Below are 62,193 nucleotides of genomic sequence, written 5' to 3' on the forward strand. Positions count from 1 at the left end.
TAAGGCAAATCCCAAGTTGGACACGGAATTTTAGTCATTAGTGGTACTGTCTGCAAAACAGGGAGCTACTGCCTCTCTTGTTGCAATTATTCCCGTACCATATATCCCATTATCGATAATCTATTTTTTTTCCGTCTTTTTAACGTGACAAATAATTTCGTATAAAAAAAATATTATTTTAAAATTATAAGTTTTTAAATTTATTTAGTTTACTCGAAGGATAATATTAATTTTATCTAGATTACATAAGGTAAAATAAAATATTTTATGATAAAATTTGAAATGATTGACCGCTTGATCACGTCCTCAATACGACTTTGGATGCTTTTATTAATCCTTCCTTTTTTTTTTCTCCCTTTTCTTGTCATTTTTGTAAAAGCGTTATGCCAAACTTATCAGCTCCAATTCCTAAAAAAAAAAGACAGATACGAAGAATGAAAAAAAAGACTAAATCACCTTTTTTTTTTTCATTTCCACTGAATATTTTATGACCAATCACAAACTTCATGGGCTGCGTAGGATACCCATTTTCTGTAAAAGAGATTATTCCGTAACTTTTGCAATATATTTACGGGATTAATTGTTTTAAAATTTTAAAAATATATTTTTTATATTTTTATAACCATTTAAGAGATTTGAAAAAAAAACATTTTCTTCTATTTAAATGGTAGAACCTTTTACTTCTATGTCTTAGATATCACGAGAAATTTCATTTTTTTATACTAACAACTTTCATAAAAACAGAAGGAATTGAGATCTCTTACTTACTCAATTTGATTAATAGAAAATGATCGTTTCAAATTTCTTATGAATAAAAATAAAAATATTTTTAAAATATAAATATATAACTAATTTTTTCATGTAAAGAGCTCAAAGAAGAACCATCAAATAATTAAGTAACTTGCACTCAAAGGCTGAGCTAGCTTTTTCATATACTCTATATTTGTATTAAAAAATTTAAAAAAAAATATATATGTATATATATATATATATATATTAACTTGTGAACTCCTCGCAAAATTGATTTAGAACCCCCAAACGCTTAATCTTGGCTCCATCGCTACTTGCACCATATGATTATGTTAGAAATAAATTCAGGATTTAAATTTTATAAATTTGTTTAAAATATTCACAATGAACTCATTTTTTTCCGAAAATATATGAAACCACGTTAAATTTAAAAATGCTTATGATCCTTATCGAAAATATTAAATTCAAATGACTCGAATATATATGGAAACGGTGGAGCCAACCCAGGATAGTGAAAGGCACCAGATTTGTGTAGAGTGTTACAAATCTATTTTGACGTATAACGGTGGAATCCACTTTGCATTAAAGTGACGATCATGTACCTAAAATTGCAGATAAAGTAATAATTCAATTCAAAGAAAGACTGTTTCCAAAACGGGAGTATCATATTCTTTTGTGGCTATGAAAAAGGAAAAAAGGTAAAGAAACAATTTATAAAAAAGGAAAAGGGTTAAAAATATTTTTAAATTATGTGAAAGAAATAAAAATTATGTGAAAGAAATAAAAATATGAAAGAAATAAAAATGTGATTTGTTTTTTTAAATTATGTGAAAGAAATAAAAATGTGATTTGTTTATAGTTTGGCTTAAAAATATTTTAGTTTAAAAATGTTCTCGCAGTCAATATTTTGATTCAGAAATACCCATATATCTATAAATTGGGTTAAAAGCGTCCTTTTCTAAATTAATACATTATTTTTTCCTTTTTAAACATATTTTTTTCGTAATTAAAATACTATTGAAAAACACTTCTTGTTTTCTTTATTCTATAATCACTTAAAATATGAAAATGTTTTGAAATACTTTTCTTCATAATCTCATTTCATCAATTCAAATAGAATAACTTCATATACTCTTTCAATTTATAATATGTGTCATATATATATGATCATAATATATTCATCATTAATTTTTATATATAATGATAAAAAATAATAATAATAACTAAGAAATATTTTTTTTTAATTTTTTTCGAGTTGAAATAAGATAAACATTTGCTAATTTTAAAAAAAATAGAAAAAAATGTGTTAAAACAAAAAATAATAATATATTTATTTGGAAAATGAGCATTTTTGACCCATTAAATAATAATAAGGGTACTTTTGGACAGTATTGATGCAAGAGCATTTTTGGATCAAACTACAAGTTGAGGACATTTTTAAACCAAAGTATTGACGATATATATATATATATATATATATATATATATATATATATATATATATATATATATGTCCGCTTTCGCTGCCCTGATATAAGTTGAAATTCTCAATATTGAGAGTAAAATATATATAAATTAATGATGAATATATTGAAGTTAAACTATAAACGAAAGACATTTTTATTCCTTTCAAGTAGTTTAAAGACATTTTAAATTATTTTCCTTTATAAAATTAGTTTGATTATTGAACTTTATTATAGAAGGAAATGTTACTTAGTATTACATGAAACTGAGAAATAATATTAAAAAGGAGTCATTTTGGAGGAATTAATATTTTTTTATCATTTATAAAATGAATAGAAAAAAATAATTTTGTTAAATATTTTATGTGGAACAAATAAATTTTTTTTGATAGAGGCCATAAGACTTTCATTTTTTTGTAACTGGCCTAGAAAATCAATTCTACGATAATTATCGTGAAACACATATATTGAAAAAGAAATTGAAAGTGTTGCGGAGCTTCTAGCTTAATAAAGAGTAACTACATAACTAGACACACTTCACTATCATATATATTATTATTTATTTATACTGCTGAAATATTATGTGTGTTACCACTTATTAAGAATTTTCTATAATATATTGAGAAAGATACATTTAAATACATGTATTTCTGCTATCAATTAAACTAAAATAGAAGAGAGGCGAGCAGGATGACGAGGGACGCGAGAGGGATAACCATGTATTCCCGATACCTAAGAATCACACTAGATACATGCAAATTACACTAGATACACATAATTAGTTATATAACAAAATCTGTTAAATGGTTATTGTACTAGTCAGTTAGTTAGTTAAATAGAATATGTACAACTGTCAAATAGAAGGTAGAAATATTTTGTATGTAAGTAAGAATACATAGTTGATTTAAAAGGAATTTTTGTAATCACGTTCTGTACAATTAATTTTTCTGAAATGCAGATATTTTTTTTCTGTTCTTGTAAGTTCTCCTCAATATTTTGAGATGTTTATTACTTTGTTTCATATGGTATCAGAGCTTTTCAGCCATTGTTAGTGATTTTTTTGAGAGTTTGTAAGAAGGAATAATGGCGATTGCACTAGATAATGAATTATCGGAGAAATTGAGTCATAATCATCCCCTGTATCTCAGTTCACCAGATTTTTCTAGAGTGATTTTGATTTTTATTCAGTTGATTGGATCGAAAAACTATTCTGTTTGGAGTTGATCAATGCGGATTGCCGTACTTGGAAGAAATAAGTCGGCTCTGATCGTTGGAAGATGCAGAAAACAAGGTTTTTGTCCAAATCTCACAGCTACAATGCGATTGTTCTTTAATAGATCATGAACTCTGTTTCGAAAGAGTTATTAAGTGGTATTGTGTAATTTTCTGATGTTGGTGCTGTTTGGAGAAATCTCAAGGAACGATTTGATAAGGCTGATAGATCGAGGATTTTTCAGTTACATAGGAGACCTGCCAGCTTGAGAAGTAGTGATGAAACTGGTGCAATGACTTAGTTAACTGGAAGTTAGTTATGTAACAAAATTTGTTAAATGGTTATTGTACTAGTCAGTTAGTTAGTTAAATCGAATATGTATAACTGTCAAATATTCTTGTACATAAGTAAGAATACATAGTTTATTTAGAAGTAGTTTTTGTAATTACATTCTGTACAATTCATTTTTCTAAAATGCAGATATTTTCTTCTCTGTTCTTGTAAGTTCTCCTCAACATTTTGAGTTGTTCATTACTTTGTTTAATAATCATGTACTGTATGTATTATGTGTGAGTCACATGTATCGGGGGTACACAAGAGAGTGTCGAGCGAGATTTGCTATGTATCCTGGATATATGTGAGTCCACTTAAATACAATGTATTTAGAACAAATTATATTTTTTTTACCTTATTATCACGAAATACATGTGTCACATCAAAATCTGATAAAATTTATAATATTGCAAACTAATGTATATTTATATAAGTAGCTTCTAAATTAATGAGATTTATGTAATTTACGTATTTTCCAATCTTCTCAACTCTCTAGCTACTTGATTGTACCCAAACACTTCAATTAATCAACCCACCATCTTATCTCTACTCAAGTTAACAACTTTCAATTATTAATTCAAAAAAAGGTCATATTTACCCTTATACTCTTAGAAAAGGCTTATATTTGCCCTTCGTTATACTTTTATAATATATTTGTTCTTGTTATTCAACTTAAGATACATATTTACCTTTAAATTTAAGTCTCATATCTCTTCTACTTTTATGAGACAAGGGAAACAGAAATTTTGATGATCCATTGATCAAAACTCAAAAGGAGAGGTGAAAAATAGAAAGAAACGATACTACAAAGGCTGAGCCAATATTCTTTATTTATTTACACAAAAATTGCAGCCTTAGCTTGTGAATCATCATATCATGCATTCACCACTTCTTTCATCCATAATTTACGCCCAATGCGTTGTCGAATTTCTATTGCATTAGAAATTTTTTTAAAAATAAAGGTATTTTGAATCTTAATTACTAATTATAGCGATAATTTAACTAATTATTTCAACATTTTAGTAGTTTTAAGTATCAAATCGCTTTGTATCAATGTATAATTTGATTTATATCTATTGTATTTATTTGCTTTATATCAATATAAATTAATTTGGTATCGAATAAATAAAATTTCAAATGAAATTATTTATATCTTATCCCATGTATGTATGTATGTTCTCATCTTAGTTACTCCATTAAGAATGTTTGTTTTCGATATATGAACTATGCACTATTTTTCTTATTTTACAACAACGTACAGGTCTGAATGGTTAAAATCTATAACAATTTTTTTATATCATAAAGATATTTATTTAAGAATTCCCACAAAGTTAACAGTTCACTGTTACTCTATTTACTTTCACTATCATCCACAACCATCATTTCATCTGCAACTACCACTACATTTAATGATCATCGGCCACCTACTATCCATAACCACCATCCTCAACCCAATCCGACTCATTACGACTGTAATCACCAAAATCAATTGTTATTACCATTAGCCATTAATTTTAATCATCACCATTAATTATTTCAACATTATATATCAACAATCGTTATCATTATTCACTATCCTTAGCTATCAATATCATTCCACTACTAACTATCGGCGCTCATCAACAACAACCATAAATAGTTACTACTGTCAACCAATGTACCATAAAATACTATGTATATATCTACAACTACCATTATCAACTACCACTATCTCAAATCGACACACAAGCATTGATAGTCATCGCCGCCACTAATTGACAATTGCCATATACAATATAAACAATATTTCCATTGAAATAACATTAGATTAATTTAGAGTTTTATTTGAATTCTATATTTAATATTTTTAAACAAAGATCAATTTTACACATGAAGAAAAAAAACATTGTTTTTTAAGAATAACGGCTCGTCGGCAGGTCACACATGCATGCACCCATGCTGCACTACTGTTCTTTTTTTGGCTACTAATGAAAATATTACAACTATATAATATATTTCTGTATTTTATTTTGACTCGTTTTCAAATGTACATTAGTAATAATACATAAATTTGAATAAACCTTCAGCACCAAAATTTGTTGCGGACATATATATATATATAATATGATAAATTTTCTAAGTACCAAGTGGGGTACATTAGTCTATCCTAATAATTTAATAGCAAAAAAATATCCACAAACTTACCTAGGAACGTTAAATTATTTGACTTTTAATTATTCAGTGTTGTAAATGATGTCAATTTTCTGACTTTAATATCATCAGAACTATTAAATTCAGGTGGTCAATGTTGAAATTCAACTGTTATATATGCAATTGCACGGTTTAATACATTACAATTACAAAGTTGACATTATTCTATGTTCATAATTATCTAAAAAAATATTTATACAATTAAATTATTTGAAATACAATCGATTGACAACTTAGAAAAATGATAGCATATATATAAACCGAAACAAATTTTGTTGTTTTATACTCCACTAGTTTGTTGGTCATGGATTTTGGCTACCATTTTCAAAACATGGAATACAACTTTTGCTTGAGTTAAAATATTTATGTGTGCTAGGACTTATTGTCCATTTATATTTTGAACTCCATCAATTAGACCGAAAGATAACGAATGTTCTTCTTAGTCAAACAAATTTAAAAACTTTTAAGAATTTGGGTCAAAGTTTTTGTCCAAAATTATCTTTTTCCTAGCTAGTAATTTAATTAAAATGCAACGATTACTTTTTCCCATCGTTGTTCTACTTAGTCAAGACATGACAGCTAACGATATCTTCCTTAGATTCTTACGTTGTAAAATCTATATTTTTCGAAAGTAACGAAACTTTCTTGAAGTCAAGGTAGTGATCTAGTCTGAGCCAGAGTCAGAATTTGAAGCTTATGAATTTAATATTCTTATCCTCTTAGTTCAAAAATCACTAATTTGTACATATTCAAGAAATTTCGTTCAAGTTTAAACTGCTTCGATCGAATCTATAATGAACATACTGATTCCACCTTGAATCCAATTAAGAAGAGTAAATTAAATGAATAAAACCTAAAATAAGAAAAACATAGTCTAAGAAAAGATTTAAAAGAATCAATTTGGTAGTTAAAGGCAAATATATTAGAAAAAAGGTATGGGGAAAAAAAATATAAAAAGTGAAGCATTACGTAAGGTGTTGGCTTGGTGCACGAGGGACATGAGAAATTGTATTGTATGAGGGTGTCTTTTCGTATAATCCAAAAGCCCAAATTGTTGACATTTGCTTCGATTTATCTACCTTTGCATGCGCCTGTTTAACTGTTTCAATTTTTAATTGAATTGAATCGCATGCTTTTCGATAAAAATTTTGAGTTTGAGTTACATTGATATTTATTTGAACTTTAATTCATTTCGATTTTCATTCAATTTCTCCTAATTTTGATATTCTTTCCCTTGATGCAAGTAGAAATATTTCTGTGTTGAACTTGTATTCCTTGACCGATCCACACATTTATCTTAAATTGAGATAAGAAAGGTTATTAAAACTTAAATTGAGATAACAAAATCAATTCAATTATCGTAATAATATTTAAAAATCGATATCCAATAATTGGTGAATTATTAAAACTTAAATTGAGATAAGAAAGGATTGTTCTATTGTTTACCTTAAATATTTTAAGATTATAAAGAAAATAAAAATAATGAAAGAAAGAAAATGTGAAATTGAAATAAAAATATGAAATTGTAGTGGTCGTAAAAATGGGGTGGTTCGTCTCTATGGGCTGTCTCCTGAGGAGGAAGCGACGTACCTCAATATTTGCTTTATTAGATTATGTTTTTCATTCTGCATTCGAAATTTATATTGAAATTCTGATTAAATTTAAATCGTGTGCATTGTACGAATCACTCAAAGATGACATTATTTTTTATATATCAAAATTTAAATTTAAAATCTTTGATTAAAGATGAAGCAATCATATCACTGTAACTCATGTTAGGTAAAGTTATATGTTTATTTGCTCCTACTACTCATTATAGTTGCTGAAAAGAAATAATAAGTACTCAATATAGTATGTTATATTACTATATGTTTGCAACAAATATTTGATAAATGGAAAATAAATAACATGAACTATATTGATAAGTAATGCGGGTATAATTTTATTTCTCTCTTTTAAGATTTATTCATGATTCGAGAAATGCTAAAGACATATTTTTCAAATGATGATTTGAATTTAAAAATTCTTTGAATTTGTAAAATTTTTGAAATGTCTTTTCAAAAAAATATAATACCTTTTATATAAATATAAGCTACGATTTAACTTAGAGCAACCTCTAAAAATTTTAACAAAAATCAAATTCTCATAAAATCCAACTAAAATTAAACATATCTTACAGGATTTCGCAAAATTTCAATATATACATTATTATTCATGCCATTTAATTTATACTATTTTATTTATTAATGGGTATCGCATTCAATCCCAACGTCAGCTTCATCCAACATTTGGCATGCACTTGTTTTTCTTTCAAGTCAACATTTTCACGCTGTTAAAGAAAGGATCTTGATAAATAAGAATTAGTGGGTCATATATATTGACTTTTCTTTTCCATAAATTCTATTTTTTTTATATTATATATTCTAAGTACATTCAATTCATCATGAGGGTTCTTTTTCACGGGGACAATTATTTGTTTAATTATAAATTGTTCTAGATGGAGGTGAGATAATCATCAATATAATGTCCTAGTCAAATGTCATCATGTCAAAATGCTGGAGAAATAACAACAGATAGATCATTAGTCATGTGTACCAAACTAGATTGGATAAATGTGGCCATAATTTTTGGGTATATTACATGTTTTCTCCGGTTCATAGGTGGAGGGTAGAATTTTAATTTTTTTAAAATGACTACTTCAAACGTCAGTAATTGAATTTAAAGTTAAAATGTACAATTTTTTATAACTTTAATAAAAATTATTAAATTCGATCGAATTTGTAGATAAACTTTTAGCTCTGCCCTTGTTTGTCACCTCTTATTTCCTTTTTCTTTGTTCTTTTTCAATTGTAAAAGATTAAAGGATCGTTTGGTAGAGTGTATAAGAATAATACAAAATAAGATGCATTACTAATGTAAGCATTAGTAGTGCTTGCATAGTAACATTATTTCTTATACATTGTCTGGTTTGATGAATTAAAAATAACAAATCTTACATAATTTCTATTAAAAACATATATGTTTATAAAAATATCCTTCACACTTTATCATTTGTACACTTTCTTTGCAACAAAATCATTTGCTAAACATAAGAAAATATTCTTTGCTAAAACATCATTAACTCTTCATTCTTCTTTTTTTTTTTCAAAAATAATATTAACTAATTATACTATTGCGTCAAAATGACAAACAATATCTTTTGTCTACATTGAAAATAAAGCATTTAGGTTGTCATCAAATACTAATAACATACAGGAAAGTAATGCAATCAACTCAAGAAAAAGAGAGTAATTTACTTTTTCACATCTAATTATTACTTGACTATTAAGATAAATCAACTAAGATTAGATTCTTTTAAAACAAAAAAAGTTCTACCTTAATTTTTTATTCATATTTTTAGGATGAATATATGTACTACTATTAATTAAGAAAATAACGAATGTGAAAAAAGAATTAAGTTTTGTTTTTTTGAGTTAATAAGTTAGGGTGAGGCAGTGGGTTGCTTAAAAATTTTCTAGCGTCAAAATAGTAAATTTTTTAATTAAATTATATTAAATTATTTTATTTTTTTTTAAAAAAAAAGAAATAGTTAAAAGGCCATAAAATCTATCAAGACACCAATAAATTAAAAGATACTGAAAATCAAATCAACTTAAAACCAAAAATTTATGACAACCAAAAAAATGAAAAGACTTTAAGGATAGTTTTATAATTATTAAATTTAATGCAAGTGTTGAAATGCTATGTATTACTAATATCTAGAATTTTTTGTTATTAATAATACACAACATAATATACTAAAGTGTACCAAACAAAGTGTTGAAGAGCGTTACAATCCTTTTGCAGAACAATTGATTGTGTTATTCCTAGCAATGGCGGGTTCAGATATTTTATTGAGGGTTACTATAATAAAAATGACTATTAGCGGTAATTGTCATTCTTTGTATATGTCCCTAAAGTCTTTAGCGTAATTGGTTTTAATGACACTTAACTAATTCCGGTAAAGACGTTATGATTCTTTATTAGTATCAATATTTAATGCCGCTAAAAGTTATTTTTGTTATAGTGGGTGTGCAAAATTTTAAAAAGTAACCCACAAAATATTTAGTGAGTTTTGACTAATAAAAAATAATATTAAAAATTTAATATTAGCAAGAATCAAACCTTCGACCTTGTGAACACCTAATTTTTTACCAAAATATAAAGAGTCAAACACCAATTTTTTTTTTAAAAAGGGTTATATTTAAAATAAAATAAAATAATAATAATAAATTGTAAATTAATAAAACTAATAAGATCAATTATAGTTTAAGAATAAAAAAAATTGATAAATAGAAGTTGGGAATTTAAGTTATTTGTTAATTATCTAGTTTAAAAATAATAATAAGATAGAAAATATTATGAAAATGTATAGAAAAAGAAAAGAAAAGAGGAGTCCTAAAGATTTCAAATTTGTTTACCTTATCCTAATTATTCCCAACTTTCTAACTTATTTTACTAAAAAGTCTCATTCCATTAATTTTGATTTTTTTTTCTTCTTTTGGACGTTCCTTTTGATTTTTTTTAACAATTTTTTTTTGTTAATTTTCTATTATTTTTAATCCTTATCTCAACCCCAATTCCCTCAACAATATTTCAAACTAAATCCTAATCCAACTCTATTACTATCCATTTAATTAGCATCAAACTCTCAACCAAATTATTATAAAAACACGTTCAGTTGAGAAGGAAAAAAAATACAGAGAGATGTAAAAATACACAAAGACACAGATACACAGATAAAAAGAAATACAGAGAGGAAAACGGAGATATAGAGAGAAAAACAGAAATACAGAGAGAAATATATAGAGCAAACACAAAGAGAAGAAAAGTGAGTCATTCTTTTGAGAATTAGGTCAGAGTTAGAGTTTTTTTGTCGTGGTTCCAAATTCGTGGCTCAAATCAGTAGATCATAGAAGTTAGTTTTCGTGATATCCATCTTCGCAGCGAGGTAATTCTAAACTCTCGCATTATTTAAATGTAATGTTGTATAAAGATTTGAATCTAATAATATGAAGTTCTTTAAATAGTATGTTATTATTATATAATATCAATTCGTAATGTATGTGTTATGATTTTTTTTATTATTTTTTTCTAGTGTTAATCTGCTAACAAAAATAATATAAAATAAAAAATGTATTATACATTATTTTATTTTTTTGCATTATTATTAGTGTCTGTTATTTTTTTTTTGATGCAATTTATACTAAAATTTATTTTGTGATATTTAATAGAAAATATTTTTTTCTGGAGCCTCGTTTTTCACTAAAAAAAAAAACAAGTAAATAAATTTATAAACTTGTTAGATTAGGATATATAAATAATTTGTAAATTCTTTTTATCTAAGTAGAATTGTAATTTCATCTAGAGATTCATGATAAAATAATGATAATTACTATTAATAATTATAATATTTTTTTTTGAAAAATTATATAAAGAGAACAAAAGAGTAAAAAATAAAAAAATAAAAACAAAAAAGCCTAAAACATAAAAGAAAAAAAAACAATGAATAAAAAAAACAACAGAATTTGAAAAAAAAAAAACAGAAACAGAAAATAAAAATAAAAAGAGGAAAGGAGAATGAAAAATAAAAAATAAAAAAATAAAACTAATAAAATAAAAAGTAGAAACTAAAAAAAATACGTAAAATAAAAAAGAAGTAACAAAAACCACAAGAATAAAAAAAAAAGAACGTAAAAGAAAAAGAGTAACAAAAATTACTTTTTTAACAAAAAGAGAAGAAGACAAATTTAAAATAAAAAAAAATAAAACAGAAAGTTAATAAAAAATTAAATAAAAGAAATAACAGAAACTTTTATATATATAAAAAGAAACAGAAAGTAATAAGAGAAAAAAAAGAGCGTGAAAATCAAAAGAAAAAAAAAAGAAGAAGAGAAAAGTAGAATGAAAAATAAAAAAATAAAATATAAAACTAATAAAAACTAAAAGTAGATATAAAAAAAATGAAGAAGAGCGTAAAAAAAATTAACAAAAAATTATTATTTTTTTATAAAGGAGAAGACAAAATCTATAAAATAATAATAAAACAAAAATAATGATAAAATAAAATTAAAAAAAAAAGAGAGAGAAACAAATTTACAGAAAACAAAACAAAAAAAACAAATATATACAAAATCCAAAAAAAAAACAAAAAAAAAACGTGTAGAAAAAAAAAGATAAAAAAAAATAACATTCCTAATCTATTTGGGATTTCTTGATAAAAATCAACTTCAAATCTTATAAAATTTTATTTTCCTATTTTTAATTTAAAATAAATAAATAAATATATAATCCTAAATTAACTTGAACTCTGAATATTTATTCCTACACAAACTCTAATTCTTAAGAACCAGATATATTCTACTTATAATAACATTAAAAAATTAAAAACATACAAATATAAGCAGAAAAAGATATACGAATGTTCAACTTTAAAATTAATGGACGCACAACCAAAAAAAATAAATAAAGAAAGAACATTTAAAATAAATAAACCAGTTTAAAATAAGTTTAAAATAAATCTGAAAATAAATAACAATTTTATTATTAAGTTAAATAATACAGTGTCCAAAAATTAAGCTAAGTTATACTAAAATCAATAAAGCGACCGTGCTAGAACCACGGGACTCGAGGGGTGCCTAACACCTTCCCCTCGGTCAACAGAATTCCTTACCCGAATTTTTAGTTCGCAGATCAATAAAATAGAGTCAAATTTCCTTTTGATTAGAGATTTAAATAAGGTGACTTGGAACACCAAAACTCAATTCCAAGTGGCGACTCTAAATAATAATTATCCCTTTTCAAAACGTCACTTTAATTGGAAAAACTCTTTTTTTTTCGAAACAATAAAAAAAATAAAAAATATTGAGAGAGAGGAAAAAAAAGGGGTGTGACAGATGGCCACTCCGCTGTGGATTAACTAGAATTCGAGCTTTAAATATTGATTTATGTATGACTATGATTTATTTATTTACATTTTGGGATATTGTATTTATTTGTCTTAATGTGTAAATTGTCTACTTATTTAATGTATGATATTATTTGATCTGCATATAAATTGTGATCTCTCGCGAATTTTACTTAGTCTTCAATAATAATATGATGGGAATTGCAACTATGCACCCCATTTCTGTCAAGATAGCCAGTGGATCTTCGGTCCATGGTGAAAGATTTTTAATCACACATATTTAGGATAGGGAGCACTCATGCACAAAGCCGGAAAGCGCTGCTACCGTTACGTTGCTACTCCCTAACTCGAGTTGTCAGCTCGTTTTACAGCCAGTCTAGATATTTTTCTCCACGAGTTTAAACATAATAATTGAAACCAAATGTAGTAGTTCCTAATAGACTTCATTATTTGAATCATTTACATATGATTTAATGAAAGACTTTACATATGATCGGATCTATCTAGATAAATAACTCAATTTATCATTTTAAATTAAAATCAGAATAATAGAAAAAGTTTTTTTTTCTTTTACAATGTAAAGTTCACAAAAAGAAATTTTAAAAGTTTTCTTATATCACTTTAAACGAAGAAAAAAATTGCATTTGTCAATAAATTTCTAACAAAAAATATTTAAGTGTTCAATCTGAACGAACTACACACACCTGATTCTCACCTTGATGAGATACGTAGGCAACCTTCCTTAGGTTCGGTGATCCTTATTTAAAAATTAAAAAATTCAAAAAAATATCTTAATTATTATTTAAAAATTAAAAAATGAAATAATATGTGTATATATTAAAAAGGGAATTTTTCTTTAAGAAAACATATTTTTACTTATATTTTGGAACTACGTTAGACCTAATTCTTGTTTTAACGAGATACGTAGGCAACCTTATTGTGAGGTTCGGTCCAACCGAGAAAAAAAAAACCTAAAAATTCTAGTCACATAAACTGGGGCAAAAAAATAGATTTTTTTTTCTTTGACTTGGTTGGTAACAACATGCTTAGGATTATGCATGAGAAAAAAAATAAAGTGTTAAACTATTTCGTAAGACAGATCAACTTTGTTGTGACCTATAGACTTCTATTGGCATCTCTCAATACATTTATGTCATACTTGAGAAATTATCTTGTATAAAGTTTATGGATAAAATAAATTCGACCTCATTGTTTCAAATGCATTGTGTGGTGGGTGAGCTTTAGACGTAAAATTCAAAGTCATGATTTTGCTGATCTAGAACTTGGCCAAATGTTGGTTGAGACGAAATTTTGAGCAACATTTAACTTGAGAAAGGATTATAGGCTTTCTTTGAATCGATTGTGCCTTTCAAGCCTTCCAAATGACATGTTATCCATAGAATTTCCACTTGGAGCCTTGATGTTTTTATTTAAATAGCCACATCTTAGCATATACATTTTGAGTGTACAAATGCACTGATTCCTTTGTCTTACCTCCTTGAGCGCACTATGAAATATCTACATAACATCAAAGACCTAAGTTGGGTGACAATGTGAAAAAGACCAAATATGTCAAAAAAAAAGATAGAATGAAAAATGAAAAAAAAATCTCCAAAAAAAAGAGATGAAATAAAAAAATAAAGAGAAAAAAAATGAAAAAAGACCTTACAAGAAAACAAAGGTCAAATGCAAGAAATAAAAAAAATATTGAAAGCATTGTGCAAATTCTAAGGAAGAAATAGTCACTATATCCCAAATGAATATCCTACCGTTCCCTATTACTACATTACAAGCCAATGACAAGTCCTATTTGATCTCATTTTTTATGTTCTCATATTAGTGGATGCTTACATGAGGGCCAAGCATATGGTATCTTAATCTCATGCATTGAATATCTTTTTGAGTGTGAGTGACTTTCAAAAATGTCCTACGATCTAAATTATTATATTGTGTGAAGTAGGACTTTCATATATTGAGAGTGCATTTGAAACATGAGGATACGAATAATTCTATCCCTTAATTTAGGCAAGATAAATTGATCTTGTAATTACTTAAATATATTTGAGATACAATTTGAAACTATATAAATTACTCAAAGTTGACCTCAAATTTATTTAAAAGTTGTGAATGTAGTTCATATGCATAATACTAATTGTTGATACCAACTAAAGTCAAAGCATTATCAAACATGAACTAATTCTTTTTCCAATTTTTCCATTATATTTTTAAAAATAAATTTAAAAAAAAGAAAAATATTTTTTATTTAACTACATTCGACCTGATTTCTAAGAGGATACGTAGGCAGCCCTTCATTGAGATTCGGTCTAATCACTCAATAAAATAATGATCATGCTATTTAAAATGTATAAGGGTTGAAATATGACATTGTAGTCTATGGTATGTTACAGAAAAAAATAAAAAATTAAAAAATTAAAAAAATAAGAGGGTCTTATGAGTGAAAACTCTCGAGAAAAACATAAGACGACGGTAAAAAAAATAAGAATGTCTACTTGGTAAAAAATCACGAGTGACACCATTTATCAAATGATGACATTCCGTCTCAGCATGAGCACAATAAAGATAGAAATAAAGTTAGAGGCTGAAAGAGCTATAAAGACAAATCATGCAAGTAATTCGCTAGAGACAAACGCCGCGATGGTAAGTTTTTGAATCCTTGTCTCTCATATAATATGCAAAAAAAAAATTATTTTTTTTCTTAATAAAATCTGGGGCATTTTATTTTATTTTTAAATTGGTCAATGTACCAATAAAAATAAAATAAAATAAACTAATGTTAAATAATAATGATGATAAAAGTAAAAAAAAATAACCCTATTCTATTTTTCATGTCTTCACAGGGCACAATAACCCCTATCATTTTTTTTTGTCTTCACAGGGCACAATAACCCCTGGTTGCATATAGGGCACAATAACCCCTATTTATTTTTCATGTCTTCACAGGGCACAATAACCCCTGGTTGCATATAGGGCACAAATAACTCCTTTTCTATTTTTCATGTCTTCACAGGGCACAATAACCCCTGGTTGCATATAGGGCACAATAACCCCTTTTCTATTTTTCATGTTTTCACATGGCACAATAACCCCTGGTTGTATATAGGGCACAATAACCCCTATCCTATTTTTCATGTCTTCACAGGGCACAATAACCCCTGGATTGCATATAGGGCACAATAACCCCTATCCTATTTTTCATGTCTTCACAGGGCACAATAACCTCTGGATTGCATATAGGGCACAATAACCCCTATCCTATTTTTCATGTCCTTACAGGGCATAATAACCCCTGGATTGCATATAGGGCACAATAACCCCTATCATTTTTTTTCTTCACAGGGACAATAACCCCTAGATTGCATATAGGGCACAATAACCCCTATCATTTTTTTCTTCACAGGGCACAATAACCCCTGGATTGCGTATAGGGCACAATAACCCCTATCTTTTTTTTTTCTTCACAGGGCACAATAACCTCTGGTTGTATATAGGGCACAATAACCCCTATCCTATTTTTCATGTCTTCACAGGGCACAATAACCCCTGGATTGCATATAGGGCACAATAACCCCTATCCTATTTTTCATGTCTTCACAGGGCACAATAACCTCTGGATTGCATATAGGGCACAATAACCCCTATCCTATTTTTCATGTCCTTACAGGGCATAATAACCCCTGGATTGCATATAGGGCACAATAACCCCTATCATTTTTTTATTCGCAGGGCACAATAACCCCTGGATTGCATGTAGGGCACAATAACCTCTATCATTTTTTTTCTTCACAGGGCACAATAACCCCTGGATTGCATATAGGGCACAATAACCCCTATCATTTTTTTCTTCACAGGGCACCATAACCCCTAGATTGCATATAGGGCACAATAACCCCTATCATTTTTTTTCTTCATAGGGCACAATAACCCCTGAATTGCATATAGAGCACAATAACCCCTATCATTTTTTTTCTTCACAGGGCACAATAACTCCTGGATTGCATATAGGGCACAATAACCCCTATCATTTTTTTTCTTCACAGGGACAATAACCCCTAGATTGCATATAGGGCACAATAACCCCTATCATTTTTTTCTTCACAGGGCACAATAACCCCTGGATTGCGTATAGGGCACAATAACCCCTATCTTTTTTTTTTCTTCACAGGGCACAATAACCTCTGGTTGCATATAGGGAACAACAACCCCTATTTTATTTTTCATGTCTTCACAGGGCACAATAACCCCTGAATTGAATATAGGGCACAATAACCCCTATCATTTTTTTTGTCTTTACAGGGCTCAATAACCCCTGGTTGCATATAGGGCACAATAACCCCTATCATTTTTTTTGTCTTTACAGGGCACAATAATCCCTGAATTGAATATAGGGCACAATAACCCCTATCATTTTTTTTGTCTTTACAGGGCTCAATAACCCCTGGTTGCATATAGGGCACAATAACCCCTATCATTTTTTTTGTCTTTACAGGGCACAATAACCCCTGGTTGCATATAGGGCACAATTACCCCTATCATTTTTATTCACAGGGCACAATAACCCCTAGATTGCATATAGGGCGCAATAACCCCTATCCTATTTTTTCATGTCTTCACAGGGCACAATAACCCCTGGATTGCATATATGGCACAATAACCCCTATCCTATTTTTTCATGTCTTCACAGGGCACAATAACCCCTGGATTGCATATAGGGCACAATAACCCCTATCATTTTTCTTCACAGGGCACAATAACCCCTGGTTGCAGATAGGGCACAATAACCCCTATTATCATTTTTATGTCTTCACAGGGCACAATAACCCCTGGTTGCATATAGGGCACAATAATCCCTATCCTATTTTTCATTTCTTCACAGGGCACAATAAACTCTGGATTGCACATAGGGCACAATAACCCCTATCAAGTTTTTTATGTTTTCACAGGGCACAATAACCCCTGGTTGCATATAGGGCACAATAATCCCTATTTTATTTTTAATGTCTTCACAGGGCACAATAACCCCTGGTTGCATATAGGGCACAATAACCCCTATTTTATTTTTCATGTCTCACAGGGCACAATAACCCCTGGGTTGCATATAGGGCACAATAACCCCTATTTTATTTTTTATGTCTTCACAGGGCACAATAACCCCTGATTGCAATTTGGGTACAAAACTCACTTTCGTCTTTTTTTTTTTTACATTTTGTAATAGGCTACAAAAATATTACTTTATTATTAGTATAGACTTTCATAGCTTTCATCAATAACTCACAAAATTTCCTAGTGCAAACTAGGTAGAAAATTTTGTTTTGTGTGCAGATTTCTACATAGTACACAAATTTGCAGTTCAAAAATAATAGAATTCATCTTTTCAAGAAAATAAGTTTTCAAGAATATCATACGGAAGAACGTCAGTAGCTGAAGTCAAGTCATGAAGTTTCAAGTCTTAAACTCAGAAGTCCAGAGCAAAGTTCGGAATAGATGAACCTACCCAAAGAGGGTGAAGCGATATCTGAGAATCCAAAATGAAGACTTAGCACTATCGAAATAGATAGGATTTCATATCTTTCCTTCTGCATCTTGTTTTTTTTTTATGTAATAGCTGGAGCTACGAACCGGAATCTCGACAAAACCTCACTCGACTACCTAACTCATTGGAACTACGCCTGACTCCTTATCATCTCAACATAGGATAGGTAGTTTTTAAAAGTTAGGACACAGTCAAACCTCTTCTCTTCTATAAATTTTTCGCGTAAATATTTTAGTAAAAAATTAGTCACATTATTCACGTCTTTGCATGAAAACTCTTCATGTTTTCAAGCAAAGAGGGGCATACTGTGAACACCTAATTTTTTACCAAAATATAAAGAGTCAAACACCAATTTTTTTTTTAAAAAAGGGTTATATTTAAAATAAAATAAAATAATAATAATAAATTATAAATTAATAAAACTAATAAGATCAATTGTAGTTTAATAATAAAAAAAAATTGATAAATAGAAGTTGGGAATTTAAGTTATTTGTTAATTATCTAGTTTAAAAATAATAATAAGATAGAAAATATTATGAAAATGTATAGAAAAAGAAAAGAAAAGAGGAGTCCTAAAGATTTCAAATTTGTTTACCTTATCCTAATTATTCCCAACTTTCTAACTTATTTTACTAAAAAGTCTCATCCCATTAATTTTGATTTTTTTTTCTTCTTTTGGACGTTCCTTTTGATTTTTTTTAACATTTTTTTTGGTTAATTTTCTATTATTATTATCTATTTATTTTAAATCCTTATCTCAACCCCAATTCCCTCAACAATATTTCAAACTAAATCCTAATCCAACTCTATTACTATCCATTTAATTAGCATCAAACTCTAGCCAAATTGTTATAAAAACACGTTCAGTTGAGAAGGAAAAAAAATACAGAGAGATGTAAAAATACACAAAGACACAGATACACAGATAAAAAGAAATACAGAGAGGAAAATGGAGATATAGAGAGAAAAACAGAAATACAAAGAGAAATATATAGAGCAAACACAAAGAGAAGAAAAGTGAGTCATTCTTTTGATAATTAGGTCAGAGTTAGAGTTTTTTTGTCGTGGTTCCAAATTCGTGGCTCAAATCAGTAGATCATAGAAGTTAGTTTTCGTGATATCCATCTTCGCAGCGAGGTAATTCTAAACTCTCGCATTATTTAAATGTAATGTTGTATGAAGATTTGAATCTAATAATATGAAGTTCTTTAAATAGTATGTTATTATTATATAATATCAATCCGTAATGCATGTGTTATGATTTTTTTTATTATTTTTTTTCTAGTGTTAATCTGCTAACAAAAATAATATAAAATAAAAAATGTATTATACATTATTTTATTTTTTTGCATTATTATTAGTGTCTGTTATTTTTTTTTTGATGCAATTTATATTAAAATTTATTTTGTGATATTTAATAGAAAATATTTTTTTCTGGAGCTTAGTTTTTCACTAAAAAAAAAACAAGTAAATAAATTTATAAACTTGTTAGATTAGGATATATAAATAATTGGTAAATTTTTTTTATCTAAGTAGAATTGTAATTTCATCTAGAGATTCATGATAAAATAATGATAATTACTATTAATAATTATAATTTTTTTTTGAGAAATTGTATAAAGAGAACAAAAGAATAAAAAATAAAAAAATAAAAACAAAAAAGCCTAAAACATAAAAGAAAAAAAAAACAATGAATAAAAAAAAATAACAGAATTTGAAAAAAAAAAACAGAAACAGAAAATAAAAATTAAAAAAAATAAAAATAAAAAGAGGAAAGGAGAATGAAAAATAAAAAAAAATAAAACTAATAAAATAAAAAGTAGAAACTAAAAAAAATACGTAAAATAAAAAAGAAGTAACAAAAACCACAAGAATAAAAAAAAAGAACGTAAAAGAAAAAGAGTAACAAAAATTATTTAAAAAAAAGAAGAGAAGAAGACAAATTTAAAATAAAAAAAAATAAAACAGAAAGTTAATAAAAAATAAAATAAAAGAAATAACAGAAACTTTTATATATATAAAAAGAAACAGAAAGTAATAAGAGAAAAAAAAAAGCGTGAAAATCAAAAGAAAAAAGAAGAAGAAGAGAAAAGTAGAATGAAAAATAAAAAAATAAAATATAAAACTAATAAAAACTAAAAGTAGATATAAAAAAAAATGAAGAAGAACGTATTAAAAAAAATTAACAAAAAATTATTATTTTTTTATAAAGGAGAAGACAAAATCTATAAAATAATAATAAAACAAAAATAATGATAAAATAAAATTAAAAAAAAAAAGAGAGAGAAACAAATTTACAGAAAACAAAACAAAAAAAAACAAATATATACAAAATCCAAAAAAAAAAAAACAAAAAAAAAACGTGTAGAAAAAAAAAGATAAAAAAAAATAACATTCCTAATCTATTTGGGATTTCTTGATAAAAACCAACTTCAAATCTTATAAAATTTTATTTTCCTATTTTTAATTTAAAATAAATAAATAAATATATAATCCTAAATTAACTTGAACTCTGAATATTTATTGCTACACAAACTCTAATTCTTAAGAACCAGCAGAAAAAGATATACGAATGTTCAACTTTAAAATTAATGGACGCATAATAAAAAAAAATAAAGAAAGAACATTTAAAATAAATAAACCAGTTTAAAATAAGTTTAAAATAAATCTGAAAATAAATAACATTTTATTATTAAGTTAAATAATACAGTGTCCAAAAATTAAGTTAAGTCATACTAAAATCAATAAAGTGACCGTGCTAGAACCACGGGACTCGAGGGGTGCCTAACACCTTCCCCTCGGTCAACAGAATTCCTTACCCGAATTTTTAGTTCGCAGATCAATAAAATAGAGTTAAATTTCTTTTGATTAGGGATTTAAATAAGGTGACTTGGAACACCAAAACTCAATTCTAAGTGGCGACTCTAAATAATAATTATCCCTTTTCAAAACGTCACTTTAATTGGAAAAACTCTTTTTTTTCTCGAAACAATAAAAAAAATAAAAAATATTGAGAGAGAGGAAAAAAAAGGGTGTGACAGACCTCGTGCCTCAAGGCTTCTTACTCGCTCTTTACCACTGAGCCAGAGGTTCAAATTACATCAAGTTTATGCAACATTATTTATATATTAAGAACTTCATTAATTTGATTTATATATACAATATAATTTTCGACAAAAGGTATTTACCTGCACACTCATCACTGGTTGTACCTCCGCCCCTGATTCCTAGTATGTCCTAGTGATATTGACACATGGTTAATGTCTATTAGTTTTAATATTTTAGGGCTCGAGTGAAGCTGCTCAAGCCTTGTAATTTTTAAATAACTTACTTCTTTCATTAGTAAAGGCATTATGATTTCAAGCGATCTAACATCATATTTATATTCTTGAGCCCTAATCTTAATCATCTTCGAAGTCTATATAATGAAAGAGCTAGAAGTTTCACAAAGGGTGTCCAGATGTCAAAGTGAGCCTACTCTTCTTAAAAAGTAAAACAAAAAACCAGAGTTACTAGAACACACAAATACTTTAAGTGTGCATGTCTTTGCTCTTTTAAGGAGTCTAAAGCGACTAGGCTAACATCATATTGTTGCTCTTTTAAGGCGTCTGAAACCACTTGGTTGCATTATATTGTTGTGTCAAGGGTGTCCAAAATATATTACTTAACCACTTTATTTATATTTTACTAATATATACGATGTAATTTTTCGACGAATTGAACACCTTACATGAGTGTAGCTACACGGGGTCATGAAACAATACATATACCATCATATCAAGTCTTTTTTTACCATCACTCGGTATTTGGTATCCACTTTGAAGCGCCAACTTGATTCAGATTCGCGTTCATAAGACTCATTGAGCGAAAAAACACTTTCTTCCTAAATCCAAATTTCACTTGATTGATTATAAGTTTTTTTATTCCATCACAACACGAGTCCATAGATAAATAATATAGATTCAATATTCATTGTTCTCGATTCCCTTAATCTTTTACTAAATAAATAAATAAATAAAAAGTAAACAGTATTTTTTTAAAGAAAATGAGAAGTACTAAAATAAATATTCGTCAGTATCAATTAGTTGATCAGTAGAATTAATATAGTGTTTTTGAAGGAAACCCCAACATGACAAAATTATGTAGCCTTTCGAAGCCTCGTACGGTCACCAGACGTTAACAGAAAACCCTCCAAAGTCAACACATATTTTATTATATTTTTTTGAAGATCCGACATTTTAAAATTATATAATCCCTTTCGTTCAATGTTTATATAGTTGGCTATTCCCTAAAATCAATATTAAAAAGGGATAAATTCATTTTAAAATGTACTTGAATCGACTCAATCTCATGCAAATTGCTAAATTTTTTAATATGTTTGACCCACATATTTGATGAATGAGTCCATTGGGGTCAACATTTTAATAATCCAGACTGGATCTAAGAAAATGTTGCTTACTCCCTTTGACCTTCGAAAAGAAAAAAAAAAACTATTTTAGTCTATTTTTACTTTGTTCATTAACAAATTAGATATTTAACTATACTTGTTTAGTTGGAAAAAGTTAGAGGATATTTTATTATTTTACATCTATTTATCTTATTATGAACTAAGTACTCTACTAATTATTTCAATCATTACTTATTGAGTAAGATGATTTATTGTTGATATAGTAAAATTATTATTTTATTATTATCATTACATTTTTTTAAAGTATGTCAAGTTAAATATGAACAAAAATAATAGAGTTTCCCTAAAGCCGTCTGTCCAATTATGGTACTGAGTTTTATTTTAATTATTAATTATATACTAGGTTCCTTAATATTCAAATTGTCTTTTTGCTTCACTAAAGAACATGACAAGGAAATATTAACAAAAAAAATTAAAATGAACTTGGAAATTGAATTTTCATGTGAAAAGGGGTATTTTAATTGGAAGCAATATGACAACTTGCTTAATTTGTGTCCTTTCTCTTATATCAAAAACTAAAATCACTTGCATTATTCCTATTCAAATACGGATATTAAGCCATTACTAATTTGAACACTTGGTTGATAAATGGTAAGACAATCAAATTAAGAGTGTATACATATATACTCTTCTACTACTCTAAATTAAAGCTAAGGATGTGTTCTTGAGCAATTTATCCTACTTTTTTTGTACATACATTTTTATCGAAGGATATCTATATGTACGGCTAATTCGAGATAAGTCTTCTACATGTTATTTTTTTCTACGTACTCAAGTGTATATCATGTATGGTGTGACAATTTTCAAAAATTGATGATCAGTTTGGAATTAAAAATTATTTGACTCTTTAAAAATGTCGCTTAAATTTGCTTTGTGATTTCTTATGTCTAATTGTATGTATTCGTATATTTTAATTTCCTATATCTCTATTATTTTGAATTTCAGTCAAAAATTTATCAAAAATAACTTTCCTATCTAGTAAAGGTAAGAAAAAACTCTGTTTATATATCTATCTTTTCAAATCTTATTTATAAAATTATACCTAAATATATTGTTACCATTTTATATCTTGATATTTCGAACATAAAGATGATATAAAACTATGATATCTCTATACCTTTTTTTATTTTATCTCTTGTAGATTCTACTTATAAAATCTTATATATTATATATATCTTGATATTTTGAATACAACGTGTCACAATTATGACATCATCATCTTTTCTTTTCTTTTTTGGTTGATTTTATTTATTTTATTTTTGGCAGAAGGGGGGCTTACCAAGATTAGATTTTATTTTATACATATATATAATTGTGCTTGTGGGGCAAATGCTTTTAATTAACGTCATATTCTTTTGCAAAAATAGCCCAAAAAAAACGTAACCTAAATGCCCCTCTATAGTGTTGTCCAATTAATTAATTATCTTTATTATGGAATCCAATTTACGATAATGAAATATTGATATATATGTATATTTTTATGTTTCTTATTCATCCTGTATTTCATCAAAGAATGATTAGGAGACATGTATTGTAATTAGCAAAGGGTCGCAAAAACCTTGAAGAGCCAAGGGTCATAATTAAAATGATTAGGAGAATAATTATTATTTATTTAGTAGTATATATCATGATAAGGATGATCATAATTCAGTCCATGCTCTTGAAGGTTGCTGAGATAATAATAATAATAATAAAAATTACAATTTTCCCCCCTCTAAATTAAGCACCTAATATATTGATCAAGCCAGTTTGTCTCCTTATCTCTTCACTAATATTAAATTCTCATATTTAATTACTTGAAAATGCTAAAACTTGTGGGCGGTTCTATACGTATCATCAAATCCATCTAAAATTTCGTCCTTTTTTTAAAAAAAAAATAGTTGCAATTCCTAATGTTGATTTAGAATCTATTTTTAGCTATATTCTTATGTTTCATAATTCTAGTCTAGTATATACATTAAATATTCATCATTTTGTTGACTTAATTTTTTCACAACTAGGCATGAGTTGTTATAAATATATCTATGTAGAGGCGGAGCCAGCATTACAATTATATATATATATATATATATATATATTCGGATAAGGTCAAACTCAATTTTTTTATCAAATATTTTACGTATAAATAATTTCATAAATTAATATCAAAAACTCATAACTAAAATTGTTGAATCCGCCTCAGTATTTATTGCCTTAAAGAAGGAGAGACTTTGGGAGAATTTATAAAACATTTGAATATAATTAATGATTCAAAGAGAGCTAGGCTTTTGCCTTAGAAAACAATTCAGGTCCCTTTAATTATTATTTAATGTTATCCCCTAAGTAAGCATGATTATTAATTGTTGTATTTTATGAATATATTTATTTCTTCAAATTAATTAAAGCTACTACGTATTATAATTTTTAATATTTGTTTTTTTCTTTGTACAGTTACTCCAACTGTCTATTTTTCAACTAAGTCTACACAAAGAAAGCGTGTTTATGCATGTAAATTTATACATAGGACAACTCAACAATGCATGAATATGGTAACAGGTATTAATTATAATCTCTATTTTTTTAATGCTAATTATAATTATTTTTAATCAAAAAATAAATTTTTAATCCTAAATTACAGTCCAACAATTAAGTTATTAGTTAGAGTGTAATGTAATGTAATGTAATTAACTTATATTTAATAAATCTTTTGTTTTTCTTGATTCTTTGGAACATTAAAGGGATCTCACCTTTTGGTATAGGCTTAAGGCTAAATAATATACTATCTTTAATAAACATTTTATATTTATGTGTTAAATCTTGTGGATTCTGATTCTCCTGCATGGAATTAAACAAATTTAGATACGTATACTATTTGTTTAATATATACTCTGATAAAAGATTAAATAATCATCACGTTTTCCATTTTAATTTAGAGGCAGTACGTAGTTCTGCAAGTTTGTTTTCCCTAATTAATTCATTTGGAAAAAAAGAGAGAAGTAATTAGGTGTTAATTAAAATTAAGAAGTGAATAAGTTGCATGATTCATCTATCTATCTGACCTTATAATTTGATTAATTAATTATTAACCACTTGCTAATGGCAGAGTGTTCTGAGTTTATGTGGGGTCAGTCTAATAATATTGGGGGGAAATCAAGGTCAAATGATAGTACATATTCTAGTGCAATAGTACTGGTGAAATATCTTCAGGTTATATATTATATTTGATTAATTGAGTAATTTAAAATATATATTTTTTTAAATGTGGAAAATAACTTTGAATAGTAAAAAATAAATAAATCAAGTCATAAACAACACTCCTATGCTTACACTCATATTTTCATAATAAGTTTTCGAATTATAAATAAATATTTTATTTGATATACATTAGATATATTATTAATATAGGAAATAAATTCAAGCATACCGATAATTAGTACGAAGTCGAAAAAAATATCTTTTTCTTGCAGCGAACATACCCTTAAATTAAATTTATTTTATTTTTTAAAAAATTATATAGAAAAAAGTATTTTTCTCTGCAGCGAACATACCCTTAAATATATTACCTTATTTCAGAAACTTATTGCTTCTCTTTAGAGTAAAAATAAGAAGCAAATTAATTGGTTTAAGTTGAACAAATGAGCCAAAAAACCCCATAATATTAGATAGGGATTTTCCTAAAGTGTAAAAATTATTTATTCTGCTTATTTACTTATTCATATTTCTTCTTTTAACTATCTCTATCTACTTGTTTATTTTGACAAATTAAAAAGAGATAAAACTGTTTTTTCTATTATATCCTCATTTAAATTTTTTATAAATTTTCAAGTTTTAATTTATCCTTTTTGAAACCATAATTAATAAGGGTAAAATTATAATTTTGTTATGCTAATTATTGCTATCTTAATAAGTGTATCATTTGTAAAGTGGACAACTAAATAGGGACAGAAGAATCGGAGTATCTGTTGTTATATAATAAAGTACATCTAACAATGTAAAAAAAAATCTTTATTTATATATATAATGAAGTTACAAAATCTTATGATGTGTAGAAGCAATGCATGTTGAGGAAGATCCCCCAACCAATTGCAGAAATATATAATTTGACATGAACAAGTTATAAATCTTTATAAAAGTAAGGGAAAAAAAGGATATTGAAGATCTTAAGAGATTGACTAGCAGCAGCAATATTGGCACTGCACATACATACATTTATATAATTATAATATATGCTTAATTTATTAGTTGATGTTGCAACTTGCATACATAATTATAGGAGCATTTGCATTTGCATTTGCCTAATTATAATGCGTCTCCCATGTGTCCCGTGCTCCCCTGCTTCTCTTTACGTACCTCCCCTATTAATAATACTAGCTAGATTTAACGATAGATAAATTTTATTATTAAATTGTAAAATTATTATTACTATGTAATGAAAAAAAATAGATTTTTATTAATTACGAGTAAAATAATGATAAATCAAGACGATGTTTGAAGTTAATTTGTGTTTTAGATAGTGCTGGAAAGAAAACTAACACATCCATCCAGTCTTATCAAAGTTTATACGCTTTGAGCATCATATTCCCTTTTTAACCGTATTTGCGGCTTCTGTTTTACGCACTTCAATCTAGCCTATCTATCCATTTGAGTCATACGGTTTCAAGTTATATAAATTAGGCTCGGTCACGCGGAGCTATGATTTTAACTTTCTAGAAGATTCTAAATTTTATGTTAAAGATTGACAAAAGTTTCACATCGGTGGTTAATAAGATGGGTGGACTCCTTAATAAGGTTTAGACAATCCTCATCCCTTTGAGCTAACTTTTTGGGTGTGAGTTACGCCTAAGATCTAATTTTACATTTTAGAATAATGATTTTAAATATTAAAAATTGAGTTTTGAATTTAATAAATTTTGAAACACATAAACTGTGTGGGTTCGATAAAATCCGAATGCTAATTTGTAGTTTTCTATTTTCGCATGGCGTAATACGCGGTAAGCGTGATGAAATACGACAAGGATAATTTGCTGCGGGACTTTAGTTTTTTTGAAATCGATAGAGCACTCATATTTTATACCATTTCAAATAAATGTTCATATTGGCACCAACTCAAGTTTTGGCAAATCTAATATAAAAACATATATTCAAAATTGAGAATTCTTCAATTCTAAAATGTCAATTAATGTTTGTTGAAAATAGTGATCGAAGAATTATTATTAACTATTATTTACTTACACCTGATAAATTGCAAACAACTATACGGGTGTAGCTGCAAGGGTGTTAATATTAGTTTTAATTAAAAGATTATAATTTTACACCATATAAATTGTTAATGTAACATTTTTTAACTCTCTTTGTTGTTTTGGCCAGCTAGGATTTTTTTAAAAAAATAATAATAACTGAATAAAGTTTATCCTAGCTATTCCATGCATGCAGGACAACATGAAACACACATAACTCATCTTGAAGGCATCTTCTTAATTTTTTTAAAATTGTATTTACCTTATTTAAATTTGTTATCTAAGCTAAATAATTTTTTTAAAAAAAGAGGGAACATGTGATAGTACAATGAGCAAATGAACAAAATTTGGTAGAGTAATAATTTTCTTAGCTAGAGTACAAACTGCACCTTTTCTTTCTTGCTGGTTTTTCCAGCTACAATCTTTTGTCATATCCTGTGATATTCCCAATTTGGACCTCACCAGAATTACCAAAAGAGTTTGCTTCACATGAATGCACCCCTCCCCCCTCTATACAGAAAAATTAAAGATATAAAATTGTTAACATAAAAAATTTTCATTGAGTTGCTTAGTACTACTACTAGTATTTCCTTGAGTTTGATCGATAATGATGGTTCCTGTTAGTTGTTTGGCTCTGAGTGTTTCGAATTCCCAATCTGTATGAAGCAGAACAAGCAGCATAGTTACCATACAAGACGCTTGTGCGGCCAACAGTCCGAGCCATAATCCTTGAAAATCAAATCCCATATAAAAACTTAGCCCCACTGCCACTGGCATCCCAACGATATAAAAGCATCCTAAATTTATATTTGCCCCAACTTTAGGCCTTGCTGTTCCTCTCAAAACCCCACAGCCAGTTGTTTGTGGGCAGTTTCCCAATTCACAAAGCCCAATAATTGGTAAAACAAGTGATGTTAACGCTAATATCTCTTTGTCATTAGTAAACATCTTGGCCCAAACGTTTCTCACCGTCACAGCGAAAAATAGAGCTGTAACACCCAAAATGAAGCTGCAACCAAGGCCTACAATGGCAGCTACCTTCGCTTTACCTGCTCTCATGGCTCCAACCTCATTACCAACTCTTGTTGATACACTGAAACTGAGAGAGGATGGAAAAATGTAAATCAACGAAGTCGTTTGAATCAAAATGCCCATTGAAGCAACCGTTGCTTTCGGGTTAATCAACAACCCACAGAGCAAAATCATGATCTCATACCACCACCATTCAAGACATACTGAAATGCAGCTTGGGATGGCTAAATTCAAAAGGGATTTCCATCCTTTAACACACTCCATTGACAATTTCTCCCATGTCTTTTTGTAAACACCAGAAACAAGAATATATACGATCAACGAACCTACTAGATTAAAATTAGTCAAAACCCCACTCATAGCAACTCCTCTAACCCCCAAATTAAGCTTAATAACAAGAAGAAAATTTATGGGTATATGCAGGAGAATGGCGAAAACCGCACAACAAGTCAGAGGCAGAGTAATCGATTGAGTTCTGAGGTAAATACGCAAGGGATGAAGTAAAGATTGGGCGAATAAATCAGGAAGAGAATAGAACAAATAAGATTGTGCTTCGGTTGCAATATCTTCATCTTGACCACAATAAAGCAGAATCGTCTTCATATTAACCCAAAACAGAGCAATTGGGAATGAAATTAATAAAAGCAAAAGAACAGTTCTCTGTAAAGTAAGCCCAAGAAGATTATACTTTTGGGCACCAAAAGCTTGTCCACAAATTGGTTCCATCCCCATAGCTAAACCAGACAAAATTGAATACCCAGTAATGTTAGCAAACCCAATTGCAAGAGATCCACCAGCAAGAGCCAAACCCCCAAGACGGCCAAGAAACAGCATAGAGATCATAGAACGAGAGTAAAGCAAAAGTCCTGTAAGGATCATTGGAAAAGCGATATTAGCTATGGATTTAGCTTCATTGAATACAAGAGAAGTTATTTTCTTGTTGGTTATGTGGGGGTAAGTGTCGTTTGTTGGGCTTTTAGTTATCAAAGGGGTAGACATGTCGGATTCTTCAGGGACTTTAATGGTGGTGAAATTTTTTTCTGCATATGCTTCGCATTTGCAGGTGAATGGCGGACTTGTCGGCTTACACATTTTTTTTTTCTGTTAATATAATTAAAAGAGAAAGCAAAGAGATAATAGAGTTTTATAACGAACGAGGAAGAAGTTTTTGTGCACATTTAAAGGCCAACAAGTGATGGGGTTTATATAAGGACAGATTTTCGAAACTTTTACCAGCCTACAACATTATAAACAGTGGAATGCCAATTTTGTTTCAACTAAGTTTTTAGGGGCGGAACCTTTTTTATTTATTTGGCATATTTGTCCTTTTTAACACAAATGTTCAACTTTCTATAAAAAATTTCAATAAATTATACAAACTTATTTTATGACGACTAGTTCTGTTATAGTAGTATACTAACGCACGAGTGTGTTGTAGAATTATCTAACAGGGAAGCCAAAAACTGCAAAGAGATGATAGACAAGTCATAAGCAGAGACAATTGATGAAACAACTTTTTGGACATATAGATAAGGACCCAAAACCGGCCATAAATAAAAAGGCCCGTTAAAGGGCCCAAAAAAACATGTACTGTTCTTAGAGGCGGAATTATAAAGTAAATTACGGTGCACTTATATTCTAAAAATTCTAAATCCGATCACGTGAATAAGACGAAGGATCAATTGGTAAGCGAATCAAGTATTTGCCAGCCATAATATTATTTTTTGGTGCGGTGCGGCTCGCCGAAAGTCCAAGACTACTGATCTCCACTTATCTGTTTATTACTTTTTTTTTTTCTCTTTTAATTTATGTCCAACACGCTTAACCATCGGTTTAATTACTTGTTTTCATTTTTTTTGTCAGCTAATTGATCACTGATCAGCGTTTTTGTGATGTTACTTCCTCGTTCCACACTCTTTTAACAACTTGATCAAATGAAACATATCAAGTGTGTGTTTAAATTGGCTTATTTTAAGTATTTTTAAGTTATATAATTATTAAGTATTTTTACAATATTTGAATAAAAGAAAAGAAGTATTGTCAAGTACTAAGTTCAAAGAATTTTTTTTAATATAAATTTGGACTTTTAACTTTTGGTTTTTGCATATAACTTTACTTAACAACTTGATTAGAAATTGAAAAAACAGAATGAAAGGGATAGCACACTTTTCAATTCCATATTTCCTTTTATATTTGTTCCTATTTACTTATTCATTTCAACAAATCAAGAAAGGACAACAATTTATTTCCTAATATGTCTTAATTTAATTCTAGAAAATTTCTAGTACTATTAAGTTGTAATGCATGTTTTTTGGAACTAGAAAATATATTTATTATACTTGGAGAGTTGCACAATCTTTTAAGTTAAGGATAAACCTGTAACGAACTTATAATAATAATTGGTGTATTAATATGTGTGTCACTTTTAAAATAGACAACTAAATAGGGACAGAGGAAATAATCATTTGTACAAATTAAAAGAATAAGACACAATGTTATAATTTTTTGTGTTACAATTTTTTGTTTGGGATACTAAGAAATATTTAATCGCTATTCTTTTTAATTAATACAGTAAATTAGTTTATATACGATAACTTACTGATCATGTTATTTAAACAAGTTCGATGAAACAAGCTCGATTTAAAGGACTATAACAACGAAAAAAATTGATCACTAATCTCCCTTTATAAAGTTACTATTTCATTTTCACTCTTAAGTATAGTTTAACTCCCACCAAAGGTCTTTTAAGCTTTTAGCTTACCTCTTCCAACATTCACAACCCATCAATGGTAGTCATCTTTGTTCAAATAATGTTAGTTGACACTCAACTGCTAGAAAATTACATTACATAAGTCGGTCAAAAGATTATGAATATACATCGAATTCCTCTTGGCTTATTCATGGTTTACTTTTATTTATTTTTTATATATATGACTTTCTTAATAAAAATTTCAATACGGTTACTAGGAACGGAATCAAAGGGATGAAGACGGTTTATATATATATATACGCCTCTTGAGCAAAAAATTACATGACTTCCATCACTAAAATTATAGACAGGTGGATCTAAAATGTCGAGATAGTTTTCATCTGAACCCCCTCGATAATCATCTAAATACTAAATTATCAATTGACTCTGTAATTTAACGATTTAAAATTCAAATTTTAAACACTAACTTTTTTATCTTTTTTACACCTTTAAAAATGAAAATCGTGAATCCACGACCGTCGACTTCTATTTTATGCATGGTCCAAATGATGGCGCTGTTGGTCGTATGGAATGGAATGAAAGTCTAAATAAGAAAAGATAGAAAGTCAGCACTGAGAATCTAGAAAGAGAATTTGTATTAGCAGTCCTCCTTCCACACTGTACGCCAGCCGTCATCTTATTTATTAACACAACAAAAAATGTTGATTGATCACTTCTACTTATTAATTAATAATAATAATAATTCTTGCCCTTTTTTTTTAACTTTTTATATATAACAATTTTTTAATATATTTTTTCAAACAACTGTTTTCTGGTACACTGAAACTAACTCTTCTTTCCATTAAAATAATGTTAATTTTTAATTTACATATACTAATTCCCTTTTTTTTAAAAAAAAATGCTTTTGCATATTCAGTGGTCACTATTAACGGAGTTTTGTGACCAATGCGAGTGTTAGTGCCCTGGTCACACGGGCAAAAATAAAAACCAGTAGAAAAATTAGTGGGGTACACACAGAAAATTAAAAAAAATAAAATAAAATCAAAACGTGTGGAATTTTCTCATATATTAACAAAAAGAAAGTGGGGTTACTTTTATATAAGTAAATCATTTAGACGTTTGTTCATAAAACTATTATGAGTTCACATTGAAATTTAAAAAAAAAAAGAAAAGAATTTTTGCATTTCATATGTTTTAGTCGACATGCTTTTGATAAGCCATGACACATATTTTATGATGTCATAAAGTTGTGTTCAAATTTCGTACACAGAAACTTGAACATTTAAAATATTATTACTCCACGTTTTCCCCACATTTTGTACTATTCACCAAAACATAAAAATGTTGACGATGAAATTTTATCCCTACTAAAAAAAAGTAATATTAGCTATGGATTTCATAGTTAATTCATTATATTTTATCCGTAGCTAATATAATTTTTTGCACTAATGCATCATTAATTAAGGTTATCAACAAATTATACTATTTAGCTATAATATTTATCTATTGCGAAATACAATTTTTTAAAATAGGATATTGCAAGCCGCAATTTATTTCCTTACCGTCGGTCAAAGTTATTAGATATTGTTGATTCAATATATGTGTCATATTTATTATATTCAGCAATATTAGTTTTATATGTTGTTTTAGAATAAACGATGTTTACCGTATTGAAAGATATTTTTGATTTTTGAAATTTTTCTTATCCCTATTTCTGTAAGTAAATAATTTAAAAAAATTACACTAATTTAATATATGTTACTGAATATAAATATAATTTAATAAAAACACTATTCTCCTCATCGACAAATTGAAATCGAATAAATAGTTACAATTTTAGAAAGGGAAAAGGGTCTGATATACCTCTCAACTTTGTCATTTGGAGCTGATATACCCCTCGTTATAAAAGTGGCTCGTATATGCCCTTACCGTTATACAAATGGCTCACATATACCCCTGCCGTTACAAAATGGCTCACATATATCCTTCATTTAACGGATTTTAAAAAATTAGTTTTAAATTTATATTTATTACTTTTAATTTTTTTTTAAAAAAATTATTTAGGGGTATATATGATTCTTTCAAGGTATATTTTAATTTTTTTCATACATAAATTATTTTTTGACTTCTTTTATTATAATTATTTGAATTTCTTATTCTTATTTTGTTTTTTCTTTCATTCCTTATTTCAAGAATAAAAAATTAAACTATTTTTTTTGTGTGTATTGTAATTTAATTTCGTATTCGAAGAAAAATTTGATCATCTACAATTAGTTTTACAAGAATATTAGTGAAACAAAAATAAATTTGATTATCAAAATAATAATTATAAATTAGTCATTGAAACAAAAAAAGTCAAAAAAATATGTGACGAGGATTAAATTTACTCATATTGGATTATATTTTTTAGAAAAAAAAATAAAAATTTAGATTAAAATTATTTTTTTTTCATTTCCGTTAGAGGAAAAGGGTATATGTGAGTCGTTTGTTTACAAATAGGAGTATATATGAGTCACTTTCATAACAAGGGGTATATCAGCTCTAAATGACAAAGTTGAGGGGTATATCAGACCCTTTTCTCTTTTAGAAATGAAAAGATTTCTTAAAAGAGTTCAAGCAACGAAAGAAACACCTAGTATAAATAAAACGAAATAATACTAAACAGCGTATATAATTTTAATTATTTATAATATTTTCTTATTAAAAATATGACGCATTAACTTGACTGAAACAAAAGGAGTAATACTAATGATGGAGAAACAGAAAAGGGAAAAACGGAATCCATTAAAAGCCCAACCAAATTCTAGAAAATGAAGACTTGCAATATTATGTTCATAACTGACCTAATTAATTAATTAATTATATTGTGCATCATAATTCAACAAAATTCTATGATTCAAGTCAAATAATAAAGAGTATATCTATAATTATATTTCAAAAATTATCATACATGCTAAGGCAACCGCCCCACTAACTTGTAAGCATGCATTGTTTTGGACTTTAAAGAAAAGGTGAATCAAAAATTATCTTGACTTAGGTGTAAAATTTTCGATAGCTCATTGACTATGGTCTCAAACTTAATATTCCCATTAAAAAAGAAATGGATAACTTAGGTCATTTATGAATTCTCTTGCTCAAAGACAAGTGTAGCATTTTTTTTTGATAAAAAAGAAGAGATTTATTATGATTTAGATTTTTTTTTTTAGAAAAAAGATAAAGCTTATCTCTCCAACTCAATGTGATAACATTGCCACATCAAAAAGACAAAGCTGTGAAATAAAGAATCTCTCTATTTTCTTTTCTAAGTTCTAACCTCATCTCGTCGCTAAATCAACAGTTAAATTTTTTATCAAATATATATATATATATATTTTGGGAATCTAGTACTTGTTTAATTTTGTGCCTCTTTGATAAGATTTTGATTCCTCTTTGGGCACATAATAAAGGTATATTACATAAACATACTTTTTTATTTGGTACATTTATGTCATTTAATTTTTGGTGAGTATAATTAGATAATTAAATTTGCATAGAGTTAATCAAGTATGCACACACGTCCTACTTAGTGTCACACGTGGCAATTTGCATCCTATATGTACTATGCTACATAAGATGTGTGTGTCTACTTATTCGACTTTATAAATTATACATATTTAAATGTTTACTTATGCATGCCTAAAGTTAGAGGGCATAAATACTACTCTCTCCGTTTACAATGTGTAATTTGACTAATATAACTCTACTATACCAAGAATATCAAAAGGTTACATAACTTTTCAATTGAACAAAATGGAGTAGTTATTAAGGGCATAATTGAAAAAAAAAATAACTAATTATCTCTTGATTGTTTAAATTAACAATTAATTTTAGACATTTATTTTTAGCATACCTGCTAAACAATTACGGACGGAGGGGTAGTTGAGTTCAGATTAAAGGACATACATATGTAATTCGTTAGTAATAAAAAAATTCTTAAAATTTGAAATACTTTAAAAATTTATATTCTGAATCAGGATATTTGTATATTGAAAATGCTAATAACAAAACTGTGATAAATTGTTAACCTATTAAGAAGCAAAGTGTTAACACTACGAACACGTAATTTAAACACGCATTTTGTGCGCAAATTTAGTAGAAATGAATATCACGTGCAAGAAAACACGCATATCAAATTTTGGTTTATGTAATACTGTACCACACTTTAATTTCTCTTAATTTGAAACGAAGAAAAAACAATATTATAAATTTATAAGTATTCATATTCCTTGTGGAAATGACTAAGTCGTGGACTTAATTATAACAATGTCTATTCTTGTTGAATTCAAAGATATAATCGAACAATGACTCTGCTACTAAAATATAATCCACAGTTTATCTCATCAAAACATAGGCCAACAGAATTTAAGGATACTCGATTAATAAGTATTAATTGATCTCTTCCGAATATATATTACTATATATATTCTTTTTAGTTCATTTTAATTTAGCAAACATATTTCCTTTGTTAATTTGGTTTTTAAAAAAAGCATAACACAAATTTCTAAATTATTCACGAATGATTTGCTTCAAACTTCTCACTTGGTCAAATAAATAGTATGACATGTTTAATAATACAAAATTCAAAAAGTCTTGTACCCACGCACATATGTTACAACATGTACTTAAAATGAAAAGTTTCAAAAAATTATGTGTCTAGTCAAATAAATTCACATAAATTTGAACCAAGAAAAAGAGCAGTAATCAAATTTATAAGTCGCTTTATCTTGTTCACACACACAACAAACTTAGGAAACACTCCCAAAATCAACTAAGAATTTTTTTATTTTTTTGACTTAGCTTGTTCTTGTTTTAAACATGTATAAACGCCAAACTAGATTATGAAAAAAATCTTTTGAATTGTCGTTTCCGCAGATGGAGCCAATTGTTTTTTGTAATATGCATAGAATAAAACAAATATTTGGGTCTGAAACCAAAGACTGAGCTGCTAAATATATAAATTATTATTAGTCAAAAGTATTTGCATGGGTCGTGCATGCATAATTTTTGTCTCTTTTGAGAAATGTTTTAATTTTGTTAGCCGCATCCAACGGTTGATTGGTAGAATTGGAAAAATACTTTGGCATAATTTTAAAAAATCAATTTTAATTTGCAGCTGGAATACATAAAGCCTGGAATCTACTGGAAACAGTTGTTATTCTCTTTAGTTTATCAAGTACTATGTTTTTTTTCTTTCTTCCGTTTTAGGGCAATCAATAGTATAAAAAATGAAATTATGTCAAGCGTATAAGTTTAGTTGAGTAGTGGAAAGACTTGAGTCTTGATATTTACTTTTAAAAGACATGAAAAATTTTCCTGTTAAAGTTGGAGACTTAATTAACCGGACTTCATGAGCTTGGTTGATTTTTGAAATAGTATGACTTTAAACAAACATTAGATCTAACTGGAGATGCTAATGTTACCACATTTGCTTATTTTTTAGTTTTATTTTTTCCTTCTTTTTTTAGGGTAATGAATCATAATAGAAAGTGACTATTTTAGTGTTGTTTATTCCTAAATTAGTGGTTCATTGAGTTTGTAATTGAAGTTGAAGGGCATGTGAATTATAAAGATCAAATAGAATATTCTTAATTATTGATAAATAATTTGCTAATGATTTTTAATTAATTAATCGTTAGTGCGTACGCTCCTGGTCTAGTCATTCTAGTACTGAACAGTATTATATAGACTGTTAAGCTAGACTTTGATTGTCACCTCGTGATATGTCTGTCTAAATGTCAAAATTGGATGTTGATCCATTCAAGTGGGACTTGCAATATACTTGTAAAGACGGAGAATTCACAACTATTTTTAACTAATATGGGAATAGGAACAAGATTTAGTTTCACCCAAATTTGAGTAATAAGTAAGAGATGCCAAAATATATCTCATTAGGTGCGATCGATTAATAGCGAAGACAACTCCATATTTATATATATAGTTAGTTAGTTAGTTGTACAAAGTGGCCCTGGTGATGGCTAATATGCAAGCAAAGTACATGGCTCCTGGAATGTCCTTGTCTTTAAAACAAGAGGAGAATTATTAGTACCATAAATGAAAATTATTTGATGGGGGCCATTCTTATCTTATCATCACTCTTTCATATCAAGTTACTTAATAATGGAGTTACAGTCAAACCTTGCTTCATATATTCCAACAAACCACGCTCCTCCTTATTCTCCAACTACCCTAAAGGTAGGGTAATTTAAAACCCACAAATATAACATCCAAAAACATCCAACAAGTAACACTAGCAATTATGTAAAAAATAGTTAGCAACTCGGTACTGTTTTTTCTTTCTTGTCTGAATTAACTAACTTTGCTAGTGTTATAAACAAAGTAGGCTCCTCTACATGTAACTGACAACCACTAGAACGAGTTATAATAATATATCTACCTACAATACAATAACAAAACTCACTATTGCAAACTCTAAAAATTGTCCTGTAGTATATTAACTCATACTTAATCAATATTAAAGATTAGTTTACTAATTCCACCGGATACTTTGACATCTCCCACCAACACCAGATACCTAACAACTACTTCATTGACCACTAGGCCACATACTTGAGTGCACAATACATTGATCATCACATTGACACAAAATTTGTCGCTGAAGCCAAGGAAAGAATTGATATGGCCCCCAAGTCTTACCAGATCAGTATCAAATGGAAAAGAGTGTACCAGGTAAACAACACAGATACACGGTAGCAGTTCTAAATCACTTCCACCAGCAAAAACTATATATGGCCCATGTCTTACCAGATCAGTATCAAATGGAAAAGGGTGTATCAAGTAAACACACAGATACACGCTATCAGTTCTAAATCACTTCCACGGCCCATGTCTTATCCAGATCAGTATCCAATGGAAAAGGGTGTATCAAGTAAACAACACAGATACACGGTACCAGTTCTAAATCACTTCCAAGAGCAAAAACCATCTCCCAAGGTATATTACATTGGTTCTAAAACCCACATGCTACGTACTTTGATATTCCAAGCAACTTCAAGGTGTAATTCTACAGCACCACTTTCAACATAACCATCCTACAGATATTACTTCCAAGTATAAAAACAGCTTCAAGCAAATCAGGAGCGCGATCTTTCCCGAGCTGGAGGCGAACGACTGCATCAATGACATCAAAAATGAGAACAGGCAACAGAGCACAGAGATACCAAAAGAAAGGCAGACAAAAGGAAAGTAAACTAGTGAGGTGCAAACCTCCTGCATCACTCTGAACTTCCCCTACCATCACGTACAGGACTTCCTACTGGTTCAGGTTTAGGACCTGGGCTGCTGCCACGATTATGACCATCCGGGCTATATTTATCTCTCCTCTCCCTCTGAGCACTAGGACTGGGTCCATCACCATAACCAGGACTTATGTTCAGTGGACTGCTCATAAGACCATTTCCTGGACCTGTTCTTTCCCTACGAGGGCTAGGGCTACGAACATTCCCATGACCAGGATTTCTCTCCTTTCCTACAGCTGGACTATGGCCACGGCCATACTCAGAATTCCCTTCCCTGTGCTTAGGACTTCGACTAGGGCCACGACCATAGTCAGGACTTAGCTGATCTCTACCACGACCAAAGTCAGAATTTGGCCGATCTCTACCGCGATCGAAGTCAGAAATAGGCCTATCTCGACCACGACCATAGTCTGGACTTGGCCGATCTCGACCACGACCATAGTCTGGACTAGGCCGATCTCGGCCACGACCATAGTCTGGACTCAGCCTATCTCTTCCACGTGGACTACGAGATCGACCACGGTCATAACCTCTTCTGGGTGATTGATTATAGGTTTTACCAGGACCATATCCATTTTTCCTATCATCATCATCTCTGATTGCATACTCCACAGTGATAACTCGGTCCATCAGCTTACTGCATTTAACCAAGTAATAAGCAGTCAAGTGAAGGCTCAGGTCAAACTAATGAGCAAATTTAGAAACTACATGCCCAATTACAACAAAAATTGAAAAGGCATATACCTCATATTTGTAGCATCCAGGGCTCTAGTGGCATCCTCCTGTGTCTCAAACTGAATAAATCCAAAATTTCTTCGGATCCTTATATTGAGTATTTTTCCATATGGATCAAAGTGCCTTTCCAGATCCCTTGTCCTAGTATTATATGGATCAAAATTTATGACAAACAAGGTCTTGGAAACTCTGAAGCTTGATGAAGATTTTTTAGAACCCTCAGGCTTCCTGCTCCGTTCTTCCTGCAGCACAGCGACCAAAACACAGCATTAACACACATGTGAAGAACGGAGAGCAGGCACAAAAATGGATTACCTTAGACCACTCAACACGAAGCCTCCGTCCCTTTCTGCCAAATTCTATTCGGTCAAGCCCCTGAATAGCATCCTTTGCATCTCTTTCATCATCCATATAAACAAAAGCAAAACCTGAAGTTTGATGCAAGAAATAAACTGAAGATTAAACAAAAACTCAGTTGGTGACAACAAGAACCCCCCAAAGAAGGATTCCACTAATCATAAATGCTCAACAAAAAAAAAAAAAAGAAAGATAACTTTATCCAGTAAATGTGCAAACCATCTAGCTAGCATTTCATTGCATTACAATCACTCTTGTCAAATCGACAAACTTTGACACCATCAAAATCAGCAACAGACCTTCAATGGTGGATCTAAAGATGCCAGGGAAAGGTGGATGTCACATCATGGGATAATGTTAAAGAGTGCCTTCTCCATTTTAAACTGCAGCCTCAGCTTCGAGGTCGGAATTGTGACAAGTCTGAAAATGAAGGTGGGGCAAAATTCACGAGGAATGGAGGGCAATAGTGACTGAGAATAATATGTAATTGTGATGCCATGATGGATCAGAGAGCTCTTGTTGAAACAAGAAGAGAAACTTGTCACGGTCAGGACATGAAATAGACACCGTCCATCAGCAATGGGTATGGACATTGCAATGTTATCCTGCGCCAAAGAATCAGTTGAGTATGGGGGTCTACACTTAAAGAAATATACTTTTTCAGTAAACATATCCTACTACCCCACCAAAACTCAACAAAATTTCTGCTGTTGAGCCAAATAAAATTGACTGGATCTTCCATCCAACAAAGCCACCATGTAAAGATGGGAATGCAGCATCCACATCAAACCACTTTGCGGTCATTTGAGCACTGAAAACACAGAGCGGGCCAAGGGATGCAATAACCTTGTTCATATTTCATCACTCAATCGCTTTGCAACCATCAGCTTTATCGTTTCTTGCTATGCTGAGCATAGCAAGACAGGGACTTCACATAATCTGGCCCAGTTTTACCGGTAGTCAATAGTGGTGGGCTCCGTCTTACTCGGATTGATGAACAATTGGCAAAATAACACCTGGCCAGACCATCTGATGCAATAGTGCTTATTGCCCATAGTTAACAAGACACAAGGAATAAAGATTATACAGAAGAAAGAATCCGTTTATGTAAACAACTACCCTAGTAGATGAAATCAAACCCAGGTACCTACTGCAGGAAGAAACTCACCGGCAGTAACATGAGCATGTACTAAGAAATAAGAATTACATTTCCAACTTCTAAGATACACAAAAGAAAATAACAAGACCTTATTGGGGAGGCCTCACATACAAGTAGTTAACACCTAACAAGACAAGCAATTAATCAAAAGTACATATAAGTTTATATCAGAGATGGTACACCATGAATCCACGGGTTAGTGTCCGTAACAAGTTATCGCCACAACTTAAACTCGCCAACAGGGTCCATCATATTCAAAAAAGGAAAATTTACAGAACAAGGTTAGAAATAAGACAAGTGGCAATGAAAGAAAATTGACATGTGTTACAATCTTACCAGACTTCATATCCACCCTATCAACCTTCCCGTATCTTTTGAAAAGCCTTTCCAGCTCAGGCTGTCTGGTTTCAAACTCAAAGTTACCACAGAAAATTGGCCTCATCCTTCCTGAACAGAAGATGTCGGGGACTGCTAAACCTGAAAGGAGACAAGTAGATGTGTAAGGCTACAGATAATATGAAAAGAGCAGTTTCATCTAACTATATAACTAACGTGATATATTTTTTTTTTTGATAATGGTAACTATAACTAACGTGATTTATTGCAGCAGAAAAGTTGAGCATTTAACAGTTGTCCATGGATTGTGTTCAGAGTTAGCTTACACCCTTCCGTTTAGGCAATCCTAAAGTGAACATGCATCCTTCATGTGACTCCTCGAAAATGCAGTCAGGTGCGTGACAGATCCTTCAAACGCAGTGATTTTTGGAGGATCTGACATTGGTGCAACAACATTTTTGGAGAGTCTGAGCAACTTAGCATCCTTTAGAAAGGAGATGTGCTCCATTCATTAAGTTATCAGTTAGATCATGTTAGCTACACCTAAAACAGTTTGTACATAAACTGTTATACGATCGATCCTTTTACAATGTAAAAAATCAGTGGCTTTAGATTATTCACGAATTGGAATCAAACTCCGATCTCCTGGGAGGATTATTTGACCCTTTGCCTGTGGCACCAGGCAAGCACCCTTTTTACAATAAAAATTACTAACTTAGAATAAAGTCATCTTAAAATGATCTCAATTCCAAGTCAAAAACCTATAACTCGTACCAAATCTAATAGGCACCTAGTATTCTCCTAAATATCTGAAACTCGCCATCTCAAAAGTTTTATATGTCAAACGAATTATCCTAAAATTTCTTCTTAATTCCATTTTCTAATAACAGTAGTATTTGGTCCACCTTGCACAGACCTTGGTATTTCACGGGATACCTGCACGATCCCACAATCCCACCAGGGCATGTACGTTGTAACTTCTTCAACCAAGAATTAGTCAAATGACAAGAAATCACTTACTTTCTGTCTCTATCTAGAATTTCTATTTGTATTCTAACTTCATTAACCACTAGGTCACACCCTTTGTATGCCTTCTTAAGAAGATGGCACAACAATCCCTAATTTGGTTTAGCAAAAATTATCTCAACTCTTCAAAGAATAGACGAACATAGGTGAGTTCAAAACACACCCAATTTGAATGAGCAAGATTATAAGTTGTTTACACAAAAACCTAAATTTAGCAGTTAATATAAAAAATGCACACCACATGCAAAGTCACTACCTCCACAAAATAAAAGTTGCAAAACATCAATTCAACAACCGAATAGGATCTATACATATAATGTTTCAAGCAACTAAGAAATCAAAAAGTCACAAAATAAAAGTTGCAACAAATCAACTCTACCGTTATAAGATTTTAAAGAAATGAATTGACATTTTCGTTCGATGTATTAATGATTTCATTTCTCGAATAGTGAATTGAAGAAAAATGCAAATCAAATCAACAATCAGAAGAAGAAGATTGAATGTTTTTACCTTGTCTCGAAGAAACCCTAACTGCAACAGCAAAGCGGAGACGCGGAGGCCGAGGGAAAAATATCTTTGAAAAGTCAGGTTTTGTTATACTTTAGCGAAAATTACTCTTTCCAGTCCTCCACTTTTTCTTTTCTTTTCTAACTGCCACACCAATGAGTGAAATAATACTTTAGTCTATTATGTTATAGGTAAGTTGAAAATGGTCCTTTATGTAAACAATAATTTTGATTTTATAAGTTTGTCAAAAGTTAATATTTTTAGTTCTCATCGAGTATTCCTCTTAGATATTTGTTAGTATTGATGGGAATTTTGGAGGAAACAAACTAGCTAATAATAGTATTTTACCGCTTAATTTCGATAAAGGAGTTAAAGTTTTATATATTGTTACTGTTAGACAATCTCTCTTTATCGTACAAAATCTCCATAATTCTAATTAATTTTCTGGTGCACGTATCAAGAATTCCATACTCTAGTTCATAATTGTTGGTCTAATAGAAACCTCATGCAAGCCAATCAAAAACTCCGAGAAACTCTTCAGATTTGGAGTAAACTTTCATTTGGTGATGTTAGAAAAAAGAAGTCTTAATATTTTAGCTCGTCTAGTAGGAATCCGAAAATCCCCAAACTTCCCCATCCTTAAGAATTTTGATCATACTCTTAGAATTGAGTATAATAATATTCTGAAAATCGAAGAAGATTATTGAAAGATTAATTGGCTAAATGAGGAATATAATAACACGCGCTTCTTCTATTGGGACTCTTATACTTATCATATTAGGACTCTTAGGATTGTCTAGTGTATTGATGTATAACTAGGACTTGTAGTATATCTCAGATTCCTATATCCTTGTTATAAATATATGTAATGCAGGCTCTTGATATTAATGAGCTATATATTTATTTGTATAGCCCAAATCTAGCCCACGCTATTTATTTATTTATTTTTGTCTCTTCCTTGTTTTCGTTTCAGGCATGGCTACTCAGCCTCTTTCTAGCTCAGTTTACCTCTCTTTTGATTTCTCATAATTTACTTGGATTTGTTGATGGCTCTATTAAACCTCCAAGTCCATTTATTTATGATTATTTTGGGAATCAGCAGCCTAATCCCAACTACCGCTCATGGTTGCGAGTAGATCAAATTGTCAGATCATGGAGTTTTGCTACCTTATCACGAGAGGTTCTTGTTGATGTCCATCTTTTACCCCGTCTCATAATATTTGGCTATCTTTAAATCGTCGTTACATGTATGCTAGTCAAGCAAAATCACTTGACTTGAAACGACAATTCACCACCCTACGTAAAACAAACTCTACATCTATTGATTAATATCCTGATATTGCCTATGCAGTTAATATTGTTTCTCAGTTTATGCATGCTCCACGAACTACTCACTTGCACTGTGTCAAGTGTATTTTTAGATATTTGCATGGTACACCGACGCATGGTTTATTTCTGCGTGCCTCTTCATCCAATTTTATTGTCCAATTTTATTGTCACGGCCTATTCCGGTGTTGATTGGGTTGATTATCCTGATACTCGCCGATCTACGATGGGCTATGCGGTGTTCTTGAGATCAAATCTCATATCTTGGCGTGCAAAGAAGCAACTAACTGTTTCTAAGTCATCTACATAGGTCGAATACAGAGCAATTGCTTATACATTTGCTAATTACTTGGATTCGTCATCTTCTTTGTGAGCTTGGAATATATCTTCGTCAACCAATTCGTGTATTTTATGACAATATCAATTCAACATATATGTATCGCAATTCAGTGTTCCACGATCGTTCCAAGCATATTGATGTTGACTTTCATTATGTTAGTGACAAAGTATCTCAAGGGGATCTTCTTGTTAAATATGTTTGACGCGATATAATTGGCCCTTCGGTTACAAAGTTTATTCATGATTGTTTTAATAATCTTGATATTCCCTCCACCATCAAACAAAACTATTTGTGTCTAATTCCTAAAACCCCTAATTCTAATAAACTCCATAACTTTAGACCTATAGGTTTTTGCAATACTATCTATAAAATTATTTCATCGTATTTCGGTTAAAACCTAATCTCCAACAAATAATTGCCCCCTTTCAATCTAGTCTTTTAAAGGGAAGACGGCCTGTTGATAATAATATTGTTATCAAAGAAATTATGAACAATTTTAAAATTATAATTTCGAAATAGGTAACTTTATGCTCAAATTAGATCTTGAAAAAGTATTCGATAAACTCAAATGACTTTTTATCTACACAGCTTTTGTTTATTTAAGCTTCCCCAAAAATATTGAAACTTATTATGTCTTGTATATCATCACCCCCTATGGCTATTTTTAATCAATGGTACAAAAACTGATTTCTTTGACTCTACCAAAGGTATTCGCCAAGGGGATCCTCTATCCCCATATATTTTTATTCTATGTATGGAAATGCTCTCAACTATATTAATTATCAAGTTGATATATGTCTTTCGACCCCCATATATAAAAATCTCAACTCGAGGTCCTAAATTCTCCCCATTTTTTGTGCTAATGATCTTGCTCTAAGGGACAAAGCTAACAAAACCTTTATCACCTCTATGGCCAAGAGTTATTGACCTCTTCTATCAACTATCACGCCAAACTATTAATAAAGTAAAATATAAAATCATCCATTCCTCAAAATGTAAGGCCAGTACCATTTTTCAACTCATCACTACCTTCGGCAAATAGCTTGCACCAAATGTAACCGCTACCTAAGCTACATATATAAAAAGTTCAATAATTGATTGAAGTACCATATCCATAATATAAAAATCAAACTTGTTTTTTTTGTTATGTAACGGAAAAGTCTACCATTGCATACTAGTAAATAAATCTCCATTGGATATTAATTTTAAATTCCCTTTGTCTTCTGACCACCATAATCCAAGCTCGACAAAAGAGTTGATTGACAAAAATTGTTAAGCTTTCCTTGCTAAAATAAATTAAAAAGAAATGTGTAAGCAGAAACTTTCAAAATACATTTTCTATGATCAAATATTAATATAAATATATGAAAAATTACCTCTGATTCTGAATTTTGGGGGAAATTATATATCAGGATGAGGTGATTTTTCTTTTGCATTAATCAATATCTCCGTAATGTTCTTCCTGCACATTGAAGATAAAAATAGTTCCAAAAAGAGATAGTAGCATCAGTTTTAGGGCGATGATTTGCTACATATGGCAAAATATTTCAACAAGTGTACAGCCTGAGTTAAATATGTCAAAGGGTATACATGTTGATAGACAGTGGCGGAGTTAGAAATTTCATCAAGGGTATTCAATCTTTAAAGAGTCGATATACTTTTTAGCATAGTGAGCACACAAAACATTTTTTTTTAGCGATGAGTAGGTGCACAAAAGTTTCTGTGTTTTTTTTTTCTTGTTGAAAAAGAGATTTTTTAGTAGGTTCATAAAAATTTATGTGTTTTTTTGTTTAAAAAGAGATTTGTATTAAAAAAGCTAGTCGAAATGAAACCCCAAACCTCCATGAGATAAATGACTACACCAACTACTAAACTAACCGGCTTTGTTATGTCAAAGAGTGTTCAATTAATTATATATCCAGATATTAGATTATATTTTAGCTATATATCCGATATAATTTTTCGACGAAGGGTGTTCAGCTGATCACCCTTAATAGGGTTAGATCCGCCCCTGAAAGACACTAAAAAAGCACTTTGATGTCAGTTTTTAATTTCAAAAATATGTAATTAGATGTTTGTTTTCTTGGGATCTAGTGATTTGAAGTACGCTTCCTAAAAGGGGTTGAAACACTAGAGGCTCTTTAGGTTGTAATTCTATTAACTATGTTTTCATAAGTTATGATATAATTATATATTTTATTATTGAATTATTGTACACAACAAAGAATTAACCTTTAAAATAAAAATAATTTGTATTCTATAAAAATATAAGAAATAATTAAATTAAAAATTAACATGTCAAGTTAATAGAAAATTCTTCTCTTTAAAATATATAACCATCTCGACTATTTAACTATGTGAGGAAAAGTGAATAAAAAGAAACATATAATGCAAAGAAAAATGAAAGTATGTGTACAATTTTTTTAAAAATTCGTCTAACTCTACATGTTATATTTTAGAGTACATATATTAAATATAGTTATATGAAAAATTACCTCAAGTGACACCACGGTAAACATTTTGAAACTCGAACGATTTTTCTTTTAAAGTGATATCATCGTAAATATTTTGCTACACAAAAAATAAGAAAACATAATGTCACGCTCCGAGCCTATATCTTGGGTGTGGTCAACATTCAAAGACCATTACTTTTTAGTGGACCCTTAGCCTGACTTACTTAACTCAACAGAAGATAATATACATAGTTATGTAATGATCAATAACTCAACTAATTGATAAAACTGATAATGTTTTAAAGATTAAACATTCAACTGGCCAAAAATGGCAATCCAAGTCTTAACAAATAGAAAGAAAATGAAAAGACTAAAGGATTAAAATCTAATTGTCTATCTATGAAGCCTCTAAAACTGAGATGGATGTTGGGACAGACCCCACAACATCCTAATAAAGAACATACTGAAAGCAATAAAAGGAGCCCCCGAAATGCAAGGAGGCTCACCAATTGACTCTGGAGTGCTCAACTTGATCACCAGTGCGCTGGGTATCGATCCTCGTTACCTGCGTCTGCATCATGATACGATGTAGGCCAACTGACATCAGCATACTGAAAATACGAGTATGTGAGTTGGAAAGCTAAAACAACTTAAGCTTGAAGTAAGTAAGAAGGAACATTTACGTTGGCTCTTCTCAACTCATGAATAACATAACTCAATATAACTAACTCATTTCAATATAGAGAATTTTAAGAACAAGTGCAATATACATAAAAGTTGTTTGAAAACATGTTGTAAACTCTAAATGTATACAAGGATACAATTAACTCTGAGATGTATGTAAAAATACAACTAAACTGATGTATATATATAAATACATTTTAACTTTTGTGTGAGTTTCTCTAACCGGCAACCATCACTTAAAAGATATAGTAATGATACATCAATCTGCCTCACGCTGCCATCGCATTCTATTACCGGCCAAATTAAGGTGTAAGACCTGAACTGCCTAATGGATCCACTAGACTAGTGTGAAAATGATTCATCTAAAAAGTATTATCCCTTTCTATCCATGATGGCTACATGATTTTATGGAGATGTGAGTTAAAATATATAGACATCTTCACTCATTAACTGAAGGGGCGGTAATAAAAAATAACATAACAATAAAAATGATACTCCCTCAATTTCACAAAGAATGGTCTAATTTGACTTGACATGGAGTTAAATAAAAAAGATTTTTGATCACGTGGTTCTAATTTAAAGTTATGTCAAATGTACAAAATTGTGCTTTAATCTTGTGGCCTTAAACATCCTACGTGAAAATTTGTTACCAAAAGAAAGAAAGAGATCATTCTTTTGAAAACGGAGGGAGTACTAATTTGTCTCAGCTTGAACTTGCTTAAATTTGTAAAATTGCATATTTCTTTTTTTAAAAAAATGTAATGTATGATAAAATACAAGTATATAAGAACTTTGATTATCCTATAAGATATAACTTAAACTTGCCTGATCTAATGTGTGATCAACCCATGGAAAATAAGCTTGTTGGTATTGATTGTTGCCATCAACGAAGCTAAGATTTGTCCCCTCTTCTATATTATTGTTTTCCTACAAGATGTAAAATAAAATGTATACGAAAGATCATCAAAATAAATAAGACTAAGTGAAAGATCATATGTATATGTACCATGATAGAAGATTGAACATTGTTGGAAGCATTTGTTATCTGCATATTTGAATTCATAATAGAATAAAAATTATTTATCCTGTCACGATACTCTCGACTCAGATGATAACTCAACATGTCCGTGAATATCTTATCCTTTGGATCGCGCTGAAAAGGAGCAACAAGCTCATCATTATGAGCAGTCACAGAGTTTGAATTTTCTGTCATAAGTTGTTGAGTTGAGGTTGCAGCGAGCTGAATTGCTTTCCTTGCATTACCAATCCTTGATTTAGATATCGGCTTTCGACTAGTATCAATTGGAGCAGTGACTTTTTTCAAGTAAAGACGATATTTCTGCAAAATTTACAAGCACAAATTCAATAACTTAATTTTAATAATAATGCAACTGAATGCATTAAGTGAAATTTTATACAAGATTCATGTAACTTTTCAAATTAGTGATGACCTTGATGTGGTAAAACTACAAATTCCAAATTTTATGGGTTTTTTTCAAAAAATAAATACATTTTGATGATAAATAAAAATCAAGTTTATTTATGTTTTCTATTATGGTGAAAAACATGCATCTTCACAACTCTAAACAGAAGATGAAAAAGATCAAGAAATAATTAATTGGATCAAATATCTAAACCGTTTCTTCATATTTACGTTTATATATATATATATATATATATATATATAAATCATAATTGAGTTAATTAAAAGTAGTGAACCTGCAAGTGACTGGCCACATTTTCTCTAGTCAATTCAGGGATGTTCATAAGTTCTAAAATTCTCTTCGGATGAGCTCCTGCGAAACAAAATATAGATAACTGTTGAATGACTTGATAATATATTTTTGTTGTATAGAGACGTTGTTGAATGATTATATTATATATAAAACATAAACTCGAGTAACATATATATATATATATTTATTGAAAAGGCTTACTCTTCAAACCAAGTATTGTAATGGCTTCCAAGAATTTGTTGTGAAGGTACTCTGTCCAAACAAGCCTAGTCTTCTTTGGTGGTGTTATTAAATTTTCAGCAACAATTTCTTCATTAGTATTTTCTTGAACAATACCTTGTTTGCCTCTATTCTTCTTCTTCTTCCTTTGCATGATTGCATATTGCCATAACTCATGTACATCATTTTGTGATATGGGCTTCACCATTAAAAAAACAGCACCACTCTCAAATCCTTGTATAATTCCACACTCTGATTTATCGTCTGATATAACTGCTCATATTCAAACAATATAAAAAATTTAAGTTGTTGGAAATATCATGGGAAAAAAATTCCCCCAAAATATTTTATGTTTTTTAAGAATATAAAGAATTAGAAACTCACGAACAACGGGAATATTAAACCCATTAGTTATTTGTTGTTGAAGTTGAAGCCCGTTCATTACGGGCACGCGCACCTCTATGATCACCAGATCAAATGAGTTTTCATTGATTTGAAGGGTACTCAGAGCTTCATTTGCGTTCTTCACTGTCACAACTAAATTAAAAACCAATCAATTAATTATTTCAAATAAGCAAAGATTACTCGAAAAAGATAGAATGATTGATATTTCATACCCATATATATTGAAAAAGATTCCAAAATCATTTGAGGAAATGAAGAAATTAGATGAAGTGAACAATATTTACATATGCTAATTAAAGATTTAGGTAGATTGTGATTATCATAATGATTATGTTTTTAAGCATGATTGTACTTTACTTACATTATTATAATGTATCGGCTTTTGATTAAGTTTATGATCAATGAAGGATATATATAAGATGTGTTGTTTTATAGGTTTGACGAATTGATTTATTATAAATTGTTCTTAGATTGTTAAATTTCTTGTGTACATTTTGTTTTTAATCTGGCACATTTTTTGTCCGTATAAATGCATTTAATAAATTCTAAATCCGTTTTAAGAACTCATTCTATATATTAAAGGTAAAAATAAGTATTCACGATCAGCAGCAACAGAGTTAGGAAATTGACAAAAAAAAAATGTAAAATTTTCTTGTCAGTTATAGAGCATACAATTAAAAAACATTGAAATTAGCTATGAACTTCGTCGATAGTTAACTAAAATTTGTCGCTAAATAGGATCGGCTTGGGCCGTGTTCTCTAAAACCCGATTAATTAACTGGGCCAGATTCCCCTGCAACATACCCTTTCTCAGAACAAGATTCCGATTCTGATTTTGATTCCTCTTCTTCCCCCGTCCACCGGAACTGAGCGGCGATTTTTGTTGTTTAGCTATAGAATGTATCCATCGCTAAATCCTGTTTACTTAGTAGTATACGTAATTTCATGTGCATCGAACCTCCCTTTTCCTCACGTGGCTCCCACACATGTCTTGACGCGTACATCTTACTCCGTGACATGTAAAATATTTTTACCTTATGTCTCATCTCATGATGCACAAAATATCTCGTCTCCTTATATTTCTGTCTATCGAAACACTTAATTTATCACGATTCACAATTACCAAGTCTAAAATTCAAAAATTTAACATTTTTTTGGGTAATTTTTATACCATGTAAGATAAACCCAAGATGATTGAAAATCAAATTCAAAAAGCCCTTTAATTAATTCAGTAGAAGTCAATTTTGACTTGCAAAAATAGACCATACTTTATCAAGTAACACTCACAAAATTAGGAAAATGAAAAAGGGAAGTCAATTGAGTACCTTTGAAATTTTCCTTCTTGAGTAACTCAGAAGTAATGAGAAGGGAACTAGTATCATCATCCACCACCAAAATGCTTATTTTTTCTAAAAATTCATTGTCATAACACTCATTTTCTACCTCCATTGATGATCTCCCTCCAAAAGAAGAAATCATCAAAGTTTTAAAAAGTTCAATTTAGTTAAATCATAAAAATTGATTGTTGGTGTTTTAGATGTGTGTTCTTTTTTGTTTGTTAAACATACTATTTATAAAGAAAATATAATTAATGAGAACACTCCAATTTACTTCAATATAATCAGTTCAACAGCACTTAGATTTTCTAACCAAGTTTTGGCACTTTCTTTAAATAACTTTCTTTTTTTCCCCTTTTTTGCTATACTTGGTTACTAAGTTTTGTCACTTCCTTTAAGTAACTTGTTTTTTTTCCTTTTTTAGTATATATATATATACCTATTTATTTAGTAATTTTCCATAAAAAATCTACTTACATTTGCTTATCAAGTTTTGCCACTTCCTTTAAGTAACTTATTAATTTTTTTTCCTTTTTGATATATTTGCACAAAAATTTACTTACATTTGCTTACCAAGTTTTGGTACTTTCTTTAAGCGACTTAATTATCTTTTTGCCTTTTTTGCTCTAATAATTATAGTCAACTGACTATAAATTAAAGCTACAATAACTTACCATGACATAAGTTAAAATTAAAGCAATTTAATTATTTCTTTACCTTTTTTGTTCTAATAACTATAGTCAACTGACTAAAAATATAAGCTACAATAACTTACCATGACATAAGTTAAACTTAAATTAGTAAGATTCAATTGATTAAAGTAAGACTCTGACTATGTTTATGATTTAAATAATTAATATCTCATATATTAATTTTGATTTCAATTTTTTAATAATTATATAATAATAACTATATGTTATCTTTCCCACAATTATTATATCTATCTTCTAATTATATTTTTTAAAAAATTTATAACTTACCATTGATCTTTCAGTTTTTTTTTTTGAAGTTTATATTTTGAAATGGGAAAGAGAAAAGTTAAAAAAATATATTGAAAAGTATTTTAGTGTTGATATAGGAAAAATATTAAGTAGATTTTCTTACCAAGTTTTGCCACTTCCTTTAAGCTACTTATTTATTTTTTTACCTTTTTTTGCTCTAATAATTATAGTCAACTGACTATAAATAAAAGCTACAATAACTTACCATGACATAAGTCAAAATTAATAAGATTTAATTGATTAAAATAAGACTCTAACTATGAATGATTTAAATCATTAATATTTCATATATTAATTTTGCTTCCAAATCTTTTAGTAATCACACAATAACAACTATATATTATCATTTCTATAATTATTGTATCTATCTTCCAATTATTATTTTTTAAACTATTAACTTCCCGTCGATCTTTCAATTTTTGTTATTTTTAGTTAATATTTTCAAATGGGAAAGAGAAAAGTTTTTTCTTTTTTTTTTTTTAAAAAAAGATGTTCTGTGTTGATATAGGAAAAATAATAATTAAAAAAAGAAAGATATATATAGGAAAAATATGTTGTAGTATAAATTAAAAATTTATCAAAAAGGATGAAAAGAGTTGTTTAAGAAGAAGGAATTAATTATCTAAACTATGATTAGGACCTTATTTTAGTTAGTTTAATGCCGAGCAACGGAACGGGATATATCGATATCGTTTCGCTTCGTTCCGATTCGATTGCCTACGAGACATTTTGAACCGACACAAAAGACACGGAACCTATACGGGTTTATCCTGATTTTTTCCGTTTCGGTCCAGTTTCGACTAATTAATACTTATTAATTAATTTATATTATATATATAAAAATTATAATTTATATTTTATATTAAATAAAAATACTATTCGAGTAACCAACTACCCCTTATTAGTATTACATTCGAGAGTTAGTTGAAACAGAACCCTTCCTAGAAGATGGTTGCGTAAATATGCACTCTACTAGTAGTTACGTTGTAAATTGAAATTGTAATTTGTAATACAAATTTAAATAAATTAAATTGATATTTTTAATTCGTGTAATTGTTTTATCCTTATTTTTATTTAATTGTTTAAAATTACAAATTTAATTTATTTAAGTTACTAGTTAAAAATATAACTTGTAAATTATAACATATAAATAAATAATAAGTAATAACTTATAAACTTCAAAAGATTTGAAAACTTAATTAGACTTAACTTGCAAATTTAATAAGTAATTTTTTTTTTTAAAAAAAAATCTTTAAAATAAAATTAAGTAAAAAATTACATTTGTTATGAAACTATATGAAATTAGAAGAAGAAGAAAGTAGGGAGAAGAGAAATGACTTCGTATTCCTCTTGAAGAATATTCATGATTCATAGATCTTTCACCAATCTTATTTATAATGAAGGAAAACCCTTTATTTATAGGGAAAACCTTACTTGGTCCCCAAGTAGGATTCCTAACCATATCCTACTAGGACTCCACATAATTAGACATTCACTATAACACAAATATGTTTATAACACTCCCCCTTGAATGTCGATAGATTATGTGCCTCGTTAAAACCTTACTAGATAAAACCAAGTGGGAAAAAGATCTAGTGAAGGAAAAAGAGTACACATATCTAATAATACACATTATGGATGCCTCATTAAAAACCTTACAAGGAAAACCCAGTGGACAAAACCTTGTGAGGAAAAAAGAGTACATCACGTATTAACTCCCCCTAATGACAACATCAATTCAGAGACTAGAATCTTCGTCTTCCAAGCTTGTGCACCATCCTTTTGAAAGTTGTAGTTGGTAGAGACTTGGTGAATAAATCAACAATAATATTACTTGAACAGACCTCTTGCATGTTGATATCACCATTCTTGGGAGCTTATGAGTGTAAAAAAACCTTGACGAAATATGTTTTCTTCTATCTGCTTTTATAAATCTTCCCTTCAAGGTCAAAGATTTCTGCAAGTTCCTTACTTCAACTTCTTTAAGCAAATAATATATTGCCAAGAGGTTCAATTCTAGTTATCAACTTGCATAACAATATTTGTATATGCTTCATGCATTTTGAATCGATTTAATCCTTATGAGGATGATAAACAAGTTTTCCAAAAACTTGTATATGCTTTAGATTTTGAACCCATTGGATATTTAATTTTGTCAAGTAACAACATTCAATATTAGATGTATGACATCTTCTAGTGCCTAGATTGCAAGTCAAATAAGCTTTACGCTTACCAAGATGCATCATTCCACTTTTCACTTGATAATTATTTCTACACAAGCATGCTTTAATAGATGTAGAATTCATATCCTCATAATCTTTTACAATATTGCGCGCTATTGTATCAAACATATCGTCAACGATATACCATTTTGTATCGATTCACAATACGACAAAACTTATTGAGATCTCATCACTTCATTATTTTTAGGTAGCTACCCCTCTCATGAGGTTTCATAAAGTGTTATGTCGTAGGCTCTCCAAGAGCACATTATCTCCTTATTATGATTATTTTGATTCTTTGATCCTCCCCCTTTTTTCAAGGATTATTTTATTTAGAATTGATTAGTCTATCATGCTTCATTCATGTCATAGACTTTATCCCTTAAGGGACATTCAATAGGAGTATTTACAACTTTTGTGTTGCTTCTAATCTCCCCCTTATGTTAGACAACCTAACATATATTTCAATCTTTTGGAGAATCTATTTTTGTGCATCATAGTATATTCATTAATCATATATTGCACATCAAAATTATCAGATGAAAACTATTTGGTCCCTGACCATAAACCAATTAACAGAAAAATTGATCATAACTTATTGGTTTGATTCATACAATTATGTTTGTATGTAATATCATATTTCAGATCAACACATGAAACTTTATTTTCATAAGCAATGATTCACTATGTGAGACATTCACATCATCTTATATATTTATCAATATTATCAAGATGAATTATCTTGATTTCATATTCTGAAAGTTGTGCTTTTAGCTCAATTATCTTGCACAAACAATTTTGCGAATGTCAAACTGCAAGTTGACAACAAACGCACATGTGATTGTATTATTGATGCATCTTTTTATCATATCACATGATAGGTGAACGGGCCCATATTCACCTTTTATATTTTTCAGAATTTAGGGATTTAGTCCCAACTTTAGTTCATCCAATCAACTTTATCACGAGAACAAGCAACGTAAAGAATTCTTAAAGAATCTTCTAATTTTTCAATGTATGTCCATTACTCAGTATGCACATCTTTGGGATGACCAAATTATTCATGCCAACTAATAAAATTATTAGTACTCGTAAACTCCATGTTTACTACGTCATGTGCCTTTTGCTTTAGTAAATTTCTGATTTACTATTATATGAGTAAATTTCAATTTTATCAATCCAAGAGTAATTTTCAAATTTATTTCTTCTCAATTACTTCACCCTTTAGGTGAGTCATGATCCCATCATTGAATGAACTAATTTGAAGAAAATTGTGCATGTAACATATTATTTATGCCAACATTTTTGCAATCTTTCTCATGCCTAGCATGGTCTTACACCTTATTCCCTTTAAAGAATGAATTTATATTTTTACCATTTATCAAAATTTCTCATTCTTCATGAATGAAACACAAATATGTGAGCATATCAAATAATGATAGCTTTAGTACCTCATTCAATATCTATGTGCATTATTCAATCACTTGTCTTCTTTCAGACATATTATGCACTACAACCATATTGACTTTACGTAATGAAGCAAATTCAGTAAATTTCATGACTTTTCATCAAAACACATTAGTTTTTCTTTAGTCATTATTATATCATCAATATGGTGCATTGAGACTCACATTCAATGTCTTATCCATATAAAAGTGTTTTAGGTCATAAATTGATGGATCTTGAACCCAATATCGTATCATCATGGTGCATCAGGACTTTAACCCAATGTCTTACCCTCTTTTTGCGATTGGACATAAATTCATCGTCTTATTCTTTTGGTGCGATAAAACTTAAATCTATCGTCTTACCCATAATGAGGCTCAACCTCAAACCTTCAAAATAATTATAATTTTATCACTTTTGATGATCATCAATATGATCGTACATTATAATTACACACAAAATTGAGATTATTGATTTATTATAATCAACATAGTAGTTAATAAATATAGCTTAATGGATACATACCTCATATAAAGGTTGAAAACATACCTTTCACTTAATTGTGCTTATTCAATTATTAAAATAAATTAAGGAATTCTCTTCCCAATCGATTAAAATTAAACGTATAAAAAGTCAACAAATATCTTTAAATACTTACTTTAGATGGTACCTCCAGATCTGTCACACAAATAATTATAACATAAAGATAAATCATACCTCGAAGATATAAGAATCTTATTGCATAACTTATGCACTTTTTCCGTCTTCTTCATAATTCTTTAAGAATAGAACAATCGTGCTGATAACGTGTTATGAAACTATATGAAATTAGAAGAAGAAGAAAGTAGGGAGAAGAGAAAAGACTTCGTATTCCTCTTGAAGAATATTCATGATTCATAGATCTTTCACCAATCTTATTTATAATGAAGGAAAACCCTTTATTTATAGGGAAAACCTTACTTGGTCCCCAAGTAGGATTCCTAACCATATCCTACTAGGACTCCACATAATTAGACATTCACTATAACACAAATATGTTTATAACAACATTATAAATTTAAAAACCACTAATTTAAACTTAGAAAAATAAAAAAAGTATTCATATTTTCGTAATTCAAAAAAATTATTTATTTACCCCATCCCGTTCTATTCCAGTCCGTTTCGATATATAGTGGGACAGGAAGGAACCGAGTATCCATCTCGATAATTTTGGTCCGGTACCAGACAATGAACCGGTCAACTCATCCCAATCCAGTCTGATACTGGTTCATTCATATCCAGTGATCCTGTTCCGATCCGTTGCCTAGTCTTAAGTTAATTAAATGTTAACTACTAATTTTTGAACTCTGTGAAAAGGAATATAATTTTTAATATCTAATTTTTATTTTAAACATCAAATTCATATAATTTAATATATCTTAAAAAATTAGTCAAATTGACTCAAAAAATGCAATGTAACAACTAAAAACAAAAGGAGAGATTAACAACTCACTCATGATTTATAAGTAAAAAAGAAAGAAGAGTGATTTGGATATCTATTTTATTCGTTTGTTTGGTTTTTAGTTTGTTTTTTTTTAGAGAGATTTAGATATCTAATTTAAAATTTAAAAGAGAACTGGAATTACCATTTAATTTTCTTTTGAAAATCACTCATAATTATTTTCCTACAAAAAAGTGTTTAAGAAATTTAACTCGAATGATATTAGTACGAAAGTCTGTAATAATCGAGTTCCATCGTTATAGAAAAGTCAACGGGAAAAAATTTTGGGTCAGAAAATTTTTTCTTAGTAACTTGAAAATTTTTAAATCTAGTCTAGATTTAGACGAAATAGGAGTCACTAAGGCGTAGGAAACTATGGTAACAATCGATGATTTAATTATGATTTTGATTACATAAGTAGCTAGATAAGTCGTTAAAGAATCCGTACGACTTTACATAATTGAATTCGGGTGATTAGAACTCTCAGAATTGATCTTAGTGTGAACGATAAATTTCTGTTGTTGTTGGTCAAGAATGTGTTGTGAAATTGGGGGGGAGGGGGGGGGGGGTCTCGGAGTTATTGAAATAGCTTACTTTTTCGCGCAAGTCTCTTAGGCGATGTTTTTGGTTGCTTTGGTGGTGCCGCTGTAGCAGGGTAAGGGCCTTTATGGCGGGCCAAATGCGACTTAAAGTCGTAAATAAATTCCAAAATATTTTTATTTTGCACTTTTCGATTTTTAGAGCTAAGGAACGAACTCGAGACAATTCTTGATAGTCTTCCACCATTCTTGAGGGTAAAGGTAAGATTTTCACTCCCCCAGTCCATTTTTTGATCCGTAAAGCGTAATCTAATGGGTAATTATCGATGGGGAGGATTTTGATATAGAAACTATGGTGGAAAAAGTCTTAATTGGGATACTACGGATCATGGGTTGATCTAGGTGTTCATAGGATTGTTAGGTAATTAGTGATTATTTATTGATTTTCGTGTTATTATGATTGTTTGTAGACCAAGAACAAGCGGAAAGAATTCGGAAATAGAAGGATCAGGATTCCTAGGGTTTCAAGCTTGTTTTGGGGTAGGTGATGATTGTGATCTCATGATTTTGTGATATATGTTTGTTCTTGCTTCAATGTACTACGTGTATGTATGTGAATGTTGCACTATTGATTACACTTGTTGTAAATGAGATAGATGAATGATTAATGTCATGAATCATGACATAATTGTATGATCTCGAGGATATACTTGTGATTGTAATCATGGCTTGTTGAATGGATTGGGTGTTGCATTTCGACACACTAAGTTGGATCGCTCGCCACGTTTTGACATAAATATGAGATCAATTGTCACGTTTTAACATAAACATTGGATTGGGTACCGCGTTTTTGTATGCTAATTGTTTGTGTTTAGGTTTCATGAGAGGACCAATGATATAACTGTGATATTTGAGAAATGTGATATTATGCGTTGTTCATAAATGTTGATGATATTGTATATGTTCGTTTGTATGCATGTTATTATTATGTTGTGATGACTTATATATGTTGCACTTAGTGGGATAGTCATGTGATCCCACCAGTATATTGTGGTTGTGTACTGATACTGCACTTGCTTTTTTTTTTGTTGACACCCAATTTTGACCCTCCCCAATAGAAAATAATTTGAGCTTCATCAATTTCAAACGATTCAAAACAATTAGTTCTATAAAATTTCAAAACAAAAAATATATAGTTTTGCAAGTTATTTTAAATAGTTTTGTCACATTTTGTAATTTTTAGATAATATATATATATATAAAAGATTAAGAAGCTCATTAATTAATTTCTATAAATTCATCTTATTTAGTTTTTAGCCAAATCAGCAACTAAACCAATTTGGCTAAATTGTTAACTCTAAATGGCTACAATTGAAATTCTTATGGTCACTCTTAATAGCAATTCTAACCATTTTCTTCCATGACTTCAACTCATTTTAAGACTAAGTTTTGGATCTTATTTCTAATTTCAGCCCAATTCTTTCTTCTTTCCAGAAAGCCCAAATTCTTCCTAAAACAACCCAAATCTTCTATCAATTTTCATGTCCATGCTATGGTCCGAAGCTCATTTTCTCATGTTCTTCATTTAAATGTTCTCATTGAAGTGTTGCTTTTTGTTTATGTTAATGTTTGACAGACACATAGCTTGCAGACATTAGACTGGTTATAATTTATGTTTTATTTAAGCTGAGATCTTTCCATAATACATTGTTTATCTATTTCTGTATGTGTTTGCCAAGCTGGTTTATTTTCTCTTTGCTTTCCCTCCAATAATTTTTGTTAATCGAGTCTCATTTTAAAGACATCATGGTGTATAGTTTGGACTTCGACTTCTTTTATGTTTAATCGTATACTCTCTCTAAGAATGACTAGAGTTGATGTGAACATTTTGGTTTCTAAAGCTATCTGGTAGCAATTTCGTTCTTGACATGAAATGCGTTATATGATTGTATATGTTCAATTTTGATAAAAGACCTCAGCTAATTACTTAAATCCGTAGGTTTATGAAGTTTGCATTCTCTGTAATAATTTTGTTAGAAGTATTTGCTCTTCAGTTGCAAATCGATCCTATTGTTTGTTGTTTGCTGGAAAGGATTTGGTATACACATTAGCTTATTAACAGTGCTTTGCTGCATCGCAAGTGTGAATGGAGAAAATTGGATCAAAGAGTCCAAATTTTTTTTTCCTCAAAGTGATGTATTTTATTATTCTTGGGGCCTAAGCCCTTTGTTTCTTTTATCATCATTGTATTTTAAATCTTTAAGACGTGTGAAAATTGGGTCTTAAGCCGAAAAAATAAAAAGATTTATTATCTTATCTTATTAGTTCTAGACATGTAAAAATTGAATGGGCCTAACGTCCAAAAAAGAAAGTAAAAATTTAAGGAATCCCATAGTGTAATTCAATATATTCTGTCCCGACAAATTTAATATTTACAAAAAATTCCTTAAATTTGTAGTTCCGTGATACTTTAGACTCTAGTGAAACATGGTAAATGATACATGGTAAGTTTAAACTCTTGAGAAAAAAATGGGGAAAAAATGGTACAATTAATGTTGTTACTAAAACAGCTTAATTTTAAGGTAACAGATCATTAATCACCATAAAATCAACACGTAATTGGATATTGATTTCAAATTTTGAAAATCAAAATTATATCATCTATTTTGAAAACATTTTTTATGAACAATCATGGCGGAAAGAAATTTAGTCGTCAGTGGAAACACAGATGTGGGTCCTCAATTGCAAGCTTCTTAAGCAAGGTTAGTCCCAAAAAAAATCAGTTGTACAACTCGACAGTGAAACATTATTCGAAATTTAATTTTGCTCTATGAAATCTCAATTTTTTTTTCTTTAAGGTACGACCCTAGACAATCCAGCAGCAGGCAGGCAGCCTCCTGTTACTGTAAATTTTTTGCTTTGTAGGTGGCGCACATCAATTTTTGTTTTCTTATGTGTATTGGTCTACCCAGAATACAAGTATTTGTCATAGTAAGCCATAAGTTAAGGAAAAGGTTTGAACTAATTGAAAGAGCAATAAGAAGAGGACAATATATATAAATGCATATTTACTCGTTAGTTTCTGCTCTTGTTGTATTGTATTACTTTTTTCATAATCTGGGAAACTGCTACTGCAATTAAAAACAAAAAGTAACAAAACTAAAAAAAAACATAATTATTTTTCACTCATGCTCCTCTTGTCATTGGATCTCTCCTATTCCTAAGTCCTAACAACATAAAATAAAAGAATCTTGGAAACAAAAATCATTGTCATCTCCCCACTTGGCGTTACTCATTTGGTCTTTACTTCATCCTGCAAATACATTGACAAACGACAACGTACATGTATCAGTGAATCAACTAAAACATTATAACATGTGATTCATATCTAATACATGTATCAGAAACATCGACTATAATATACACACTGATTCTATATGTATCATCAAGTACAATGGATGACGCATTTATTAAACTTAGTGAATGATACATTATAACAATTTTCAAAACATGTATCAGTACATCAACTAAACAACTAATACCTTACTGATACATGATATCAGTTTTCAGAAATTCATACTACACGCAAAACATGTGATACATATCTACTACATGTATCAGTGCATTGACTAAACACTGTACACATTGATTCTATATGTATCATCAAGCACAGTTGATGACGCATTTACTAAACTTATTGAATGATACATTATAACAA

At 29.4% G+C, this 62,193-nt stretch overlaps 3 protein-coding genes across 8 annotated transcripts; all 3 read right to left on the bottom strand.

The window, feature by feature from the left end:
* Window positions 1–28,476: 28,476 nt before the first annotated feature.
* LOC101264595 (protein DETOXIFICATION 49) lies at window positions 28,477–32,903 on the bottom strand. Its single transcript, XM_004234307.5, has one exon. The coding sequence runs from the start codon at window positions 30,252–30,254 to the stop codon at window positions 28,671–28,673; it is 1,584 nt and encodes a 527-aa protein (XP_004234355.1). The 5' UTR covers window positions 30,255–32,903; the 3' UTR covers window positions 28,477–28,670.
* Window positions 32,904–38,517: 5,614 nt separating this feature from the next.
* Window positions 38,518–43,437, bottom strand: LOC101264097 (serine/arginine-rich splicing factor RS31). 6 transcript variants are annotated; one of them, XM_069296254.1, is made up of 8 exons: window positions 43,291–43,349; window positions 41,755–41,895; window positions 40,946–41,288; window positions 40,559–40,864; window positions 40,218–40,330; window positions 39,912–40,144; window positions 39,136–39,804; window positions 38,518–39,039 (listed from the first exon to the last, which is right to left on the bottom strand). In XM_069296254.1, the coding sequence occupies exons 5-7, from the start codon at window positions 40,311–40,313 to the stop codon at window positions 39,144–39,146; spliced, it is 990 nt and encodes a 329-aa protein (XP_069152355.1). In that variant the 5' UTR covers window positions 40,314–40,330; window positions 40,559–40,864; window positions 40,946–41,288; window positions 41,755–41,895; window positions 43,291–43,349; the 3' UTR covers window positions 38,518–39,039; window positions 39,136–39,143. The 6 variants fall into 6 exon arrangements, with proteins under 6 accessions (XP_069152355.1, XP_010317570.1, XP_010317571.1 ...); XM_010319268.4 differs by having other exon boundaries at window positions 40,946–41,895; window positions 43,291–43,386; XM_010319269.4 differs by lacking the exon at window positions 40,946–41,288 and having other exon boundaries at window positions 43,291–43,352.
* A 2,917-nt stretch (window positions 43,438–46,354) lies between these two features.
* LOC101264186 (two-component response regulator ARR14-like) lies at window positions 46,355–51,899 on the bottom strand. Its single transcript, XM_026030262.2, has 8 exons — window positions 51,776–51,899; window positions 50,430–50,582; window positions 50,028–50,318; window positions 49,810–49,886; window positions 49,097–49,429; window positions 48,916–49,017; window positions 47,913–47,977; window positions 46,355–46,415 (listed from the first exon to the last, which is right to left on the bottom strand). Exons 1-8 carry the CDS (start codon window positions 51,897–51,899, stop codon window positions 46,355–46,357), a joined length of 1,206 nt encoding a protein of 401 aa, XP_025886047.2.
* Between the last annotated feature and the right edge of the window lie 10,294 nt (window positions 51,900–62,193).

Source organism: Solanum lycopersicum, chromosome 3 (assembly GCF_036512215.1).
Source record: "Solanum lycopersicum chromosome 3, SLM_r2.1".
Lineage (NCBI taxonomy): Eukaryota > Viridiplantae > Streptophyta > Magnoliopsida > Solanales > Solanaceae > Solanum > Solanum lycopersicum.

What these genes read in the sequence shown, in the direction of transcription:
- LOC101264595 (XM_004234307.5), bottom strand. Translation starts at nt 30,254, where the DNA reads ATGTGTAAGCCGACAAGTCCGCCATTCACCTGCAAATGCGAAGCATAT.
- LOC101264097 (XM_004234305.5), bottom strand. Translation starts at nt 41,860, where the DNA reads ATGAGGCCAATTTTCTGTGGTAACTTTGAGTTTGAAACCAGACAGCCT. An exon ending in TAGGGTGGATATGAAGTCTG is followed by an intron (nt 40,331 to 41,754) that starts GTAAGATTGTAA and finishes ATCAAACTTCAG; the next exon opens with GTTTTGCTTTTGTTTATATG. An exon ending in TTCGTGTTGAGTGGTCTAAG is followed by an intron (nt 40,145 to 40,217) that starts GTAATCCATTTT and finishes GCTGTGCTGCAG; the next exon opens with GAAGAACGGAGCAGGAAGCC.
- LOC101264186 (XM_026030262.2), bottom strand. Translation starts at nt 51,899, where the DNA reads ATGGAGGTAGAAAATGAGTGTTATGACAATGAATTTTTAGAAAAAATA. An exon ending in ATGTGGCCAGTCACTTGCAG is followed by an intron (nt 49,430 to 49,809) that starts GTTCACTACTTT and finishes TAAATTTTGCAG; the next exon opens with AAATATCGTCTTTACTTGAA. An exon ending in ATGTTCAATCTTCTATCATG is followed by an intron (nt 49,018 to 49,096) that starts GTACATATACAT and finishes TACATCTTGTAG; the next exon opens with GAAAACAATAATATAGAAGA.